This window comes from Neoarius graeffei, chromosome 24, assembly GCF_027579695.1.
Source record: "Neoarius graeffei isolate fNeoGra1 chromosome 24, fNeoGra1.pri, whole genome shotgun sequence".
Taxonomy (NCBI): domain Eukaryota; kingdom Metazoa; phylum Chordata; class Actinopteri; order Siluriformes; family Ariidae; genus Neoarius; species Neoarius graeffei.
In genome coordinates, this window is record NC_083592.1 from 24,906,249 (window position 1) to 24,978,004 (window position 71,756).

The window sequence follows — 71,756 nt, forward strand, 5'->3', positions numbered from 1 at the left end:
ACCGTGGAGTCAAGCCCATGCATTCTAAGGCTAAGATAGCTAAGCACTAGCTAGAATGATTTGGTTATCTGTCCAGAAAAATGACATCATTTAACCTTGCTCTATCTTGCAGTTGCTGTCACTAGGCAGGCTTTCCTTTTCTTTTCCGCTGGCTTTTAGCTGGCAGGAGAGCAGAGTGTACCATGTTTGCCCACACTGACTTATTTTGGTTAAAAGTAGGTCAAACACACTCCTCGGTGGTCACGTGATATTGTTGCTCACTTGCTTTGGCAATTTTTGGAATCATAAAATGCAGGACGCTTTTTATCTTGGCAAAACAGTGAAACATAGGATACACGGTGTGTGCAGCAGTGAAACATCTCGAAACTCCAACAGTTATAGCCATAGAACATTTTGCCCAGAATTCAACTTTGCAGTCAGCACCTTTATGTAAACCTAACTGGAACATTGTCAAATATATAGTTGATATTTCGGTTTTGGTTCTCCATGTCCCGGGTGTAGTTCGTATGAAAAACACGAGTGGCATATTTTCCAGTAAAACACTTGCGTCACTGAGCTCTACGTAAAAATCTGGAGAGCTCATAGCCTATTCCCTGCTGTAGAGACGAGTGACGCCATCTGGCCGCCATCTTACTACTCACATCGCATGTATTTGGCTTATGTGTTAAACTGTCGTATCCAATCAAATTTGCCCCAAGAAAAGTATCTCCTGACTTTTTTCCTTTCATTACCTCCTCTTATTTTCTCAACTTTACCCACACTCCTTACATATCTTTATAGCGCGCTCCTTCGTTGTTATTGTTTTTTTTTCCTTTTCCAGTTCAGTCTCTGATCATTTTTTGAACGGCTCTTTTACTACTATAATTATTTTTACAGAGATTATTTCAGTTTTTCTCTGTACAGGAAATCATATAGGCAGCACGGTGGTGTATTGGTTAGCGCTGTCGCCTCACAGCAAGAAGGTCCGGGTTCGAGCCCCGTGGCCGGCGAGGGCCTTTCTGTGCGGAGTTTGCATGTTCTCCCCGTGTCCGCGTGGGTTTCCTCCGGGTGCTCCGATTTCCCCCACAGTCCAAAGACATGCAGGTTAGGTTAACTGGTGACTCTAAATTGACCGTAGGTGTGAATGTGAGTGTGAATGGTTGTCTGTGTCTATGTGTCAGCCCTGTGATGACCTGGCGACTTGTCCAGGTTGTACCCCGCCTTTCGCCCGTAGTCAGCTGGGATAGGCTCCAGCTTGCCTGCGACCCTGTAGAACAGGATAAAGCGGTTAGAGATAATGAGATGAGATGAGAGATGAGGAAATCATATATTGGACACCATCCCGGATATAAGCTGTTGACCAGGAAATATGACCAACCCTGATTTAAGAGTACTTATCAATATAATAGCACTCAATTTAAACTAAAATCATGTAGTTAAAACAGAAAATCATGCCCATCTTGTCAATTTGTGTAAGTGGGTGTGACATGTAGATGATCGATGTTGTCAATTGTGCTTAGCCTTAAGCCTCACTCACAACCTGCCGTAAGTGTTTTGGACACGCACGGGTCGCACGGTTTGGTAGCTCGCAGCCATGCCGCAGGGTCGCGGTGAACCCGGGGGAAAGTTGGAGGGAGGAGTACAGGCAAAGTACTTGTCAAGTACAGGTTGCGTGCCTGACTTCTTTGAGGCGTCGGAAAAAATTGCGCCGTTAGCCCGTGGAAAGCGTATGTCTGACGCACGTGATCAGTGTATGTTCAGTGAGTGTGGAGTGCGTGTGACTTGCATTTTACCAGTTTCCTGCACTATGAGTACGGGCCACACTTGTGAAGCATGTGTGATGCATGTGATTAGCACGTTACAATCACTCATAACTTGCGTGTGACGCAAGCCAGGAGTGGATATAAAACCAGCATGTCTGCAGCATTCTGCATCTGTCTTTTGACTGAAGAACATTGGATATTTTGTGGGAAAAATTAAAACATTTTCAGTTTAAAGTTTAGAAAATGGGACCCAAGAAGAAGTGAGTAAAAGTGAAGTAACCCAGCCTGAAACAGTAGAGGGGGAGGAGGAGGAAGAATTTGATGATGATGGTAGCAGCACTGGCGAGCCCTGCACGGACAGGGAGAAGTCTGCCTTCAAGCCGGCAGAAGGTACAGCACCCCACCAGAGGTATTTTCACAGGTAAATACACATGCTTTAAACATTCATTTCGGTATCTATATGCTTATGTAATTAATATTATATATACTGATTTTCATGTATGTTTCAGCTAACGACGCCCAGAGGTGAGGACACTGCAATCCCATCATCGCTGTCAGGCCATTGTACCATGCTCAGTAATAAAGACAAGGACATCCCGACACCCCCTCCCACCGCTCAGCAGGAGTAGGAGCAGGACAGTAGCTCGGAGTCAGAGTCAAAGTGTGTTTCAGTGCTCTAACTATTGGGCTATTTAGTTGGGATTTTTTTACAGTGTAATAAATTGCGTTATTCCCTTATACTCATGTTTTATTATTTGACGTTTGTATGGTAAATTAACTCAAATAAAAACAGCAAATGAGGTGGTCTTCTTCCCTTCTACAATGCTATACACTACATGATCAGTTCCTTGGTTCCTCCCCAATATCTATACTCAGGGTCTTGCCCCTCATGTCGCATGCGCTGCGTGTGGGTCGCGTACGCTGCGTGCAGGTCGCGTGCGCTGCGTGCACGCCACACATAGGGATAGAAAGTGAGATGTACTTCTGTCTTGCGGGCTGCACAAATAGCAAATGTGGAATACTTGTGTAGTACTTCTGAGGCACGTCACTCGTACAATGACTGTGCATCACTCATGCGTCTTACTGTCTTCGCAAAAAGCCCCTACTAGCTGTGCTGCTGACTTGGTTCAGGCGTACAAAAGGAGTACGGGTCCCGTATGTAGTGTATGCATTCTTGATTTGTCGCAAGACCCGTAGAATTTGCATGTGCAGGACCAAAGGTAGAAGGCTCCACAGGCAGTCTGTGACCTTCTACAGCGCTGAACACACACAAGTGTTGTGCAAGTCTCAAGTATGGTTTTGCCAAATTTTTTACCGTAGACCGCCCGTAGCATCACGTATGGGCGGGTTGTGAGTGAGGCTTTAGGTAAATGAAAATAACTACTGAGCAAACTAGAACAATAACATCTCTCATTTTATTTGCATCCCTCACTGCCATTTCAGTCTAAGGCTATGGTCCTTCTTTCATATAGGCTACTGAGGCTAATTTACTCAGTTCATTTTTCTTTTTGAATTTGAGCCTTTGAGCTTAAGCTCTCACATTCAATATCAAACACGTCTAGACTTTGGCTTTGATCTAGTCTGGGACATTTCCATCGAAAATCTGACACAGTCACAGTGTTCATCCCAGATATCAATGTCATATTTTCAACAAAAACAGACAAGATGATGAGACACATTTTCTGTTTTTTTTTTCCTTTCGCTCTTGCAGACCATCATAAAATGCTATGGGGGTCCATGCAAATGGCACTGTGCACACACGTGTAAAAATGATCACATACTATCAATAATCACAGGTGAAATGCCTGTCCACAACCTTTGACTTGACAGTTTGTACAGTTCACTGCTGTACATGCAGACATTTTTTTTTCTCACCAACTACATACATAACGGCGGCACAGTGGTGTAGTGGTTAGCACTGTCGCCTCACAGTAAGAAGGTTCTGGGTTCGAGCCCAGCGGCTGATGAGGGCCTTTTTGTGTGGAGTTTGCACGTTCCCCCCGTGTCTGCGTGGGTTTCCTCCGGGTGCTCCGGTTTCCCCCAAAGGCATGCAGGTTAGGCTAATTGGTGGCTCTAAAAATTGACCATAGGTGTGAATGGTTGCCTGTGTCTATGTGTTAGCCCTGCGATGACCTGGCGACTTGTCCAGGGTGTACCCTGCCTCTTGCCCATAGTCAGCTGGGATAGGCTCCAGCTTGCCTGCGACCCTGTAGAACAGGATAAGCAGCTACAGATAATGGATGGATGGATACATACATAACTATTCCAGGTTTGTGTAGCTTCCAGGAGCCTAAATGACCGTTCCGCTCCGCGATGTGAGTGGTAAGATGGCGGCCAGATGGCTTCACTCTGATGAGCCTATGAGCACTCCAGATTTTTACGTAGAGCTCAGTGACTCAAGTCCATATAATATACATCGCCATCAGTGTTGGGAGTAACGCGGTACAAATGTAACGAATTACTGTAATGCATTGCTTTTTGCGGTAACACAGTAATGAAAGGCATTACAGAAAAAAATTTGGTAATATTTTACTCGGTACAAATGTCAGTAACGCGTGTTACAATGCATTTTTAACCTGGAATGAAGTGGTGGGGTTTTTTTTCTTCATACAAATTCACCAAAATCACCACGAGATCAGCAGAGGTGACACGTCTGCGCAAAATGTTTCACTTCCTTTTCCTTTAGGCTAGTCAGACAGAAGAGAGAGATGAGTGAACCTGCAGCTGATCTAACGTCGGATAGCACATTCTCTAGATGGGCATACGCCCATTACTTTAAGTTTGTGAAAAATAAGGATGTGAAGAACATCGTAGTCAAATGCACTTTGTGTGCTAAACCTAAAGAACGGTTCACTTCCCGAAATAGCACCAGTAATTTAACTAAACATTTACAGAGGTGCCATAGTAACATGAAGTTAGCAAGGACGCAAGCGGAGGATGAGAGTGGCGATAAAATCACAAAGCAGCCAAAATTAACGTTCTCCCACTCTGAGATGCTACTTCAGTCTCAAGAGGTTAGGAGACTTGTGGCGGAGTATGTTGTTGAAGATATGCTGGCAGTTTGTTTAAATTTTTGTCCTGTATAACTGAGTTTTTTTTTTTTTCTGGTCGGAAGTCAGACTAAAGTGATTGAGCTGCCTTTCCTTCGAGGGCTAATAGGCCTAAGCACTTCAATATCATTAAAAGCACTTTGATTTTGTTATTTCTAATTCCGTTTTTCGAAATGTGACTGGGTAGCCTCATATAGCTAATAGTCATTGTCTAGCCATGATTTAAAAGGTTTGGGTTTTTTTTTCCCAGGCCAGTTTTATTGTAGGCTACGATTTGCCATAATATGTTCATTTTTGTTAAATTTCTGAAATGATGGAGTCACATCCCTTAGGGCTAATCTTTTTTTTTTTTTTTTTTTTTTATGAAGCATAAACTATGCTTAATGCTGTAGACTTGAAAACAATAAAGGCATAGAAATGCTAATTTTGTATCCTGTCATATCTTTAGACATTACAATACAATAACAGTTCAATTAATGTTAATATGAATAGGCCTAAAGTTACAGTACTTCTATCACAATTTGCCAGACTTTGACCTTTTGTCTGTTCTTGCGATGATTGTTCCTTGTATTGTGCCATGAGCCATCACTGTGGCTATTATATTCTACTGTTTTTAACCATAAGCCTAGCTCAGTCAGATACCACATCACCTTCCACTGGATGTGTGATGAGCTAATTGAGCGTCTTGAGCTACATTTAGATTGCCAAATCCATACTTCCAGTTATTTTGGTGAGAACAGGGGCGTCACTAGGAATTAAGCTTTACTGGGGCACTGCCCCCCCGACACACACACAAAATGCCCCCCCCGCACAATGCACCTTTATGTTCCTGATATACAGAGCCCGTTCTCTGACTCATCCAAAGAGTAGACTCATCTCTCCAGTAGGCTAAATGGACTCATGGCACGCCGCACGCACGCTATGTTTACAGTGAGAATCTCCCAGACCAATCAGAAAATTAGTTAGAAAGAAGAGGCGATAGAAGTTTGAAACACACTCTGTCCTACAACTTACAGTAGATAAATGATCTGCCAAAGAAACTAGTTTGTTACGAAAATCTTTCAACATTTTCTTACTGGGGCACAGCTGATTTTTACTGGGGCACGTGCCCCAGTAAAAAAGGCCTAGTGACGCCCCTGGGTGAGAGTAACTTAAAAGTAATGCAATAGTAGTGTAATGCCTTACATTTTAAATACAGTAATATTGCAATGTAACGAATTACTTTAAAATGACAGTAACAAGTAATAAATAACGCAAAACAGTTTTGAAGTAACTTGCCCAACACTGATTGGCATACTCCCTCTCTACAGACCATTTTAAATGAGTTCGGTTTTATTTGCTACTGTTTTGTGTGTTGTTGTTTCTCTATCTGGCCACACGATGGCAATAGGATAGTATCATGGTCACAGGCGCTTTTCGCACACATGAGTTTTTATGCACTACTGCCTCCTCGTGTCCTGGTAGTGAAGCTGCCCTAAACTGAAAGAAGAGCGGCTGTTTCTAGTTTATTCTCGTCTCCAGCGATGCCTTTTTAGTGAGATAAATGCTCTGACTGGGAAAATGATTTGATGATGATCAAATTTGACCAAATATGATTATCAAAAGTACAAATCCCGGTAAGTCCTTGCCACCACTACTACTGTCAGGTTTTCTTCAGCATGTTTAGATGTTTTTGATGTTGAAGAACAAAGTGACAATAATAAAAGCTTGCTGGAGTGAAGGTGCTAGCAGGCTGGCTGGCTAACCGAGGATGGCTCCGTTCCAAACCGCACACTAACCTATTAACCAAGTCAACTAGTCCTGTCGTGTTTTATCATCATCATGACTATCTAGCATGGTGTTAGTGGTGAAAACCCTTTGTGCTAACTGTCCCGGACAGTGTTTCAGCCCTTAACGTTAACTTGATAAATTAAGTGGCGTTTCATGACCCTGTTATAATTGTAAAGTGATTTGGTTAAATTGAACCTCGATATTAAATGGCCGGGTTGGTACTTGTTGACTTGCTGGTTAGTGAGAGAGCCTGTGGCTACATCATGCTGAATCGTGTTGCTAAATCATCCATCCTCAATGAGCTGACTAATAGTGATGATGCTAGCTTACGTGTGAATTTATTTGCGGAAATAAATGAACTGTATTTAATTGTGTTTGTAATATAAACATAGTATAAGTGTTATTTGTACTTTTCAGCAAGTCTAAATAATTTACCTTGATATTTCTGGTTTATTCATAAATATTATGACATAACAAGGTGTATATATACACACACACACACACACACACATATATATATATATATATATATATATATATATACACACACACACATATATATATATATATATATATATATGTGTGTGTGTGTGTGTATATATATATATATATATATATATATATATATATATATGTGTGTGTGTATGTGTATGTGTGTGTATATATATATATATATATATATATATATATATATATATATATGCGTGTGTGTGTGTATATATATATATATATATATATATATATATATATATATATATATAAAATATTGCGCAAAGACATGAAATTTATCTTCTCTTGTTGAAAAATATTTTCACTCGTTCACTTCGCTCACTCGTGAATATGTTCACCACTCGAAGACAAACTTCATATCTTCATGCCACCGTGTAATATCCTCTCTCTCTCTCTCTCTCTCTCATTATATAATATATATTGCATCTTTGGTGGTGCGAAGATATGAAGTTTGTCTTCGAGTAGTGAAAATATTTTTCAACAAGAGAAGATAAACTTCATGTCTTTGCGCAACCGTGTAATGTTCTTTATGTTATATGGATACATAAAAAAAAAAACAATACGTAAGTTAAACAAAAGGATTTTAATTTTGAACAGGTTCGCTTTTTGACGACGCACATCTAGTCAGCGGGAAAACACTGGGAGTGACATCAGAGTAAAATATCGGGAATTATTATACATACAGGACACTTTTTTGATTGAATAAAAACATGTATTCTATTCCCTTCTAGCAGGTTTCATTCATTTGGTTTGATAACATGCAGTATTGCTAGCATATTGCTTATCCTATGTATATTACGTCACTCTACCCAATGGAGAATGAGCATTGAATATGGTTTATGATATTGCATGGTTGTCAAGACAACATGACATCACACGTCGTAGCCGATGCAAATATTAAATGAGAGAGTTTTGTGCTGCACGTGCGCAGAAGCATTTCTTTGTTCACCAGTGGCGTAAAACTTCACTCTATCAAGTGACCGTGACAATTTGTAAACAAACATTGTCACCAGGTTTACTTCATTAAATAGAGAAAATTTTGAGAGAATTTTGAAAGACACGTTGAACACCTGAAAGGAATGTGTATTATTAATAATAATAATAATAGCTGGCTTTTCTCATGGTATATCAGATATATTCCAATCAGTTAGCATGATATTGAACTCGTCTTTGACTCGTTTAACATCATGCTAGCTGAATGGAATATATCTGATATACCGCTCAATGTCAGCCAATATTGTTTATTTAAATATGTCACTCATCAAAAAATCCCCATGCAGGGATTGGCAAGGATGGCTCACATGACATCAAATAGTTCCATCATTAATTAAGCAATGCATTTCATAATGTCAAAAAAAAAAAGGATATGGTGTGAGTCAGTCATGGTAGATCCTGGATATACCAACTGATGTCTCAATTTTAAGCTATACAGCTGACTTGAGTCCCAGCTGTGGCTCTGCAAGCATTTCTGTGTGTAGATCTACATATAATGCTCATGCCTTGTGAAACAGGAGATAGCACGGTACATTGCACATGTGCAGGTCGAAGGTCGCTCCGATGTAAACAACAAACATGGCTGCCTCCAGTGAGTTTATGCCGAGATTCAATCTTAACATTTAGTTTGGAATTTTTTGATGAGTGATATAAAACAAATATACCATGCATTGAGAGGCCCTGGTAATTATGGATTCTCTTCGGTGACTGGCATAAAGTACTATGCCAGTCACTGAAGAGAATCCATAATTTCAACTGGAGCCTCTCAAAGCATGGTATATTTGATTTATATGTCACTCAGGACCGTGATGTATTTCGTATGAAAAATGTGAGGTTTTTCAACACAGGAAAATAAACTTCATATCGTCAAGCCAAAGTGTGATTTTCTTTTTATTATATAGACACATTCACAAACAAAAAGTATCCAAATTTATCAAAACAATTCATCGATTTGCTCATGAGTGACATATAGAGATTTATGTCACAGTTTTGTTTCTCCATGTCCCGAGTGTTTGTATGGAAAAATAAGAGTGGTGTATTTTCCAATTTCCCAGTAAAACACTCATGTCCATATTTTATATATACAGGGTTAGTCAAAATTATATTAACACTTAAATGGTAGAAATCATTTATTCACAAAACATACATCATTTGTGCAAGATGATTTACAGGACGGTCTCAACCTGTTAGCCATCGTGTTCAACACACAAAAACCAGCGAGCAACAGTACCATTTAAAAAATAATAAAAATAAGAATAATAATCCCATTAATGTTAACATAATTTTGACTAACCGTGTGTGTGTATATACACATACAGTATATATATATATATATATATATATATATATATATGTCAATATATACTATATATAATATACATCACTTCCAGTGAAATGAGCTGTACTGGGGGTTTTGATGTTGGTGTGCTTTTATCTCAACAGGAAATCTGTGCCTCATCCTGACACACCGGCCTGTGATGAGTGCAGATTCCTGACTGACCATGTGCGCTGTTAGGTAACATAACGGCGCACAGAGGAGCCACTGCTGAGCCTCTACCCCTCCCAAAGACAAACAGGATCTGAACTTTGGGGTCATGGACTCCCTTTCCATCACAGAAGAGACAATTCTTGAGTGTTATTAGCGGAAGTGGTTAATAATAGCTGACAAGAAAGCCAAATTGTTCTCTTAGTGGAGCCTTGTTCTTACAGATGAAGCCAGAACAGAGACTCACCATCCTCTGGTAAAGCTGCTTTATTTTTTATTTGTATTATTTCTTTATTCAAATCACAAGATCCAGACAAAAAAAATATTGCTTAAGTCCTTTTATTTATTTTTGTATTTTTATTTATTTATTTTCAGATAAACAATGATTCCCATCACTGAGCTGCGGTACTTTGTGGATACTCAGCCTGCGTACCGCATTTTGAAGCCATGGTGGGACGTATTCACAGACTATCTGTCTGTCGTGATGCTGATGATTGCAGTGTTTGGAGGAACCTTGCAAGTCACCCAGGATAAGATGATCTGCCTGCCTTGCAAATGGGTGGTAAATGAAACTTGTCGAAAGTATTTTGAGGCTGCCTTTGAGCCACAGGGAATCCGATACGACCTTGACAGACACCAGTACAACTATGTCGATGCTGTGTGCTATGAAAACAAGCTTCACTGGTTTGCTAAGTATTTCCCATATTTGGTGCTGCTGCACACACTGATCTTCCTGGCTTGCAGTAACTTTTGGTTTAAGTTTCCCTGGACTAGTTCCAAACTGGAACATTTTGTCTCCATTCTTTTGAAGTGTTTTGATTCTCCATGGACCACACGAGCATTGTCTGAGACAGTGGTGGAGGAAAGTGATCCTAAAGCTCTAGGGAAAATGAATGGCTCAATTGACAAAAAGGCATCATGTGTAAGTGAAGATGTGGAAGCCAGTGTTTCCATGCTGTCTACCACCAAGTCTCGTTTTGAGCAGGGGATTGTCGATCACTCTGAAACTGGTGTCCTGGACAAAAAAGAGGGTGAACAGGCTAAAGCACTGTTTGAAAAGGTTAAGAAATTTAGGCTTCATGTTGAGGAAGGAGATATTGTCTACAGACTTTACATCCGACAAACAATTATCAAAGTTGTTAAATTCATCCTTATCATCTGTTACACTGGCTACTACGTCCACAATATTCAATTCAGTGTTGATTGCAGTGTGGACATTGAAAATCTTACTGGTTATCAGATGTTTAATTGTGCCCATCCACTTGCCACACTTTTCAAAATTTTGGCATGTTTCTACATAAGTCTTGTTGTTGTGTATGGGATGATCTGCATGTATACCCTCAGCTGGATGCTCCGGCGTTCCCTCAAGAAATACTCCTTTGAGTCTATCAGAGAAGAGAGCAGCTACAGTGACATTCCAGATGTGAAGAATGACTTTGCTTTCATGTTACACATGATTGACCAGTATGATCCCCTCTATTCAAAGCGCTTTGCTGTCTTCCTCTCAGAAGTCAGTGAAAACAAACTTCGCCAGCTTAACCTCAACAATGAGTGGACCCTGGACAAGCTTCGACAAAGAATCACTAAGAACTCTCAAGATAAGTTAGAGCTGCATCTGTTTATGCTTAGTGGAATCCCAGATACAGTCTTCGACTTGCTAGAGCTGGAGGTTCTTAAGTTGGAGCTTATCCCTGATGTCACCATCCCCCCTATTATTGCCCAGCTCATAAACCTGACAGAGATGTGGTTGTACCACACTCCGGCTAAAATAGAAGCACCAGCCCTTGCATTTTTGAGAGAAAACCTGAAATCTTTGCACATAAAGTTCACCGACATTAAGGAAATACCTCTTTGGATCTACAGTTTGAAGAACCTGACAGAGCTGCAGCTTACAGGGAATCTCAGTGCTGAGAACAATCGCTACATTGTGATTGACGGGCTGCGAGAACTAAAAGGTCTCAAGGTACTTAGACTGAAGAGCAACCTGACCAAACTGCCACAGGTTGTCACTGATGTTGGAATGCACCTGCAAAAGCTCTCCATCAACAACGAGGGCACCAAACTGATGGTTCTTAATAGCTTGAAGAAGATGGTGAACCTGACTGAGCTAGAGCTCATTCGCTGTGACTTGGAGCGCATCCCCCATTCCATCTTCAGCCTCCATAACCTGCAGGAGATCGATCTGAAGGACAACAACCTGAAGACCATTGAGGAGATCATTAGCTTTCAGCATCTTCATCGACTTGTCTGCCTGAAACTGTGGTACAACAAGATTGCCTACATCCCTATTCAAATAGGCACTTTGACCAACCTTGAGCGTCTCTACCTGAACCGGAACAAGATTGAGAAGATGCCAAGTCAATTGTTTTTCTGTCGTAAGCTAAGGTATCTTGATTTAAGTTACAACAATCTATCAAACATCCCAGCTGACATTGGAAGTCTTCAGAATCTTCAGTATTTTGCTGTAACTGCCAATAGGGTGAGTCAGAATACTTCTGTTTTATTTTATTTGTTTTATCTCCTAGACATCTCATATTTCTGGTTCCCAAAGCTGGCTTTGTAAATCAGAACGAGGTGTCCACAATTGTTTAAATATTTTTGCAGTGAAAATCACAGCCCAACGTTATCTTGTGTTATTAGATGTATTGTTGAGTCTGTACACTTAATATTCTGATTAATCCAAACCTCATTAAATCATAAAAATAACCCTATGAATATTGTCAACTTGGACCTAATCGTTATGAATAATTGGGTTCATAAATAAATCTGTGTTGATGGGAATTTATAAGATAAAGGGGCCCCCTAGCTGCAAAAACCATGAGAAACACTGTCTTAGAGTTACACATTTTTAGATTAAATATACACACATTTTAGATTAAATATACTTTTTGTATTTGAGAGTTTTAAGCAGTACTCTAGGTTCAGCTTGCTCTTCTTGGTAATGCATGACCTCTATAAATAAATGCATTATTCTGCATGAGAAAAGAATGGAAAAGAAGCTGTTTGACATGGTGTTAATATGGTAGTAGGTTGAGTCAGCTATTTGTTAAATAATTAATATTTGAGGGTATTTACATCCAAATTGATTGGTGTAGGACTTTATATATTGGTTGGTCCCTTCTTTTTAAGGGACCAAAACTAACTGGTGACTAACAGACAAAACTAATTGACTGCCTGAAGTCTGAAGCCCATAGATGTCACCAGACACTGGGTTTCTTCCTAAACATGATGCTCTGCCAGGCCTTTACTGCACATACTTTTAGTTCCTGCTTGTTTTTGACATGTTTGCCTTCAGCAAATGAAATGCATGCTCAAATGATTTGGCCACTGCAGAAATTTCACATCTTTACCTTAAAAAAATCTTCGGTTGCTTTCAAAATGTGATTTGGGTTATTGTCCATCTGCAGTGTGAAGTGCCATCCAGTGGGCTTTGAAGCATTTTGCTGAAAGTGAACAGATAATATTGACTACTTTCACATTACCCATAATGCTTTGCGCCTTGGGGGGGTAACTAAAATATAAACAAAATAAAACAACACGGCGTTGCATACTGATGGTAATCTTTCAAAGTTAAATCTCCCTAAAACCTTCAAAGAAGTCTCAAAACTAACTAAACCAAAGCTTAAAGAAATCTGCAAAGCCTTTTCCGTAGACTTTGAGAAATCAATCGGTAAAAAAGCACTTGTAAATATCGTCTCAAACTCTTTGAACATCTCTACTTCGGGTGACAGTCAGTACCCTTCTTCGTCTGTCAACACAGGTGTTCTAACAATTACTTACCTGCAGAAGAGCTGAGATAGCTTGATACTGATCATAGAAGAATTCACAGTGAAATTGTTTTTGCTGGGTGCTGGTTACAATGAGAAAGCTGTAAGAAAATACAAAACGGTTCGCGCATGCACAAAATACACTCAGTCAAGTAAGTACTGTAAACACAACAGGACTGTCTATTTTTAAAGTTTCGGTTGATTTTGATTTCCTTCACACTGATTTTCCTAGAGCTCATATGCTACCAGATTATGACTATCTTTGGGCTGTTAGAGGAAGCTGTTAGGACTACAGGGTCAAATACCACATTTAATCTACCTACATAAACACTAAAAGGGGAAGTACATGTAAGCTTACTTACATGCCATCGTTTGTGCTTTGTTTTGGGAGTTGATCTTTTCAATAAAGTTATCCTTTTCAGTTCTTTGACTTGTTCTTTGGTTTTTGCAATTTTTCTGACTAAACGCAAAGACAGAGGGGTTGTAGGCTTTGTGACTTGGATCATCAGACTTTACTCCACCACTGAAGTGTGCAGAACACAGTCATGTGTTGTCAGTTGCTGTAAAATTTTGATGGCAAGTTCTGTCCACACTTTCCATGGTTTCTTCCATGGTTCAACTGTCAGCGAAAGTCCAATTCATGTCCAAGTGATGTACAGTAAAGGACCTTCTTAAATGCACTGGAAAGGGGCGGGACTACCAAAGGATTGGGGTGTACCTCACTTTGCTTTTCATATCTCCTGCACATACTCAAACAAAGGAAAGTCTCTTCTGCTGGTTGCAAGTTTGACAAATGGTGGAGACATTTTGGCTTTATTTCGAGAGAATGGGAGTGAACGGGAGCACACTGTCCATTTTTATACAGTCAGTGTATTAAATAGATATGCATTCTTTACTGTTATTACACTGAAGTGAGTAATTTATTCCTTGTGCTATTCTGTACATGTATTCTATACGGTGGTGCTTGAAAGTTTGTGAACCCTTTAGAATTTTCTATATTTCTGCATAAATATGACCTAAAACAACATCAGATTTTCACACAAGTCCTAAAAGTAGATAAAGAGAACCAAATTAAACAAATGAGGCAAAAATATTATACTTGGTCATTTATTTATTGAGGAAAATGATCCAATATTACATATCTGTGAGTGGCAAAAGTATGTGAACCTTTGCTTTCAGTATCTGGTGTGACCCCCTTGTGCAGCAATAACTTCAATTAAACATTTCCGGTAACTGTTGATCAGTCCTGCACACCGGCTTGGAGGAATTTTAGCCCATTCCTCCGTACAGAACAGCTTCAACTCTGGGATGTTGGTGGGTTTCCTTACATGAACTGCTCGCTTCAGGTCCTTCCACAACATTTCGATTGGATTAAGGTCAGGACTTTGACTGAGCCATTCCAAAACATTAACTTGTATTCTTCTTTAACTGTTCTTTGGTAGAACGACTTGTGTGCTTAGGGTCATTGTCTTGCTGCATGGACCTACCTTCTCTTGAGATTCAGTTCATGGACAGATGTCCTGACATTTTCCTTTAGAATTCACTGGTATAATTCAGAATTCATTGTTCCATCAATGATGGCAAGCCATCCTGGCCCAGATGCAGAAAAACAGGCCCGAACCATGATACTACCACCACCATGTTTCACAGATGGGATAAGGTTTTTATGCTGGAATGCAGTGTTTTCCTTTCTCCAAACATAACGCTTCTCATTTAAACCAAAAATTTCTATTTTGGTCTCATCTGTCCACAAAACATTTTTCCAGTAGCCTTCTGGCTTGCTCAAGTGATCTTTAGCAAACTGCAGAGCAGCAGTGTTCTTTTTGGAGAGCAGTGGCTTTCTCCTTGCAACCCTGCCATGCACACCATTGTTGTTCAGTGTTCTCCTGATGGTGGCCTCATGAACATTAACATTAGCCAATGTGAGAGAGGCCTTCAGTTGCTTAGAAGTTATTCTGGGGTCCTTTGTGACCTCACCAACTATTACATGCCTTGCTCTTGGAGTGATCTTTGTTGGTCGACCACTCCTGGGGAGGGTAACAATGGTCTTGAATTTCCTCCATTTGTACACAAACTGTCTGACTGTGGATTGGTGGAGTCCAAACTCTTTAGAGATGGTTTTGTAACCTTTTCCAGCCTGATGAGCATCAACAATGCTTTTTCTGAGGTCCTCAGAAATCTCCTTTGTTTATGCCATGATACACTTCCACAAACATGTGTTGTGAAGATCAGACTTTGATAGATCCCTGTTCTTTAAATAAAACAGGGTGCCCACTTACACCTGATTTCAATCCGTGGGATGACAAACACCTGACTCTAATTTCACCTTCAAATTAACTGCTAATCCTAGAGGTTCACATACTTTTGTCACTCACAGATAATGTAATATTGGATCATTTTCCTCAATAAATAAATGACCAGGTATAATATTTTTGTCTCATTTGTTTAACTGGGTTCTCTTTATCTACTTTTAGGACTTGTGTGAAAATCTGATGATGTTTTAGGTCAAATTTATGCAGAAATATAGAAAATTCTAAAGGGTTCACAAACTTTCAAACACCACTGTATACTGTATATTTTACTGTTAATTCATTTTCTCTCCCTTTTGCCTTCTAAGCAGATTGAGAAGCTTCCTCCTGAGCTATTCCAGTGTAAGAAGCTGCGCACACTGAACCTGGGGAATAACTACCTGCAGTCTTTGCCATCTCGTTTCGGTGAGCTGATTAACCTCACACAGTTGGAGCTCAGAGGGAATGGGCTCGAGTGTCTGCCTGTAGAGCTAGGAGAGTGTAAACTGCTGAAGCGTAGTGGCCTGATCGTCGAGGAGGCTATTTTCAATACCCTTCCCACTGAGGTCAAAGAGCAGCTCTGGAGGGCTGAAAAAGAGGCAGTGTGAGAGCAGCACGCTTATGAAACACGTTTTTGTATTTGAATCCAGAGCTTTCTGGAGAAAAAGAGCATCACAGAGCAGGGTTTCAACATTCAGGATAAGATCTTAAGCAGCAATTATTCATCACAGTGGTGGAAAGAGACAAAACGCACTGATGAGTAAAAGTACTGACACTCTAGTAATAATTCACTTGCATAATTGAACTAGAAAAGCACTCGGAGAGCGCAGGCCTCCGCCAAGAATCCTTTACAAAATTCCAGGATCCAGACGGTGATCCAGATCACCGCCAAAATTTAATGGAGTGTTACTTGTGCCCAGTCACACCTCTGGAAAAAATTTCAGAGCAATCCGTTCATAACTTTTTCCGTAATGTTGCTAACAGACAAACAAACAAACCAGCGCCACTGAAAACATAACCTCCTTGGCGGAGGTAATTATTATTGAAGTAAAGTAAAAGTAGTCAATCAAGAAAATTACTTGAATGTTTCCATTTCTATTCAGTTCCTATGTTAAGTAACCACTTATGTTAAGTGAACACACTTCAGTTATTAAAAATATATAAAGAAAGGTAACGTTAGCAGCCAAATGATGAGCTGGCTAGATTGATTACTTATCTAATTCATGATAAAGATGCCCTTACACATCTTCCTGAGTGTTACCTTTAGACCAGGTTTTCAAACTCAAATTCTGCCCAGGCCACATCAGCATTTTGTGAGTCCTTGAAGGGCCTTACTGCATGGCTATTCATTTTTTGGGCTGTCCATCAACTAACACAAATAATCTAGGCTCTGAAATTAGAATAGGATGTGTGTACATGTATAATATATAAATTGGACCAGGGATTCTCATCTGTCTCCACTGTCCTCACTGTTGCTGCTGTAGACTAAAGCATTTGTCACCTGAAGTGGAGACACTTTGACAGAAAACTGCTTTATTTCGATTTGGTCTCAAAATGTATTTATTTAAAAGTTTCACCTACAGTCATTTCATTGGCTTACAGTATTATTGGGTTAAATCTAATTATTATTATTATTATTATTATTAAATGGATTCAAAAGTCATGCAGAAAAGTTGAGTATATTTAATAAAAAAACTCAAGTACTATGATTTAATTATCCTCAAAATGAGTACTGTTACAGTGAACCATGTACTCAAGTTCTGTAATGAGAGCACATTTAGTTTGCTACCTTCTACCCTGATTAATAGCATGAAGGAAATAACGTTGCATTAAGCAGGGTGGTATGAAGTAAAGCTGAAAGCACTGAGCTCTCTGCACTTTTGGTGTCTGGATTCAGAATTACTGAGACAGAAAAAAGATCAAGAAGTGTAGCTCATCTTTATTCTCCATGGTGGTGGTGATACCATTTAAAATGAGTGCACATAATTACAATTTTTGGTGAATTAATGTGTCATGAGCACTTTATGGTCTTGATTGTGAAGAATGATCACAAATTATTATTTTTACAGGACTACTTAAAAACATAACTTGTAAGTCTGTAAAATTTAATAGTGAGACTTATGAGCCAAGTTGGAGGGGGGCTTTTTTGTTTTTTTGAGATTTGCATTCTTATTTGCAACTTATATATAAACATATGATAGACTTGGCTAATGGGAAGTATTATCAGTTCATTATGTTAGTCTAACTGCATGCAAGAATTAAGTGTTTGTGGATACGTGTGTGTGTGTGAGAGAGAGTGAGTGAACACCTTAATATATCCTGACTGTCTTAGCACTGTAATTGGCTACACAGCCATTCTTAACAGATAACTATAAATGTCAAATGTCCTCTTATGTGGAAAGAGTTTGTATCACAGGGTTAAACATGTTTATCCAGTGCTCTTAATTATCATTCATTAAAAAGCAACCGTCAAGCCACAAGTTCATATGCTGTTCATATTTGTAATGTAACATATGCCACTTTTTTCTACAGGTTTTTTTTTTCTTCTGGGGGGTCCTTTTCTTTCTGCTATAGTATGAGAGATTTGGATCAGTATTCTGTGTACTGTAAATGTTGTTTGAGTGTTTGCATGTTTACAACACTCAATTTAACAATGCAAATACGACAAACATGCTGAAAATCATATTCATGAGCGTTTATGTAGACGTTTCTCCCATATATTGCATATGTGGGTGGATATGATTTCTTATATAAAAAACTGTATTATTATTATTTTGTTTTTCAGCATCAAAATGATGCTTTCACCTGTGCATTATTGTACACGTTTGAATGACAATGTGTCAACTAGAGTCTCTGTTCTTCTGTTACTCTGTGTTCATGTTCAGTGTTTCACTTTTAATGTTGCACTTAAGGTGACATGGTGGTGTAGTCGTTAGCACTGTCGCCTCACAGCAAGAGGGTTCTGGGTTCAAGCCCAGCAGTAATTCACAACATATCATTTTAGTTTCGTAATGAAGAAAAATGCACTGCTGATGAGACAATCAGAAACATTTTGTGAAGTGCCATGTGGTCTGCTGACGTGTCATTTTATTTAAACTTCTTATAGCCCACTTTCAGAATGAATGTTGTAGATTATGTAGCACTGACTTTGTGTAGCATGTTAAACTGATTCTTTCATATCCTTTCCAGAACTTTTTTTTTCAATCATGCATTATGTTACCTCAGTGTTGAATTTATATTAGTAGAATATACAGTTTTCCCACAGTTTAACAGTTTAAAGTATTACTCAGGTGAATTCCACTCAGCTTCATACTGACTGGTTCATGAATCTGTTTTTTTTCCCCCCATAAGTGATTAAGTAAAGGATTTTCTTGAAATGCCATTTCTGATACAGAATATTTAACTACTTATAAATAGAAATGAACATCATTTTTTTCCATGTACAAAGGTGTTTTTATTTTTTCTTTATTTTTTTTAACAGAGTATTTTCTTCAGTGTTGTCCTAAACTACTATTACCTACTAGTTTTATATCCTGTAACTATACCACCACCTATAATCTTCTTTCTCTAATGTTAATGGTTATAGTGATGTGCATAAAGGTATACAGATTGCAGGCTCCAAAATGGCTTAATCAAGTCCACTGAAATATTTCCATATGATCTTATAGTTTTATACATTTAAACACAAATAATTTGCATCTACAGAGACTGCTCTTGGCATTTAAATGTGTGCAATTCTACACTTCCAGTCCATTACAGTGTAGCCAATTTCTCCAGTTGACTAAAAGCAATATGATTTCTCGTACAATGAGTATTTTTTTTGTTCTTCCATTTTGACACAGGTTCTTGTTGGTTACCACAACTATGAAAACATGCTTGATTTGCCAAAACAGCACCAACAAGTATTGTAACAATATTAAATATGCTAAATGTATGTTTTATTTATCTGGCATCAGTGTGTGAATCTTTACATCCTGAATTGTTTAATTACTGATTTATTTGTCATTACATGATAAATTTGTCATTCCCACAGATTGACATTTAATAAACTCAAATGTAATGAATTTCATTGTTTCATATCGTTTTTTTTTTTTTTTAATAACTCAAACAATTAACTGCTACTGATAATTCGTGTATAAATGCAGCTGTAGTAAGTATGTCATATCATCCTGGCTGGTGCCATCAGACCACTGCAAATGATTCAGAATGCAACTGCATACCTCATGTTATCCCACATCATGCAGTCCCTCCACTGACTTCCTGTAGTTGCCCACAACAGATTTTAGACACTTCTGCTTGCCTACAAAACCAAAAACAGACCCCTAACTGCCTGAGGGCACTTCACAAACCATCACGTTTGTTTGTCAAGTCATACATCAAGACTCTTCTCTGTCTTGGGCTCCAAGTGATGGAATGAACTCAGCCACTACAAAACACTTTTATAAGTAGCTCTGGTTAAGGATGTCTGAGAAATGCTGTGAATAATGAGAGCACAGTGAAGTACACTCACTGGCCACTTTATTAGGAACACCCAAACACCTGTTTTATGCAGTTATCTAATCAGCCAATCCCTTGACAGCAGCACAATGCATAAAATCATGCAGATACAAATCAAGAGCTTCAGTTAATGTTCAATTCGAATGTCTTTACACGGTAGGATATACCGCAGCCACCGCACCTGGCAGGCATTAAGGCCTGCTCCTTCTGTGTGGTGGCTAGCATAGAAGTCACTCCCCTCAGACGTCTTCAACTAAAAACAGAGCTGCACAACGAAGACCTGTAGACTTCACAGGGTTTTCAAGTGGGCACCCCACCTCACCGGTGTTTCATCAACCAGCCCACGACACCTCAGTGGGGCTTGACAGCAGAACCAGCGTCCTGGAACTGCTCCCTCTGTCATTCAGGAACCTGCCATGCAACTCTGTCCCCCCTCTTCTCTGCCAGCCTGGCTTAGCCACCAGTCACTTCTTTTTAGCCACAGCCACCTGGATGCCTGTTCCGCCTGCTTTGAGATGCTGTTCACCAAGTTCTTACGGGTTACACCCCTAACCCCAAGCTGTCCTAGTGCTCTCCAAAGGAACTGCCCTGGGAACCCCCTGCAACCCACCTCCACTGGTAGGTTCCAGGTTCTCCACCCCCTCTGCTGGCTCTCTACAAGGAGGGGCTGGTACTTCCCCAGCTTGCATTCGTGTGCCTCCTCAATCCTCTCCTCCCAGGGTACCGTTAGCTCTATCAAGGCCACCTGTTTGGTTGCATGGGACCAGAGCACGATATCTGGTCGGAGGCTGGTGACAGCAATCTCTTCAGGAAACCTGAGTTGCCTACCCAGGTCAACTCTCATTTCCCAGTCCTCTGCCGTGCCAAGAATACCTGCACACCTGTCCTCCCTGCCTGCCTTCTCCCCAGGCCTGAGAAAGCTGATGAAGCAGGGCCCTTTGTTGTGGGCCTTGATTCTTTTCCACTTCCTCGCCTTCTCCAGGCCATCGGCCAGTTGCGCCAGCACTTTATCATGGCGCCACCTAAACCTTCCCTCGGTCAGGCTTGCTTTGCAGGATGACAAGATGTGCTCCAGGTTTGCTGGTCTCTTACACTGTGCGCAGAAGGGATCCTCTGTCAGCCTCCACCTTTGCAGGTTAGTTGGTGTTGGCAGCACATCATACACAGAACTTAGAAGGAACTTCAACCGATGCCCCTCCATGTTCCAGATGTCCTTCCAACTGAGGTATCTTCCCCGGACACTGTCCCACTGGGTCCAGCTACCTTGCTGCTTCATCGCCACTGCCCTAACTTGCCTGTTCTCTTCCTCCACAGCCCGGATCTCTTCTTGTACCATTCTCCTACAGTCCTTTGCCTTCGCCTTCTTCCAGCTTACTCGGGTGATGACTCCAAGGCCCAACCTCCCCTGGGTCACAGTACCCAAGATGTCAGCATGTTGCAGTCGCTCCTCCGCTTCCCTCAGTGCTCCGCTAGCTCTCCACTTCCAACCTGTCTTCACAGTGATGTCTGCCTGTCACACCGCCTGATCATCACTGTCACGCAACATCATGACCAACCAGACCTTGGCTGCCTTAAATTCCTCCACGACAGATGTGATTGGTAGTTGTAGTTTACTCCCAGAACTATACAGCCCTAAGGAGCAAAAACTCTTGGGGACTGCCAACCATCTCCTAAGGAAGTTATTGATCTTCCTTTCCAAAGTTTCCACTGTTGTCAAAGGAACCTCATACACAAGCAGTGGCCACAAAAGCCTTGGTAGGATGCCGTGTTGGTAACCCCATACCTTATACTTCCCCGGTAGGCCACGCCTCTCCAGGGCTTGCAGCCACTCTTCTGCTTGGCTGGGCATCTCCTTTACACTTGCCTTGTCATTCAGGTCAGCTCTGTACCACCTCCCTAAACTCTTAACAGGCTTCTCTGTTACCGTGGGGATGGTGTCTTCACCTATCTTGAACCTGAAGCGATCTTGAACACGACCCCGCTTCAGGACCAAACTCCTTGATTTTGACGACTTGAACTCCATCCTGGCTGCAGCAGTGAGCTCCACCAAGTCCTCCAAGATCCACCTGCCCTCCGGGACTGACCTTGCCATGATTGTCAAGTCGTCCATATAGGTCCTAACTGGGACCTGTTGGACCCCACTTGACAGTACAGCTCCCCGTCTCGGCTTCTCCACCAACTTAACCAGGAGATTCATCGCTGCTGCAAAGAGGATCACTGAGATGGTACACCCTGTTGCGATTCCAACCTCCCAGCCTCTGCCAGTTGGTAGTGAAGTCTCCAGAGGAGAAGCGCATCCTGAATTTTCCAAAGTAGTTCCGGAGGAGCAGCTGAACCTTATCAGGGACGTGGTAGGCTTTAAGTGTGTAATCAACCAACTTATGTGGCACTGTGCCATAAGCGTTCATTAGATTGAGCCATAGAACTGCTAGATCTCCTTGGTTCCTCTTAGCGTCTTCAATGATCTTGGAGATGATGCTGTTGTGTTCAATACAACCTGGGACTCCACCTTTTTGTACTGAGGTGTCAATGTACTTGTTGTTTATCAAAAACTGTGTTAACCTCTTTGCCACAACGCCAAAGAACACTTTACCCTCCACATTCAGCAGTGAGATTGTACGAAAATCTTTCAGGCTGGAAGAGTCTTCCTCTTTGGGAATAAAGCATCCTTCGGCAATAAGAAAACTGTCTGGCAACTGGTTCTTCTTCCACACTAACTTAAGTAGCCTCCAAAGACGTCTTCTCAACCTCTCACAGTTCTTGTATACTTTATACGGAATCCCATTTGGCCCCGGTGCAGATCCTCCCCTAGCCTTCCGGATGAAGTCATTAACCTCCTGCCATCTAAGCTCTCCATCATCGAATGAAATGGCTGGCTCTTCTGGACAGCTCAGCCTTCCTTCCAGGTTTAGCTCCTCCTCTTGCCTTGGATCACTGTGCACCTTACGGAGGTGTTCTTCGACCTCCTCCCTCGAGGCATTCAGCACTCCTGACCTTTTCACTCCAAGGAGTTCAGCCAAGTACTTAAAAGGATTTCTGGTGAATTTCACCCTCTCCTTTTCACGCCTCCTTCTATTCCTCCGCTGGCACTCTGCTCTACGCAAGATCTTCATGCGCTCCCTCAAGACGCCTCGCATCTCTGTAAGTGCATACCTCAGTCCATACCAATTCAAATCTCATCTCATCTCATTATCTCTAGCCGCTTTATCCGGTTCTCCAGGGTCGCAGGCAAGCTGGAGCCTATCCCAGCTGACTATGGGCGAAAGGCGGGGTACACCCTGGACAAGTCGCCAGGTCATCACAGGGCTGACACATATGCCGCTTTTCCACTACAAACGCGGCTGAGTCGGGCTGAGCCGTGCCGTGCTGAGTTGGGCTGAGTCGAGCTGAGCAGGGCTATTGGAGTTGCATTTCGACTACCACCGTGCTGAACCGTGCTGGCTGGAAGTGGGTGGACACATTGGGTGGAGTTAGCAAAAGTGGGTGGACGTCACGTGATGTCGTTAAGCGGCGCAAACAGTGACATCAGTGATCTTTTAAGCGATAGTCTCACGACCCGGATAGTAAACAATAAACATGGAGGACATGGAGTCGTTAGTGTTGCTGGTCTTGGTGCTGTGGCTTGTTGTCACCGACAACGCCAACAGATACTGGCAAGAGCGTATAGATGAGGCGAGGCGCATAAGGCTCCAGAAATTCTCGTAATTCATAATTCTTCTTCTTTCGGGTTTACGGTGTTTACAGATCCCAGCGTGCTCGCGGGGCGTGTGTGGGCATGTGAAGACACTCCTCCTCACCAATCAGTGCACAGGGGAGTGTCTGCTCACGCCCCTAGCCTCACTCAGCTCGGTTTGGCTCGCTTCAGCCCCACTCCAAAACCGTGCGAGTTTTGGGTGCTAAGCAGGGCTGAAGCGAGCTGAGTCGTGCTGTTTTGAGATAGTCGAAACGCGAGCCGTGTCGGGCTGAAGAAAGCTGAAGTGAGCTGAAAAAGGGTAGTGGAAAAGGGCCAATAGACACAGACAACCATTCACACTCACATTCACACCTACGGTCAATTTAGAGTCACCAGTTAACCTAACCTGCATGTCTTTGGACTGTGGGGGAAACCGGAGCACCCGGAGGAAACCCACGCGGACCAATTCAAATATCAGAATAGGAAAAATTGTGAACTCTGTAACTTTCACTGTGGCATGGGTGTTGGTGCCAGATGGACTGGTTTGAGTATTTCAGAAACTGGTGATCTGGGGTTTTCGCACACAATTTCTAGAGTTTACACAGAATGGTTGGTGGGGTGGGTTGGGGGGAAACCTGAGTGAACAACAGTCCTGTGGGTGGAAATGCCTTGCTGATAAAAGAGGTCAGAAGAAAATGGCCAGATTGGTTCGTGCTGCCAGGAAGGATATAGCAACTCATAATCACTCTTTACAACTGTGGTAAGCTGAAAGGCATCTTAGCATGCAACATCAGAAGATCACACTGGGTTCCATTCCTGCCAGCCAAGAACAGAAATCTTAGAATCAAGAACAAGTTCCTATTAAAGTGGTTGGTGAGTGTATACAAGGGTACTTCAAAAAGTTATTGGCCTCACCCAGAAACCGTCACAGGTAAAAGATTGTTCTTGCATTATTTTTCAACATAGTGTCCTTTAACTTCAATGCACTTGGTCCACCGATGTTCAAGCTTTGCTAACCCTTCATGGAAGCAGCATGGATGACTTCATCATCACTGTGAAAATGGCGACCACACAAGTGGGATTTCAGATTGGGAAGCAGACACAAGTCAGACGGTGCCAAGTCGGGTGAGTAAGGTGCATGGGACAACAGTTCAAAGCCACATTTGGCTGCTTCTGCCACTGCCACCTGTGCTGTGTGGACAGACGCATTGTCCTGGAGCAACAGCACGCCAGCTCGAAGGTTTCCTCTCCTTTTTTTTCTTTGATTGCTTTTTTCATTTGCGTTTTTATGGACAATGATATAAAGCTTTATAGTATACAGTTATGCCCCCAAATAGGAATCACGCCCCTTGTTTCTGAGTAAGGCCGAGAACTTTTTGAAGCCCCCTCATCAGTCTTCCATTGTGTCTGCTGTCTGCTGGGTATCCACTAGGTGGCAGCAAACAGCCGCGGCCAGGGAAAGAAGGGGAACTATAGTTTATTGTTCGTTTTCTTCCGGAATGTTTTTAATGAGGCACCGGCATATTCAATCAAGAGGAGTGGAAGTTTAACACAAATCAGTTTACAATGGTAAGAATACGTTTCAGTATTGCATATTTCATTATCCAGTATAATCGTATTAAACAGCACATAACATTCTTGTTAGAGTTATAGTTTACTGACAACTCGGTTAGCCGCGAGTTTCTTTATTTATACTGCTGTTGTGTTATCTGTCTACTGCCTGCCTGCTTCACTATCTTGTATGCTATATTTTTATAGTGGATATGAAAGTAAGTACAGTACTTAACCTGAACTAAATACTAATGTTGCATTTTCTCAGTCTGTCACTTTACATACAGACCTCGGGGACATCAAAATCGAGTTGTTCTGTGAGCGGACTCCAAAAAGCTGTGAGGTGGGACAAACTCATTTCACATGGTCCATGACTGTTTTACTCATATCCTTAAAGGTGCAATAGTCGATTTGTTTTATTCTTTACTTTTATAAATAACCTGAAACAGAGGCGATTCTAGAGTCTGTTGCAGAGGTGGAAAGAGTACTAAAATATTATACTCAAGTACTGTTACTCTGATGAAATTTTACTTAAGTACAAGTAAAGTTACCAGACAAAAAATCTACTCAAGTAAAAAGTAGATAATTTAAAATGTACTTTGAGTAAAAGTAAAACGTTACTTTTAACAATGGGTGTTTTCTGCCTCCATTGTGTTGTGCAAAAATGAAAAAGAAGAGGAAACAAGGATATATGTACATCTCAACCCAGATGTTTTATTTAAAGGAAGTGTATCAAATTGAATGCTTAGGATAATGCTGCATTAAAACTGAGACAAACAAAAAAGGTCAATACACACAGTCATGTCGTTTACATCGCCCTGACTACACACAAAGCATTGTACACGAAATATGAAAGTGAAATGTTGCACTGAAATCTCGTAGCTTGCCTGTGTGCACTGTGTGTTATTGAACAATTCAATTCAAACATTATTTGTTTTGCTTAGTATTCCTTTCTGGCCTGTTGGATGTAGAATGGTAGGAGGACTGATCACGTCAGGTTGGCGAGCTAACTTGCTTGCATGATTAGCCAACCGAATAACAGACTAGTTACCGTTATGTTACAGTACCAACAGGTTGCTACTTCAACATTAGCAATGCCATCCACTATTTTTGGAATATAACCAGCCTATTTTCGGTTTTACTATAGAAAGGAAACATTATGATGCCAATGACAATACTTACCTCAACATGCTTGCGCAGATTAGACGTCGAATTTTTGTATGCCACAATGGTTGTCTTCTTGGGCACACATAATCTGCATTGCATAATGAAACTGTCACCCCTTTTCTCTACGAAGCTGAAGTGATCACGTATGTAGGGCTAGGGGTGCACTTCATTACTGGAAGAAATTGCGTTTTCTGCAGGGTCGTCCACCACAGGTTCCTCGGTCTCCTCCATGTCAGCAGGGGCGCTTTATCAACACCCGTGGCCCAGGGGCTAGGCCCCTCATAGGCTACCTGTCAACCCTACCCTTACCGTTGGCCAGGAAAACACTCTTATTTTATTTGCAATACGTGTCAAGCATTTACAGTGTAAGCGCGTAATTAGCCTAGAAGCCTACGATAGGTTACGTTTGGCTCAGCGTAGCTGCGCAAGGCCCACGCTCACATTGCTCAACACATCCGACCACAGTGGGAGAGAAGAACACGCGCGTTATCATTACAGAGCCGGTTCTGATTATTACCACGGACAGGACAGTGATACTGTGTAACTTTCACGCAGGGGCATGGCCAGAGATAACCACACAAGCGCGCGTGCGCGATAATGTAGACCTATGTGTAAACATAAAACACACACACCTACAGACAAGGCCTTTTAAAAAATAAAATACATAAAAATAGCTCGGCGGCATGAAAACAAACATTCACTGCAAGTCAAGGTACTTGGCTCGGCGGCCACATGAAACGTAAACACCATGGACAGCGGCCAAACTCATAACTCTACAGACCGAAATACACGAAACCGAGTCCTACTAGGGTTTATTTTACCGATCTATGTTCAAGCATCATGCAAGTCTTCCTTCTCCTTGAATAACACCGTGCATTCAACTGCCTTTTTGACATGACTGCATCGAAATACCACTTGCAACAATATTTCACGCACTCCATCAAGAAAAAAGTTAAACATGATGAACACAGGCATACTGTTTTGAGCATACGATTTTTTAAAAAGAAACTAGCTACATCAAAGTCCTTCAATAAACCCATCCTTTAGCGGAAATGAGCTTAACCTAGTTCAAAGCATGATGCTAGCAGTAGCTGCATAAGGCAAAATCACGTGGGCCTTTCATCAACAACAAGCCACGGCGGGCAAACATTAATAATCAAGTGTCCTTACCTTAAAACGTTGTCTTGACCACAGAACTTCTCAAGTATTTCACTTAAATCCACACGGGTTAACAACACACCCAACACAGCTAGCGAGAAATGTGGATCTGCGCTAGCTTTGTATTGCTATTCCCCTCAGTATGCTTACTCTATCTGCTGCCCGAACTGTGAATATTATAGGCTACAATCTTTTCATCAATTTCTTCAGTAGATGCCGTTTTAGACATTTTATTATCCCCATAGAAATATGCTATTATACTAACAGGATTATAACCCATACAAAAAAAAAAAACAGTAAAGAACTTATAAGAATTTACCACTGTCTTAGTAGTAAATCCTTATAAATATAAGGATAAATCCTTATAAGGATTTATAAATAAATATATATGCCATGTATGATTTACTCCTGAAAGTGGCCCCTTTTGCATTTTCCTCATACAAATTTTTTATGAAAATCTAGTATGTATGAAGTGAACATTGTGCATGGTTTTTACAGATAATGTGTATGATGAATTACACCGTCTTTGTATGCTTCATGTAATGTTTGTAGTTTTAAATTACAGTTGAACTCAAAATTATTAGCCCCCCCTTAAATTTTGGAACATTTTCCCAAATATCCTCCAAATGTTTAAAGCACTGATAAAAATTGATATACACAAACAATCACCAGTACTATTCAGATGTTTGTGGTGCATTTTGGAATATGAAATTAGTTTTAGGCTGTCTTTATATGAAATATGGTAAAAATGAGTTGGTCAAAAATATTAGCCCCCATGTGTATTCTTGCTTTTAAAACACAGTTAATTAACCAATCAGCTTTTAAACAACACCTGTGCAATCAATTGGCTTCCTAGCAACACCTGTAGTCAATTGGCTCCATTCAACAGTTTAAAAGGACTCCAAGGAACAGGGCATTTGAATGAATGAGGAGGATTACTATTTGTCACAATGCCGAAGACTAAAGAAATAAGTCTTGAACTCCGACAAAAGATTGTGGAGGCTCATGACAAGGGCCAAGGCTACACTGCCATTTCGAAGAGGTTTACAGTCTCCAGAACTGCAGTTCGGTGCATCATTGCCAAGTACAAGGAGACAAATTTGGTCAAGAACAAACCTGGTCGTGGACGCAAGTGTAAGATCTCAAGAACTCTGGAAAGAAAAATTGTCAGAGATGTCCGTAAAGAGCCCCGTACATCTGCAAAGGAAATTGTTGCTGACCTGGCCTCTTCTGGAGTTTGTGTGTCAAGGCACACTGTTGTGAGGGCTCTTCATCGGAATGGGCTTCGGGGCTATCGTCCCAGAAGAACCCCCTTACTAAAACATCGTCACATCAAAGCCCGACTAAAGTTTGCCCGTGAGTACTTGAAGAAGAAAGATGAGTTTTGGAAGTCTGTGATTTGGTCAGATGAGATGAAATTGGAGCTGTTTGGGCATATGGACATTGCCTATGTATGGCGAAGAAAGGGAGAGGCCTTCAACCCTGTGAACACAGTTCCCACAGTTAAACATGGTGGTGGCAGCATCATGCTGTGGGGCTGTTTTGCAGCCTCAGGTACAGGCAGTCTGGTTCGGGTGCATGGCACCATGAAAAAGGAAGATTACCTAAAAATACTGAAGGAAAACATGCAGAAGTCTGCTCTCACTTTGCGCTTAGGTCGTCGTTGGGTCTTCCAGCAAGATAACGACCCAAAGCATACATCTAAAATAGTCCAGCAATACTTCAAGGATACCAAGACCAACGTCATACAGTGGCCTGCACAGAGCCCAGATCTCAATCCAATAGAAAACCTGTGGCAAGTGCTGAAAAAGAACGTCCATGCACGAAAACCATCCAATTTGGGCCAGTTGGAACAGTTTAAAATGGAGGAATGGGCCAAAATTCCTCAGGAGACCTGTGCCAACCTAGTGAAAAACTATTCCAAGAGGTTGTTGTCAGTTGTGGGTCAAAAAGGGTACACAATTGACTACTAATGGTCAGGGGGCTAATAATTTTGAACATCTCACTTTTGCTGTTTTTGGTTGAAACTCAGTGTGATAATAAGATATCATAATGAAACTTGTTGGACAATGTCTTCATAGTGCATTTATTTCAAGAATAAAAACATTTGTTGTCAATGGTCATTTTCATGGAGAAATCAAGAATTATGTTCAATTCCACAAGGGGGGCTAATAATTTTGAGTTCAACTGTATATTTTATAGTTTAAAATGTATATGCCTTTTATATGTAAATCCACACAAACATATGTTTTTGTTTGAATTGTGGATGTATCGTAAAGGTATTCTATGATGGCTCTGTTTTTTATATGTCAACATTACATTGACAGTAATTGGTTGACATTTTAAAAACATAGATAAACCTGAACAATTCATACAAAAAACCTCTTCTTATTTTTACATTTATAGTAATTGATTGACATATAAAAACATCTATAAACCTAAAAAAGTCATACAATAAACCTGTCTTTTTCAGTAGGTTGACATATAAAAAACAGAGAGCCATCATAGAATACCTTTACGATACATCCACAATTCAAACAAAAACATGTTTGTGTGGATTTACATATAAAAGGCATATACATTTTAAACTGTAAAATATAATTTAAAACTACAAACATTACATGAAGCATACAAAGACGGTGTAATTCATCATACACGTTATCTGTAAAAACCATGCACAATGTTCACTTCATACATACTAGATTTTCATAAAAAATTTGTATGAGGAAAATGCAAAAGGGGCCACTTTCAGGAGTAAATCATACATGGCATATATATTTATAAATCCTTATAAGGATTTATCCTTATATTTATAAGGATTTACTACTAAGACAGTGGTAAATTCGTATAAGTTCAAATCACGACACGTATTCAAATCACAACTGATTTATTTTACTGTTGGACAGATCATAGCATATCTAGCCTAGCTACACATAGCCTAGCTGCTGGTAGGCTGATAACTGATAAGTAGCTGATATTCTGAACAGATTCCCCACATCCCCCATGTCTCTTACAGCAGGCTACTGTGCGCTCATTTATTTCTAACCTTATTTCTATCCGTACATTAATGTAGGCCCACGATTCCGACAGTTTATTATTTTATTAATATTACAAGGCCCCTGATTGGCTATGGCCCAGGGGCTTGAGCCCCCCCCTTAAAGCGCCATGTCCGCCATCGTCTGTGTGAGACTCGCGCGCACGACAACTGTCCTTCCCGTGATTCATTTCCAGAATGCATTTCCCCTTCTCCGTTTTAGCCTTTTTTTAATTATTTATTTATTTATTTATTTTTTACTCAGTAACGGTTGTGATGTAAAATGTACCGAAGTACACTACTTAAAAGAAAACATACTTAAGTAAAAGTAAAAGTACACTCTTTAAAAATTACTTGAAAAAGTATAAGTACACAAAAAAAAGCTACTCAAGTACAGTAACGTGAGTAATGTAATTCGTTACTTTCCACCTCTGGTCTGTTGTGGCCCCAAGCAAAAATTTCCAGGGGGCCCTTCTGACCAGTGTTCATCACCAATATGTTATAAATAATCTGACACCAACGAAAAATGTATGAAACCAAAGTTTTTTTAAATTCCAAATGTGAAAATACAATGGTAAAGAACAATAAAAAACAAAATAAATAAGCCCTTGGGCCCCGACTCTCGGGGGCCCCTGGGCCAGGGGGCCCCAAGCAGTTGCCTGCCTTGCCTGTTCACAAGCTGTGCGTCTGACCTGAAATATTATATAGAACATGATTAAAAAGGCATTAAGCCATGGCCTTAGCAATAACAGCAAAAAAAATCGATGAGAAACCCCGTTTGGAAAACTGACTGAGGTCCAGTCCGGAAAACATGTTTGTGTTTGAACGGGTCTCCTGTCAGGCATTTATAGACCGTATAGGTCGTGGGGGGCGGCACGGTCACTGTCGCCTCACAGCAAGAAGTTTCTGGGTTTGAGCCCAGTGGCCAGCGGGGCCTTTCTGTGTGGAATTTGCATGTTCTCCTCATGTCTGCGTGGGTTTCCCCCGGTCCTCCCCCCCCCAGTCCAAAGACATGCAGTTAGGTTAACTGGCTACTCTAAATTGCCCATAGGTGTGTGTGTGTGTGTATGTATATGTGTATATATATATATATATATATATAATATAAATATTACACACACACACAAGGGAACTGGCCATCCTACTACTGGGTTGCCTCAAGCCCAGATCAGATTTGGCAGTGACAACGATATAGAACTTGGGGGCCAACATTGTGAACATAGGTGGGAATGGGCTCAAGGAGTTTAAAAAAAAATGTAGAACCCATCTAACCATCAGACACCTCCATTACATTAATGGCATTTAGCAGACGCTTTTATCCAAAGCGACATACAACATACCCAGAGCAGCCTGGGGAGCAGTTGAGTGGTATGTAGCTTCCTAAGGGCACTTCAGCCATTTCTGCTGGTCCAGGGAATCAAACAGGTGACCTTTTGGTCCCAAAGCTACTTCTCTAACCATTAGGCCATGATTTATTTCACTTCCTCTGATATCGGGGGTACTAATATTTCCTAATGGACCTTTGTGTACTCAACTGTGTACTCATATCCTTAACTGTACTGTGTAACACACTGGATTTCTCATTTTACAGAATTTTCTAGCCTTGTGTGCCAGTGGTTTTTACAGTGGCTGCATCTTTCATCGAAACATAAAAGGGTTTATGGTCCAGACAGGAGACCCTACAGGTAAATATCATGTAATATTAAAATACTTGATTTTAAAGGAAAAGTCTACCCTAGAAAACATTATATTTATATTTAAACATTTATGATGTGCCTAGTGATTCTGGTGCTAATGTGTTGGTTGATGCTTTCTTCATTATTCTTGCAAGAAGTTCGAGGTTGTGTGCCTCACTGACGTCCCATTCCTAGTGCAATTACAATGGTGTTTAAGAGGAAGAAAAAAAAACCCACATCAATCTCAAACATAAGGGACAACAGTCAGATTTTGCTGTTAGCTTTTCAAAAAGAGAGTGTACACGTGAGCAATTATTTTTTTACATGCTCTTGTTTTTTATCTCCATCTTGATGCAGGTACAGGAAAAGGTGGAACAAGCATTTGGGGAAGAAAATTTGAAGATGAATTTAGTGAACATTTAAAAGTATGTAGACAAACCAAACAAACTGTATCTGTCAAAGAAAGAAATTTGTTTTAATCGCCTTGCTTTTGTTTTTGAGTAGCACAATGTCAGGGGGGTGGTGGCCATGGCAAATAATGGACCTAATACCAACGCATCACAGTTCTATTTCACCTACGCCAAACAGCCTCACCTGGACATGAAATACACTGTGTTTGGAAAGTATGTAATTATCTGTTTGTTAAATCCAGTACACAGTAGTGTACAGATCGCTAATTAATTTTGCTTTGCTTCCTTAGGATAATAGATGGTTTGGAAACTCTGGATGAGTTGGAGAAACTCCCTGTTCATGAAAAGACATTTCGGCCTTTGAACGAAGTCCACATTAAGGATGTGACTATTCACGCAAACCCGTTTGCTGGTTAACACTCTGTGTGGGTCATGATGATCCTTATGGACGGTCCTTTTATAATGATGGGGTTCAATATTTGTACAGAACATTTTGAAACTTTTAAAAACTGTGTGATACATTGTGTATTTTCCTTTCTGTTTGTTCTTTGTTTGCAAACAGGAATTCCAATCATGTATCCCTTTGGTTTTTTTGTGTGTGGTTTTTTTTTAAACTTAATTAAAAGAATAAATTTTAAAAATCCCAAGGACACAGATTATGGAGATTTTTGACTGACTTTCTGTAAGCTCAATTTTGTTAGAAATTATATATATATATATATATATATATATATATATATATATATATATATATATAAATATATATATATATAAATATATATTATTTATTTATTTATTATTATTATTATTATTTTTTTTTAACTTGAAAATGAGCTCTGCTTATTTTCTCTGTGCCGATTTTATTTTTTAGCACATCTGCTATCCCCTCCTCCTGGGTCATTTTGTACTGAGGATGAAACGGGTACCAAAAGTAATTCAATATCAATTGACATCAACAACTTTTTTTTTTAAACAACAAAAAAGAAGCAAGTTTAATATGTTACATTACCTCCATGCCTTTTTGCAGTCATACACTTGCTGGGAGGGTCATCCCCAGGTTTAAAACGTGTGGGTTTTTATTATTATTATTATTTACTGTCGTCGTCCCCCCCCCCCCCCCCCCAAAAAAAAAAAAACCACAGATGTATTCAAGGTTATTTCAGATATTATTTTCTATCTCATCTTCACAAAGTCAATATAACCAGTGAACAGTGAATAAAATAAAAGGGATAATATCCTACATTAAATAATTATTTAGACAACTTTTTTGCTCTGAAGGATTTTTTTAAAGTTCATTTTAAATTGGACTTTTGTCATTTTGACCCGGAAGACATGCAATGTGCAATTTTTCTTTAACAGTTTCAGTTAATGTTTGTATATACGTGCACTTGTCGTAGTTTGTATTTTAATGTAATATTTTGTGCATTTTTTAAGCTGGCACAGTATATTTCGTAGGAAGGAAGTGGTCTGGTTTATGTGATCACGCCCACGTATATACGTAACGTTCCTGTGTGAAGTAAGTGTGTGTGCGCGTGAGAAGCTCGTGAACTTGAAAAGCAGGGATGGCAACGTTTGAAGCCTTTAAAGCATAGTTCGAATTACGAGGGGTACTGGGGGGTACTATACCCCCCAATGAAGACCCAGTACCCCCCAAAGAGACAAAAATCTAAGTTTTGGGGGGGTCCGATATTTTTTCTGATATTGTGAAAAGGAATATATAATTCAAACCAACTCCCATTCAGCATTCTTATTGTAGGAACATTTTAATGTAAATCGATTTCAGACAGACACCCCTATTATGGACCGTACCATTTTTAGTCACCGCAGCGCTAGAACGCGCTAGAAGCAACACCTTCTAGTCCACACCGTATTCAGTGGATTCCTCAGATACAGTCCATGGGTTTGCAGCAATTTATACAATCTATGGTTTGCAGCAGAAGACGTGCATTGGTAATGTTAGTTGCTAACCAACTTTTAGCCTGTTGAAAATGTGTTATTTTACAACTTTCATTTATTAAAGTGATTTGTTCTTTCAGCTCATGTCATGTCTTTATATGTTGAATTACTTTCCCACTGAGGCCAGTAGGCTACAGTGGACGGACGTTAACGTTAGTTAGCAAGATAAGCTAAGTCTCTATTTAAATCAAGCTTATTACAGTGTGGTATAGAAACGATTCTCATTTCAAAGGAGAAGAACTCCATATGTTTCCATTCTCATTTTATCATGAATAAATTGTGCCCTTCTGAAATTCATTTGGCACATAGGCCCATCCTGTGTGTGAGATTAGTCACAAGAAGTTCTGATATAGGCCTAGCTAAGCCTATGTAAAATTACAATCAGAACCTCTGGGGGCAACATAAAAAGAGCCAGGTAGTAGGCAAGCCTAGGCAAAATAGCCTAGTACATATGCTAGTATTTGAATTTGTTTTCTATTGTTTTTACTTACATTCCTTTTGTATTATTTTTAAGATGGTCATAGTTTCATCTGAGTACCCTGTTTGATTTTATTCACACAGTAGGCCAAACATGAGGAAAAGAAAAGGGCCAGACATCAGGCATTTTTTTGGTGCTAAAAGAGTAAGTAGTAAATATTAGCACCAAGATCTACAGACAATTACAGTACAAGTGTAGGTGCAGTTAGGTTTTATACACTGTTCATGTGAATAAAGAAAATGGGTTCCCAGCAGACAGGAGAGGCACAGCAGGACTGTTCTGCATGTGTGTATGTACTGTATGTGACTCATTTGTAGTGTTGATACCCAGTTTGTTCTGACAAAGAAGGTTATCAGGTTGTACTGCTGTTTTTCTTCTGTGGTAGTACTGTATGGTTTGTCATGCTTCTTAATGACATTAAAAATTATTGTTCAGAGTTATTGTGTTGAGTTACTGACACGGACTTCCATAGACGGGACGGGACCGGGGGACGATTGATATGATAGTGGACCATGATGGTACCCCCCAATTATGGTGGGGTAATTCGCACTCTGCTTTAAAGTAAGTTTACTTTCTTTGCATTCTTTCACGTGCACGATTTGCCCGAGTTGTAGCAGTGAGCTGTGGTGTCAGTGTGGGTGATGGTGCTGTGTTTGTTCAGGTTTGCTCGGTGAAGGATAAAGTGGCGGTAATCACGGGAGCGAGTTCGGGTATCAGAGCTGGAACTGCGCTTCTCTTCGCCAGACTCGGAGCTCAGCTCGCACTCCGTGGCCGTGACATGGACAACCTCAGCAAACTGGCCAAAGGTAAAAACACTGTTCAGTTGGTATTTCGTCTCATTTAACAGAAATAAATCTATACTTTATAAGGTGACCAGATTTCTGAGAAGAAAACAGGGGACACTTTCAGTTCAGCGGTGAAAATATCATTTAAAACATCTAATGTTTTCATCTTTATAATAAACAGGGTGGACATTTCTGGTTTTCATGTATTTTGATCATGCATTCCATAAAAAGTGGGAATTTCCTCACTGCGTGCACTGTAGGCCTATTCTGCAACTGCTTTAGAGTTAACATTAAAGACAATGTGAAACACTCTGGTATGGGTTTAGATTTATAGACTCTTAAATTGTTGGCTGGTTGAAATAGACGTTTTAGACCAATGAAAGTACATATATTAAATTAATTACCATCTATGCCATTAGTAATGGACCGTGTATTTAAAAATATATGAAACATGACACAATTTAAAACGGTTTACTTGCAATTTCAAGGTATTATTATTATTATTATTATTAAGGATACAAATGACTCCTGATCTCCCATAGTCTAAATTGTAGCCATAGCTGAATTGACGACCTAGCCTAAATGAGTAGCCTTAATCAAAATGTGTAGTCTGCTACACATCACAACAAATTACTGACACTTTGGTAACATTACCATAAGCCTACAGCTTTACATAGCCAGCTACTCTGGGGGAAAACTCACCAATTTGTGTGCAAGTTAGCTTATTCCGTTTAACTGTTACAATTTTACCTCAGCTGGATTTCTGTTACAGCAACGCTACATCTAGCAACAACTTCAGCTAGCTGACTGGCACTGTACTGAGCTTTCTCCTGCTAGCATTGGCCAGTAGGCTACGTTTTGTTCGGTCAAACGCTACATCTCAATACAGTGTGACAAGGAATGTTAGGTCATGTACAACATCACAAAATGTAGCTTATACATTTAACCCTTTGGTGACTGACCCCTTGAAAATGGTTCCTCCAGGAACGATGACGTTTCAGTTGTCAAGACAACGGAAAAACTAAAATACAAGAGCATTTTGTTTTGTGCACAAGAGCATTGTGACGTATCTTTCTGTTTTTGTATTTTAGTTTTTCCGTTGTCTTGACAACTGAAAAGTCATCGTTCCTGGAGGAACCATTTTCAAGGGGTCAGTCACCAAAGGGTTTTAAAGGCTAAATAACATAGATGACTATGGTTGACCTGTCCAGGAGTGGATAAAGCAATCTGTCAAAGCTGAATGAATGACTTTAGGTAAAGATTCTAGCATTCTGGTAAAAAGTTGTTCCTCAGCTCTACCAATCAAAATACTGGAAAGGCTGTTGCCATAGGTGTTCTAGAACATCTCTGCTACCGGCCTGAGCTCGTCTTAAAGTGATCCACAAAATAATACACAATGCGTCTGCTGAAATCTGGTAGATGTTTTGGTCTGGGTCAGGTCTCCCTTTGCTCTCAAAACAGCCTCAGTTCTTCATGGTATGGATTCCACAAGATGTTGGAAACATTCCTTTGAGATTCTGGTCCATGTTGACATGACTGAGAAAGCCACTGAAGAACACTGAACCCATTGTCATATTCGTGAAACCAGTTTCAGATGACTTTTACTTTGTGACATGATGCGTTATCATACTGGAAGTAGCTATTAAAAGATGGATAAATTGTGGCCCTGAAGGGATGCACATCAGCAACAATACTCAAATAGGCTGTGACATCGAAGCAATGATTGATTAGTATTAACAGGCCCAGAGTGTGACAAGAAAACATTCCCCACAACAGCACACCACCTCCACCAGCCTGGACTGTTGATACAGTGTAAGTTGGATCCATGGATTCATACTGTTGGCACTAAATTCTGACCCTACCATCAGTGTGCCTCAGCAGAAATTGAGATTCATCAGACCAGGCTACGTTTTTCCAGTCTTGTGCCCACTGCAGCCTCAGCTTTCTGTTCCTGGCTAACAGAAGTGGAACTCAATGTGGTCTTCTGTAACCCATCCGCCTCAACGTCTAACCATGTTGTGCATTCTGAGATACTTTTCTGCTCATCACAGTTGTACAGAGTGATTTTATCTGAGTTACTGTAACGTTTGTTTGCTCAAACCCATCTGGCCATTCTCCATTGATCTCTCACAACATGGTGTTTCCATCCACACAACTGTCACTCACTGGACTTTTTTCTTTATTGCACCATTCTGAGTAAACTCCAGAGACTGCTGTTGCATGAAAATCCCAGGAAATCAGCAGTTATAGAAATACTCAAACCAGCCTGTCTGGCACCAACAATTATGCCATGAAAAATTAGAAATCACTTTTTTCCCCCATTCTGATGTCCGACTTGAACATTACCTGAAGCTGCTGGCCCATATATCTGCATGATTTTATGCATTGCACTGCTGACTGATTGGCTGATTAGATAATTGCATGAATGAATGGGTGTACTGGTGTTCCTAATAAAGTGCTCTGTGAGTGTAGCTAGTACACATTAGATGTGTCACTTAAATTTCCAGCACTCCCAATGTTGGAAAAATACCTTCACATGCCCCGATCCTGAGAACACTGGGTGTGAACAGCTACGTAGATGGGATGCTAGGCTGGATTTTTCTGTAAAGCCAAGAAGTTGCCCTGATTTCGATGGAGTGAAAATGTGTCTAAAACTGCATGCTACTATGTTGAGCATTCCCTGTGCTACTTAACTGGAGCACTACCCTACTGCAGACATTACTTACAAAATGTCAGCACCAAAATAGTGCACTTTTAGCTTTGCTGAAAAGATTTGGTTTTGAACTTGATGAAATAAAACCTGGGTAGATCTTGACTTTCCACTTGTATGCACACATCAGGCTGGTCATCACTGGAAAGAAACCAGAGAGAGCCTCAGACTGCTGGGCCATCTGTCACTGAGCAAAGGCTGACTTATCAGTTGGATTGCAACTAGTAATCATATCCTGAACAAGTGCATTGAATGTACAACCCCGATTCCAAAAAAGTTGGGACAAAGTACAAATTGTAAATAAAAATGGAATGCAATGATGTGGAAGTTTCAAAATTCCTTATTTTATTCAGAATAGAACATAGATGACATATCAAATGTTTAAAGTGAGAAAATGTATCATTTAAAGAGAAAAATTAGGTGATTTTAAATTTCATGACAACAACACATCTCAAAAAAGTTGGGACAAGGCCATGTTTACCACTGTGAGACATCCCCTTTTCTCTTTACAACAGTCTGTAAACGTCTGGGGACTGAGGAGACAAGTTGCTCAAGTTTAGGGATAGGAATGTTAACCCATTCTTGTCTAATGTAGGATTCTAGTTGCTCAACTGTCTTAGGTCTTTTTTTTTCGTATCTTCCGTTTTATGATGTGCCAAATGTTTTCTATGGGTGAAAGATCTGGACTGCAGGCTGGCCAGTTCAGTACCCGGACCCTTCTTCTACGTAGCCATGATGCTGTAATTGATGCAGTATGTGGTTTGGCATTGTCATGTTGGAAAACGCAAGGTCTTCCCTGAAAGAGACGTCATCTGGATGGGAGCATATGTTGCTCTAGAACCTGGATATACCTTTCAGCATTGATGGTGTCTTTCAGGATGTGTAAGCTGCCCATGCCACACGCACTAATGCAGTCCCATACCATCAGAGATGCAGGCTTCTGAACTGAGCACTGATAACAACTTGGGTCATCCTTCTCCTCTTTAGTGCGAATGACACGGCATCCCTGATTTCCATAAAGAACTTCAAATTTTGATTCGTCTGACCACAGAACAGTTTTCCACTTTGCCACAGTCCATTTTAAATGAGCCTTGGCCCAGAGAAGACGTCTGCGCTTCTGGATCATGTTTAGATACGGCTTCTTCTTTGAACTATAGAGTTTTAGCTGGCAACAGCGGATGGCATGGTGAATTGTGTTCACAGATAATGTTCTCTGGAAATATTCCTGAACCTATTTTGTGATTTCCAATACAGGAGCATGCCTGTATGTGATGCAGTGCCGTCTAAGGGCCCGAAGATCACGGGCACCCAGTATGGTTTTCCGGCCTTGACCCTTACGCACAGAGATTCTTCCAGATTCTCTGAATCTTTTGATGATATTATGCACTGTAGATATGTTCAAACTCTTTGCAATTTTACACTGTCGAACTCCTTTCTGATATTGCTCCACTATTTGTCGGCACAGAATTAGGGGGATTGGTGATCCTCTTCCCATCTTTACTTCTGAGAGCCGCTGCCACTCCAAGATGCTCTTTTTATACCCAGTCATGTTAATGACCTATTGTCAATTGACCTAATGAGTTGCAATTTGGTCCTCCAGCTGTTCCTTTTTTGTACCTTTAACTTTTCCAGCCTCTTATTGCCCCTGTCCCAACTTTTTTGAGATGTGTTGCTGTCATGAAATTTCAAATGAGCCAATATTTGGCATGAAATTTCAAAATGTCTCACTTTCGACATTTGATATGTTGTCTATGTTCTATTGTGAATACAATATCAGTTTTTGAGATTTGTAAATTATTGCATTCCGTTTTTATTTACAATTTGTACTTTGTCCCAACTTTTTTGGAATCGGGGTTGTAGTATGTTCACCTGATGAAATGACCAGCAATGCCAGTGGACGTTGCGCCATGTAATAAACTGGCAGCTTATTTTATTTCATTTTGTGGTCTGAGCGGTATGTGATTGCTATTTTAAGTCAATGAACAGAAGTGAGTATTAAAACAACTTTTACGATACAATGAAAGGAGTGATTTTTAGGAATAAGCTGAAAATCAATTCTCTTAAGTGTCTGATTCTATGGCGCTAGTTATTTGAAGCCAGTTAATTTAGAAAAAATGGTTTAAGTATGGTGATGTACATGTAGCAAAGTCATCCATTAAGTATAAAATATGCAGGCTGTATGTATGCATGATTTTTGTGTGGTGTTTTCAGCCACTCTTGGTGCTAGGAGACTTGACTGATGAGAACACTGAAGAAAACTGTTGCTCACTTTGGGCGCCTGGACATTCTTGTTAACAATGCAGGAATCCTTGCCATGGGCACTATAGAGACCACCGACTTGGCACAGTATGATAAAGTGATGAATGTTAATGTCAGGTAAGAGTTTTGGTTTAGGATTCATTTTGCTGCCTCTGACATTGACCTTCTGCTTGGTTAAAATATTTGTGTTGTCCAAGATCTTTTAAAGCCTGTTTAGGTTTCAGATCAGTTTATCATCTCACACACTTGTGTGCGCCACACTTGATTCAAACTAAGGGCTGCATTGTAAATGTGTCCAGTGTAAATGGCTAGCGATCAGTGAGTTTGTTTTCCTGCAGAAATTTGTTTTATTGAACTGTATAGAATTGTCAAGATGTTGCAATGGATATTTTAGTTTCTATAATTTCTTCTATAGCAAGCAATGTTACACAATAAGTCTTCTCATCCTGCAGTTTCCTGGAGCTGCATGTCCAAGTCTGCCATTGACCAATTTACAAAGTGTGTCGCTCTTGGTAAGCAAGTCTTTTCTATTCCTCCTCCTGAAATGTTTCTGAAGTGTTTGATTATGACATAACCTGTGCAGTTGTGATTTGTACTCAAATTGTATTTCAGAGCTGGCACCAAAGCAAGTACGAGTTAACTCTTGGGTAAGTTTGTTGATTTTGTTATTTGAGTTGTAATGATGTAATTTTATTCACTATTGTAATGTTGATATCCTTAATTTACAGGCCAGGTGTGATCATAAGAGATCCACAAGCATGCAGGTCTGGATGAACAGTATAAACAGGTAAAGGTCTGATGTGGATCTTTACAGTCTCTCTTAATATTTTGCCTTTCTATAGCTTATTTAACATTTCATAGGTGGTGCCCCTGATTAATTAACTCTTATTTCATGTGTTGTCTTTTTTTTTTCCTTCCTGTTGCTGTAGTTCCTTGAGAAGTGGAAAGTCACACGTGCCCTTGGCTGACCAGGTGAAGTGGAGGAAGTGGCAATTGCCTTCCTGGCCTCAGATGCTGCTACCTTTTTATTATAGGCGTGAACCTCCCAGTAGACGGAGGCTGTCATGGCATGTGTCCATGATGGAGCCATGCCACCATAACAAATCTGGGGTGGGTTTCCCAAAAGCATCTTAATGCTAAGAGCAGCTTAACCAAGAGAGCGAGTGTTCATTGTGATGCTTCACTCCTATTATCTAACGATCTTTGTGCTACGATGCTTTTGGGAAACTCACCCCTTATTAGTAGTTGCAAATAAGAATCTTTAAAAATTAACTGCAAATCTCCAGTATTTCTTGTAGTAAACAATCTTCGGTAAATTCATGTATTTTGACACTTGTATTTCTCTGGTCATGCGCACATGCATTAGACTGTAATTCATTATGGCTCAGTGATGTGAGAGTTTTGTTTCTACGAATTTCATAATTCTAAAATCTAGGGTTAGGGTCTAAAATTCTAAAGTCACTTCAAAATAATCAGAATTAAACTGAACAAGGGGTAAATCCACCTCAAATCACCAGATTTCTGAAAATGTTCCTGACTGACCATCTCCAATTTAATACTTTCATAAACTGTTATTCCCAGTAAACACCATACAAAATTTCAGCCTTATCTTTTAGTTTGGGCGGCACGGTGGTGTAGTGGTTAGCGCTGTCGCCTCACAGCAAGAAGGTCCGGGTTCGAGCCCCGTGGCCGACGAGAGCCTTTCTGTGTGGAGTTTGCATGTTCTCCCCGTGTCCGCGTGGGTTTCCTCCGGTTTCCCCCCACAGTCCAAAGACATGCAGGTTAGGTTAACTGGTGACTCTAAATTGACCGTAGGTGTGAATGTGAGTGTGAATGGTTGTCTGTGTCTGTGTCAGCCCTGTGATGACCTGGTGACTTGTCCAGGGTGTACCCCGCCTTTCGCCCGTAGTCAGCTGGGATAGGCTCCAGCTTGCCTGCGACCCTGTAGAACAGGATAAAGTGGCTAGAGATAATGAGATGAGATCTTTTAGTTTGAGATATTGGAGCTTTAAAAATAGGGTGTGTGACTGATTTTTACTGTAAAAATGAGTGGTACAGAAAAAGATGCCAAGTTCAAGAAGTCATTACTTTTGAACTATTCATGCTAGATGCATGAAATTTTCAGGTGGTGTTCTTGGGTACTAGATGTCTAACTTCTATAAAAGATCCATAGTTGTATATTTGTCAGTTTATAGCTTGCTGAAAACTGTAAATAAATTAAATTGTGCTTTGGAGCAGTTTTGGCCCTCTGCATTTTCACATTGAAGCACTTCAGATCTTTCAAATTGTATTTATTTCTCATGTTGTACTATTTTGGTGACTAAATATTTTTCTAAAAAATAAATTTCTGATAATGTGAGTGTGAATGGTTGTCTGTGTCTATGTGTCAGCCCTGTGATGACCTGGCGACTTGTCCAGGGTGTACCCCGCCTTTCGCCCGTAGTCAGCTGGGATAGGCTCCAGCTTGCCTGCGACCCTGTAGAAGGATAAAGCGGCTAGAGATAATGAGATGAGATAAATTTCTGATTTGAGGCATTAAAGAAATTATTTAATGCCTATATTTCAAATGTATATTGCTCATGTATGATGTCTACCATAAACAGAATTATACCACTTAATATATTCACAAAATATTAAGTTGGTATCTTGACCCAAAGGTATCAAATATGCCATGTTTCACCACAAACAGAAATGTAAAATACAGAGCCACTGTATTTAAAATGCAATCACAAAATTGTATTAGAGAACTAATATTTATATTTTATAATTATTCAGCTTATCTTTATTCTGCAAGTTTTACCATACCCCAGTTCTACAATTTAAGCAAACTACAGTGTCAGTAGAAACCAAACTTCAAATACTGTCTCCTTGAAGAGTTGGAACAATGTACTGATTTGCTTTTCAACATCAGATGGAAGTTTATATTGCCTGCCAGTTGATGCAAGTGGAACATCAATAATCTTCAGGATATGTACAAGAGGGGCCCAACAGACATCCTCCCTCCTGGGCCAACTGTAAGTCTTAGAGGGACCATGAGGATGCATGAATATTACTTGCACATACATTACCTATCCACCATTGTTGGTCATACGAACACATTTACCAGGAACTGTATCTGCAAGAGAGACTGTTGATTTCACAGAAGTTTGAGTCATTACTTGTGGATGATTCCTGCTAATGATGCCTAATATTAAAAATCTATATGAATGTCAATTTCCAGGTTTTATGTATTATTTGGAGCATATATCATATGCTTTGAAATGGCATTTCTGTCTGTAGCAAAACATGGTGCATTTGATACCTTAATATAGTTTGGTTCAAGATCCCAACTTCATATTTTGTGAATATATTAAGACATGCTCTTTCCAGTGGTATAATTTTTATGGTAGACCTTATACATGAGCACTATGCATTTGAAATATAGGTGTGAAATGATTTTTTTTTCCATTTTTAATGCCTCATAAATCAGAAAATTATTTCTTTTAGAAAAATACTTAAGTCACTAAAATAGTACTACAATGAGAGAAATACCAAAATTTGAAAGCTCTGATATACTTCAGTGTTTAAATACAGAGGGCCAAAACTGCTCCAAAGTGCAAATGATTTTTTTTTTCCAGTTTTCAGCAAGCTATAAACTGACAAATATGCAACTGTGGATCTTTATTCTTTGATAATATACATCTCATACCCAAAAACAGCTGAAAATTTCATGCATCTAGCATGAGTAGTTCAAAAGTAATGACTTATTGAACTTGGCATCTTTTTCACAGCAAAATCGGTGTCACTACCCAATATCTCAAAGCAATAAAGATAAGGCTGGAATTTTGTATGGTGTTTACTGGGAATAACAACATTGATTTAATACTTTCACAAACTAGACATAGTCAGTTGGGAGGCCTCCAGTGATTTCATATGGACTGACCCTAAGCTGATTTATGTATAATTGACATTCAATGAAGCACAAGTTCACCAGTAACCTCACCTGTAAAGTTAGAAAAATTGTTCTATTTATGTATGAATTTACACTGAAAAGACAGACAAACACATGACAGAGGTTTCATGCGTATTTCACAGAGGTCCCACTAAAAACACATACTATATATCCAGTATAGAAAAGCTGATGCCTTTATCTAAAAAGTGACTTACAACTGAGATGATGAGGATTTAAGGACCCAGCTTGGTGAAATCATGAGTTGAACCTCAGAGGAAAAGCCAACCATTCATTTAAAATTACAAAACAGCAGCTGTTGAATCCAGTACAATGATCAACTACAGAATAACAAGTAATGGAGTTCATATGATGGATATGTGTTAACCATTAGTGTGCATACAGGACCTTCCATATATACAGGATAATTCAGTTTAATAATACATCAGTCTTTTCACAAGTCTTTAGTAGCCATAGTAGAAAACTGTAGTAGATTTAAAACCCTTCAAGCATGCTACCTTCATTGGCATTGTCAAAACTGTTTTTGCCATGGATCTGCTTCAGATGTTTGCGCAGGACAGGTTTGTGAGCAAACACCATTTCACAGTAATTGCAGCGGTGCGGTTTGTCGCCACTATGCAGGTTCAAGTGGTCAAGCAGCGAGCACTTCTGTGTGAATGTCTTGCCACATATTTTGCACTGGAATGGTTTGATTCCGGCATGAACACGCATGTGCCGGTGCAGGTTCCCTTTCTGTGTGAACGTCTTGCCACAGAGGAGGCACATAAACAGCTTATGCATCTTCAAGTGGTTGGCATAGTTCTCCAATTGGCGGAAGACACGGGCACATTTTGGGCACTGGTGGTACCATTGCATGCCTTTGTCAGTATTCTGAGAGCAGCTCCACACATTCTCCTTCCCTGAGCCACTCGGACCAGGACAGGAGAGTGCATAGTCAAGCGTGGCATTAGGGGTCATCTCAGCAGACCGCGTCTCTACGGTTGAGTTGATGAGTGAGTGCTGGGGCTCTGGGGAACACTGTGCAGGGGACCGTGCAGGACCGTTCTGTAAATTTTGAGATATCTGCATTCTATCATCCACTGATTCCACTTTAATGATATTGATGGGACTCTCTTCTCCTTGGCATTTCCTCTGAAACACAGGAGGTGATCTTGGTTCAATGATGACATCATTATTATCTTCAATCACATTCTCCACCTCTTCATCGTCATCAAACACTGTTTCAATATGTGTTGGCTCTTGCTGCTGTGTGTTAATGTTGGAAGTCTGATGAGAATGATGGGAATCTTCAACTTTCTGAGGCTGAATAAACTTATTCAGGGCTTTTGTGCATTGCTCCACAATGTGGCCCATCTGTAAGAAACTGGCGACAGTTAGATAGTGAACCAGTTCCAGCTCCGGAAACTCGAGTGTCCCTGTATAGCAAGAGAGTAGTAGTCTCCGTCCAACTTCTGCATCCTGCGGTATTGATATTTCAACTTCATGTGAGTCCTGAAGGAAAAACTGGTCTCTGAGGAAAGGAGAGCCAGCAGCAAACACAACTTTGTGACCAGGAATCTCAAGGTCATTGATGTGCACAATGACATCGCAGAAACGTCGGTCTTTTCGAAGTGCATCCATCTTCTGGAGCATGGAATCACCGAATGTGGCGAAACTGAATTGCAAAATAACACCATCCTGTGCCATGGCTGCCTGGGCTACCTACAAAAATATCATTTCTGTTAATAAAAAAATAATCAGTTAATTTACACTTCACTTTTGTTAAAGGACTGTTGTATTTCTTCTCCAGGATAAGCAACACATGCATTACTGCTTGATTAAAGCAATGTAATAATTCAACTAAATTAACAGGTTATCCTAAGTGACTGCTCAATGTTAAACTTCACTTTTATAGAGTAACTTCATCTCAGCCCCCATCACCAATTCTACATAACACACAACTGGAGCTACTGTCTCATTTACGTTACTGTTTGCATTGAAATGCTTAATTTTACAGAAAATTAAGCATATGATGCTATATAACTTAATTTCAGACTTATCTGTCGTATCATACAAGTGTTTGTAGGACGGACGATCTATTAACAGAGCAATAAAGTGCAAAACTGCCCATATAGTTACACTGACTTAAAGGATACAAGATCTGCGTTAAGGTAATTATGTCCGTTTTTACAACAAACGACGTTCACATCACATTTCTACTGCGGTATTCCGGTGGTTTAACCCCCGTGTTTAAAGTTGATCAAACATGTCTATGACTGATCATTCTAGAGTTAAAAAAAAGAGAGCGGTTTTTAAAGGAAATTCTGAAGACGTTTTTGGCTGAATTTTTCATTTGACTTATGTAAACTAAAAGTTGAAAATCTGAATAGCTACCTGAATCAAATGGAGGGTTTGCAGGTCTAAATCTGTGCAGCTCAACAACAGAGCAGTTTCAGAGGACATTTTAAATGTAAATTCTAAGATCCTAATTCTAAAGATCCGATCATCATTCTAAGAATAGTCTTCTGGTTCGCAGGTTCGAATTCGGCGCGATGTTGAATTCTCGTCTTTAGTACCGTTTGACGTGAATAATTTGAATTTCTCTTGTCTTTAGTCGTGTCCCATATCAGATGTTAAACACAAGCAATAATCCTTCCTCCAAAGTAGGATGAAAAGTTACGTTAAGATTTTGACGGTATTAATTAACTTAGAAACGAACTCAACATGCATATAAACAACAGACTCGAAACCACTCGTATTTCGTAGCAAAAGTTTCACTTCTCATACTTATGTTTTGGTTTTGCTGAGCTTTTGAAGATCATCTGAATTGAATAAAGCTATCTGAAACAGAATTAAGAAATTCTTGTAATGCTTTCTAAAATCAGGGATGGTGTTTTAGCCTCAAGCGCAAGATCCCTGAAAATGGGGCTAATACACTGGCGGCTAAACCACCGTAAACCTCTACTGTTCGTTAATAACTACACTGATAAACAGCAGGGGGGGGGGGGGGGGGGCAATACAAGTCAATTATATTCAGTTATAACCTAAAACAGTCCAGCTGACAAGAAACAAACTAGCGACAATATCAGCTTGTTGTATACAGGTGTTTACGCCTACATATCAATAATGTGTACTGGAATGGAAAATACTTTATCAGCTAGAAAACAAATCCGCAATATAGTAGCTTCACGTTAGCCAGTTAGCTAACTAGGTGGTTTCTTTTTTTGTTTTCTTTTTTCACAATTATCCCGCCTGCACAGATAAATAAACGCTGGAAGTGTAACAAGACAACGCTGAAAATAGCTACAAAAACCACAACGATATGAAATCGACATACTAACAGAGAAATAAAGTAAAGCGAGCTAACCGTTATGGGCGGATTGATACCTGAGACAACAGCTATGTCCAAAACCGCATACTAACATACTAAATAGTGCGGGTAAAGTAATACATCTCCTATAGGTCGCATACTATTTAGTATCGTAGTGCGCAGTTCAGGAAGTACCCAATGACGCAGTCATGTGATGAAGGAAGTGGGCGGGGCCAGAAGGCGGAAGCGTTTCATTTTTTTTAAAAGTCTTATTTATTTTAAACGAGGTGGAAAAAATCTTTAAATAATTTCAACTTTAAAAAATAAAAATATTATATTAAACTATTATATTAATAAAAAATATAATGTTATTAAATAAAATTAATATTACTTTTGTCTATACAGTGAAAAAAAATTCTTTTTTTTTTTTTTTTAGTTTCCACATATTTTGCACAAGGGGGCAGTATCAGATAATTCAATCATTTGATCCAGGTAGAGTCACTTGCCACAGGCTATATCCAAATATAAAAATAAAGAAATTGCTGCTACCATTACAAATTTATTTTACTTTACATGAATATCTGAATTAGAATTCTTATATTTCACAGTGTTTTTTTTTTCATTACAACACTCATTTATTTTAAGTAAGTACCAGAAACCTCTGCCAGATATACACTAGCTGGGATGCCATTCCATTGCAGGAAACCATGCACACACGTTTACACTTGGGGCGATTTAAAGGCGTCACGCAGTGGCGATAAAAGTCGCATTATTCTGCACCAGAATGCTTTCGAGATTCGAAATAAATTGACCGTCGATTTTTCAAAAGCTTCCCGCGGTTGTAATCGGTCCTTATTTGATCATGCCCATCACTTGAAATTTTCCGCGTTCGCAGCGCCCCCTCTCGGTCAATGGAACAGCTGCGTGACGTCATACCAGTAACCACTCGGTGCAGTTGCAATGACGGACACACCAGAAAATAGGAGCGATGCTGAGGAAATTAGCTTTGATTTTACCGATACAGAAGAAGAAAATGGCCCACAAGTAGAGATTTTGACAGCTGAATGTCCTGGTGGTATCCAGCCTTACAGATTTGAACCTGAGCGCTCATCTTCAGAAGAAAACGAGGACAGTTCTGACGACAGAAACGAAGACGAGAATGAAGACCGGCGACTTGAAGACTTGTTTTGGTTGGTTTCTCTGACTAAATCACTACTTATGTGTATTTTTAAAGACCATTTTCACTTGAATTAGAATGCTGTGTGATTAATCTATGATTATGTGTAATACTGATAGCTGTAGGGGGTGAAAGTATAGCTAGAAAGATTGAATTCTAGCAACTTGACAGCTTGCGAAATGCAGTGGGCCTTCTGATACAGTAGACCCCTTGATATTCCAGTTTTCATCATTTTCCTTTTATTGCGGTTGATTTTAACTTGATATTCAGTATGTTATAGGCTGGGAGTATTGAGCTTTGTATTGTATTGTTTAGTAAACGTACAATCGTCAGTAATAAGTGATAATTATTAGTTAAAGGCAGCTCTGTGGCATAAATCTTTCAATTAATCTTCTGTCATCCATTTGCTAAAATTATGTGCCACATGTTATCAAGACAACACTTCATGTGACAAAGAAAGATATGACAAAATACATAAATGTATGAAAATCATTTTGTACAATTAATGATTGATACATAGAAACACTTAAAACGTGTGGCAGCGGGGGCGTGGTCAAGCGCCGGTCTGTGACAGGAGGGCGGAGCCAGGGAAGGTGAGTGGCAGAATCATTTCACCTGACGGTAATTAACCTGTGTTTTGTGTGTTTTCCCAGTAACCGAGGCGTTTCTCACGTTGTTCGAGCAGGTCGCCGAAGCCTCGGGGTGGCCGATGGAGCAGCGCGCGGCGCGCCTCCTCCCCCTCCTGACGGGAGAGGCGCAGCTGGCCGCGCTATAACTCCCCGCCGGCTGGCCTACGCGGACCTTCGCCGGGCCGTCCTCCAGCGCGCGGAAGCGCTGGCGCTGTTGTTCTGGCGTGTGCCCCACGCGCTGGAGGACGGCCCGGCGAAGGTCCACGTAGGCCAGCCGGCGGGGAGTTATAGCGCGGCCAGCTGCGCCTCTCCCGTCAGGAGGGGGAGGAGGCGCGCCGCGCGCTGCTCCATCGGCTACCCCGAGGCTTCGGCGACCTGCTCGAACAAATGTGAGAAACGCCTCGGGGTCGTCCTGCGGGCCCATCTTGGTCACGGTGAGGGGAGACGGGCCCGCGGCCGGGGCGCTGGTGGACCCCGCCGACGCGAGGAGATGCCGGAACGCCTCGCGATCTTCCTGCTGGGCCAGCACCAGGGCTTTGAAGCGCCGCTCTTGCTCCTTTCGGAGCGTGACGAGCGCCTGGTGCTGGCTTTGCTGAGCCGTGGCGAGGGCGTGGACCAGGTCCGCGAACGGGGAGGATTCCATGGGGCTGCGAGGTTGGTGCTCCACCTTGTCCCGGGTTTTGGCACCACTGTAGAGCTCTCTGAAGTGTGGGTGGAGCACAGAGGACGGCAGGACAACGCTTCAGATGCAAATCGGCTTTTTATTGCCAGACTTTTCAGTATAACCGCCAGTTTTAATCTGATAGCGAACCACACACTGTGTTCTTGTCCCGGGATGAGCTCTTCTCTGCTCTCCCTCTGCCTCCTTAAATAGGGCGCGGTAACTGGGAAAACACACAAAACACAGGTTAATTACCGTCAGGTGTAATGATTCTGCCACTCACCTTCCCTGGCTCCGCCCTCCTGTCACAGACCGGCGCTTGACCACGCCCCCGCTGCCACAATGTGTTTTTAAAAAAATAATTTTTTCTATCAATACCTAGCCATGACCTTGAAATCAGATCCATTGATAACAGTCACAAATAGTGTTCAGTGTTCGTTGTTACAGCCAAACACAATACACCGATTAGGCATTTTGTATCACAGAATATTAATACATCATTTCATAGTGTTTTGAGTGTTCAAAACTATCCACAAACTGAATAAATCCACAAAATCCGCAATGTAAACAACTCTGGTAAACGCACGCTATAGAGAAAACATGGGGACAGGCCAGCATCACCCAAGGGAGGTTACTGGTATGACGTCACACATAAGTTGACCTAGTTAACGGCTGGCTGCCTAAATTTGGCTGTGCGCGTCAACTTTAAATGCTTGTAGCGGGCGCATCGTGACACTGAGATCGCGGGAAACCGAGGGGCTTGAATAACCCACCAAACCCGACATTTTGACACATGATATAGCCTGATTGCTGAAATTACCGCACGACGCCTTTAAAGTCACCAATCCAACATGATTGAATCAGAGGAAATCCATATGGACACTGGGAGAACATGTACAGGAAGTCAGCACAGGCAGTAACCCAAGCTCAGGATCAGTAATCAGCAGAAAATCACTAATATGTACCAAATGTGTCTCACTGAGGGCCAAAAATTGACCATTCCTTTCCAGCAGAAACCTATGGCATATATTGCCACAAATTATGTCTAATATATACCTGTAAAATTTTTCTCACTAATCTTCAATGGCAAAAAAGGGGCCTATGGACACTACATTTTGCCATATTACTTTGTACATTTGATACATGCTTTTCATGTTCTAATTAACTAACAATATTCAGTTCTACAATTTTTAAAAGCAATACTATCCCAATACTTTGTTTTAACTCTAGCAAGATCAGAATTCTCGGCATGTGGTGTTTTGAACTGTAATTAAATCTTCCAAATATCATGAAAAAAGTCCCTTGTGTATTTGTTTCTGTGTCACATACAAAGAAAATGAATGATTTTTCCTGATTACTTCAATAAGTTGTTGATAGCTTTTTATGTAATTGACTCTTTGTATGAGATAACATGGGGCCTACGGACACTACAAGTGAGTTAATTGTCCTGCATTGTGTAATTCAGCAAGACATTCAAAGTACCACATAGACATATTGTGTTGTTACTAAAGACCCTTCATAGTTATTGTACTGAGCTCATTGTATGTCTCAGCATTGTGTGTGTGTGTGTGTGTGGGGGGGGGGGGGGCTACAGACACTATGGCAATACCATTTTGAATCATACCTCAGTAGTATTAGGAAGTTATATTGTGAAGATGTTTGGTTTTTTCCCATCTGGATACTTTGTAGATGAGAAATTCATTATAAACTAGATATTGAATGCAAATTTGACATCATAAGCTTGATAAATTTGACAGAACATATCTCAGTAGTAAATCTGTCACACTGCAGACATTTCATGCGTGGTCCAAGATGCATATTTTGCAATAAAATGGTGTACTTCAGCCTGAGAGATGAAGAAATATGATACACTAGCACAAACAGTGCATCCAATAAGTTGAAATCATATTATATTACAATACAGAAGATGTACAACTTTCCTCATTGAAAAAATGAGACAAAAAATCCATGAAATTGTAGCAATTTTGACCCACATTCATTGCCGTCAAATTTTTATTATTGCAGATATCAATGTGCAGTTTTCAGCATCTGACAGTCCTTGCGGTACTTTATCTGAAAACACTCAAACACTACAGTTATTCTGTTTCTATAATTCTGAAATGTGTGCATAACATTGTCAAACATGAAGTGGCTCACATTAGTGATTTTCTGCTGAATGTTACCCACTGCATCACCACCATGCCACCCAATTAGTGCAATTTTATTTTCTGAACTGTGACCTTCATTTTACCCGGGCATCATTTATAAATAACTGGCTCATTAGGGATAAGCTTTTTTTTTTTCCAGTTCATATCAGTCAAAGCTCCTTTTAACAAAATAACACCATATAATTGAAATTAAATAATAAGTTCTATGTTCTTAACAGATTTTCTGTTCTGGAATTATTTGTTGTTTTAAGATTGTAATTAAAGAAATATTTTACAGTGCCATGTTCTCCCCGTGTCCGCGTGGGTTTCCTCCGGGTGCTCCAGTTTCCCCCACAGTCCAAAGACATGCAGGTTAGGTTAACTGGTGACTCTAAATTGACCGTAGGTGTGAATGTGAGTGTGAATGGTTGTCTGTGTCTATGTCTCAGCCCTGTGATGACCTGGCAACTTGTCCAGGGTGTACCCCGCCTTTCGCCCATAGTCAGCTGGGATAGGCTCCAGCTTGCCTGCGACCCTGTAGAACAGGATAAAGCGGCTAGAGATAATGAGATGAGATGAGATGAGATTTTACAGTGCCTTGCAAAAGTATTCATACTTTTGCAAGGCACTGTAATGTATGTAGTTCATACCCCTTGAACTTTTTCACATTTTTCCTTACAACCACGAACTTAAAAGTTTTTTATTGAGATTTTATGTGATAGACCAACACAGAGTAGCACATAATTGTGAAGTGAAATGAAAATGATAAATGGTCTTCAAAATTTTAAACAAATAAAAATCTGAAAAATGTGACGTGCATTAGTTTGTAGAGCCACCTTTTGCTGCAATTACAGCTGCAAGTCTTTTGTGGTATGTCTCTACCAGCTTTGCACATCTAGACACTGAAATTTTTGCCCATTCTTCTTTGCAAAATAGGTCAAGCTCAGCCAGATTGCATGGAGAGCGTCTGTGAACAGCAATTTTCAAGTCTTGCCACAGATGCTCAATGGGATTTAGGTCTGGACTTTGACTGGGCCATTCTAACACATGAATATTCTTTGATCTAAACCATTCCATTGTAGCTCTGGCTGTATGTTTAGGGTCATTGTCTTGCTGGAAGGTGAATCTCCTTCCCAGTCTCAAGTCTTTTGTAGCCTCCAACAGGTTTTCTTCCAGGATTACCCTGTATTTAGCTCCATCCATCTTCCCATCAACTCTGACCAGCTTCCCTGTCCCTGCTGAAGAAAAGCATCCCCATAGCATGATGCTGCCACCACCATGTTTCACAGTGGGGATGGTGTGTGCAGGGTGATGAGCAGTGTTAGTTTTCCGCCACACATAGCACTTTGCATTTAGGCCAAAAAGTTCAACTTTGGTCTCATCTGACCAAAGCACCTTCTTCCACATGTTTGCTGTGTCCCCTACATGGCTTCTTATGCCTGTCTTTCAACAATGGCTTTCTTCTTGCCACTCTTCCAAAAAGGCCAGATTTGTGGAGTGTACGACTTCTCGTTGTCCTGTGCACAGATTCTCCCACCTGAGCTGTGGATTTCTGCAGCTCTTCCAGAGTGATCATAGGACTCTTGGCTGCTTCTCTGACCAGTGCTCTCCTTGCTCGCTCTGTCAGTTTAGGTGGACGGCCATGTCTTGGTAGGTTTGCAGTTGTGCCATACTTTTTCCATTTTTGAATGATGGATTGAACAGTGCTTCTTGAGATGTTCAGAGCTTGGGATATTTTTTTATAACCTAACCCTGCTTTAAACTTCTCCAGAACTTTATCCCTGACCTGTCTGGTGAGTTCTTTGGTCTTCATGATGCTGTTTGTTCTTCAGTGTTCTCTAACAAACCACTGAGGCCTTCACAGAACAAGTGTATTTATGCTGAGAGTAAATTACACACAGTAGGACTCTGTTAACTAATTAGATGACTTTTGAAGGCAATTGATTGCACTGGATTGTATTTAGAGGTATCAGAGTACAGGGGGCTGAATACTAATGCACACCACATTTTTCAGATTTTTATTTGTTTAAAATTTTGAAGACCATTTATCATTTTCGTTTCACTTCACAATTATGTGCTACTCTGTGTTGGTCTATCACATAAAATCTAAATAAAAAACTTTTAAGTTTGTGGTTGTAAGGTGGAAAAATGTGAAAAAGTTCAAGGGGTATGAATAATTTTGCAAGGCACTGTATTTGTGGTTTACCAGTATATTTAACTGATTATTGCACGGTTTAAATCCTGTTAAACCTCACTGAATCTATCTCTGATATAAAAAACTAGTTTATACCATAAATGTGCATTCTCTTCTCTCAGTTGGAGCCCTCTGCTGCAAATCTAAACACAAATTATGTGCTGAAGAGTCCAGACTCCATGCTTGTGTGCAGAGGAGTCAGGACCACAGATGTTGCCAAATACACTTCCTGGGTGGTAGCACTACTGAAGTGTCTGAGAGGAAGGTGATCATTCACCAATCAGCACATTCAAAACAAACGCATTTAAAATTCTCTAATATTGATTGGCTGATGGGTTGCTCATGGTGCAGTGCTTAACACTGTTATCTCACAGCAAGAAGGTTCGTTCGAACCTCATGGCCAAGTGGGGTCTTTCTGTGTGGAGTTTGCATGTTTTCCTTGTGCTTGTGTGGGTTTCCAATGGGTGGTCCAGTCCAAAGACATGGATTAGGTCAACTGGTTACTCTAAATTGCCTATTAGTCTCATCTCATCTCATTATCTCTAGCCGCTTTATCCTGTTCTACAGGGTCGCAGGCAAGCTGGAGCCTATCCCAGCTGACTACGGGCAAAAGGCGGGGTACACCCTGGACAAGTCGCCAGGTCATCACAGGGCTGACACATAGACACAGATAACCATTCACACTCGCATTCACACCTACGGTCAATTTAGAGCCACCAATTAGCCTAACCTGCATGTCTTTGGACTGTGGGGGAAACCGGAGCACCCAGAGGAAACCCACGCGGACACGGGGAGAACATGCAAACTCCGCACAGAAAGGCCCTCGCCGGCCACGGGGCTCGAACCTGGACCTTCTTGCTGTGAGGCGACAGCGCTAACCACTACACCACCGTGCCACCTTGCCTATTAGTGTGAATGGTTATTCGTCTCTGTTAGCCTTGCAATAGATTGGTGACCTGCCCAGGGTGTACCCTGCCATTTAGCCAAAGTTAGCTGGGATTGGGACCAACTTCCCTCATGAAACTGACAGGTGAGCAGTATGGATAATGTACGGAGGGATGAATGGCCGATAAAATTAAGGCTTAATTTTAAGGTAATGCCTGTGATAAGGTTTCTTTGATTTTCTAAGCGTCAGTGGAAATTATGTTGATCAATCATTGATAATGGAAGAAAAATTGATTAAAATGGAGGATGTGCTGTAAGCAATGGGAGAGCAGCTTGAGTGTGTGACATCTACTCAGCCTCCTGTAGGAACAAATCTGTGCTGGTGTTTATTTAAAAAAACAAACCTCATTAACACACTGAGAACAGAATATGGGTGAATGGAGTCATGGTTCAAGTTTCCCCTCTGTCTGCCACTGCTTTGCATCCCCTTCTAAAGAATCAGCGTGGACCTTTGTAGGTGCAATAGGCTTATCAAATCAGTCTCATGTAAAAAGGGATCAGTCTCATAAATTCATTAATCATTAATTCAAGTGTCTAATAGTTTATAGCTAAATTATTAAAATCAATGGAATAACTTAGTGATGTAGCTATAGTTTAGTGATTATTGTAGCTCTAATGTAATATGTTTACTCTAGATCTATAACATTCATATAACAATCAAATGGGTGAAGGCAATTAGAATACTTGTTTGGCAGAGGTTGGCACTCAGTCAGTGCGTTTACATGCACATAGAGAAAATCGAATTTCTGCCGTAGCTCGTCTGAAATCGAAGCTCTAAATGGCATGTAAACACCTTAGCTAGGCTGAAATTGAATTGAACTGGATTTCTCGCAATCGAGCTACACGACCTAGATTATGCGATTTTTGCCGAGCTACTTAGTGCATGTATACCCTATCGAGCCACGCAGTCCAGCTACTTACTTCAGCACTGCCCCTTCCGGGAAGTGACGAGTGACGAGACCACAAGCGAGACACAACAGCCTCAGTCGAAAAAAAAAAAAACAGCCTCGGTCGGCATGACACTTCACCTTAGCCGCCCACTTTATTAGGAACACTTCTGTTCATACATCTCATCTCATCTCATTATCTCTAGCCGCTTTATCCTTCTACAGGGTCGCAGGCAAGCTGGAGCCTATCCCAGCTGACTACGGGCGAAAGGCGGGGTACACCCTGGACAAGTCGCCAGGTCATCACAGGGCTGACACATAGACACAGACAACCATTCACACCCACATTCACACCTATGGTCAATTTTAGAGTCACCAGTTAACCTAACCTGCATGTCTTTGGACTGTGGGGGAAACCGGAGCACCCGGAGGAAACCCACGCGGACACGGGGAGAACATGCAAACTCCACACAGAAAGGCCCTCGCCGGCCCCGGGGCTCGAACCCAGGACCTTCTTGCTGTGAGGCGACAGCGCTAACCACTACACCACCGTGCCGCCCTCTGTTCATACATACAAACTACAAACACTCTTCTTAGAGTTTAGAGTTTATTTTATTTTTAAAAGGGACAGTGTACAAATTAAACATTATCCTTGTGGTAAGGACAGATGTCTGTACCAGGTTATAGCAGTACATGCTAATTTCCGCCTGTAGTCACTTTGTTTATACTCTTGAATAGCTCTTCTTCATGACGACAACTGGAAGTGTACCAACACAATGGGGCGTGTAGCACCACCTGTGGCTCGGGTGCACAATGCACCTCATAACAATAGCTCGATTTAAACACTATGCATGTAGGATTGGATTTCTCTGGCACCCCTGCTGGGACCCTTTGCTCGATTACTGACAGTAGCTCGATTTGGATGTGCATGTAAACGTAGTGATTGAATGTTGTAGCAATAGACAGGACACAGTTTATTCCAAAGGAACCATTTATTGAAATAGCTGACATGAATTAGCAAACTAATACTGATCAGATATAGCAACAATAGCAGCCAAGGAATAATTCAATATAAATGGTGATACAATGTATACAAATAAGAATCAGTAGTGTATATGATGATAACTAAGGCACTAATGGTGATCAGAAGTAACAGAAGTAATAAGCTATATGCAAGTGTTACAGTGTAGGGGCGAGTGGATGTTAAAATGTGAGAGGGAGATCACATGTTCATGTGTGTCTGTGTGAGAGTGTGTGTATGAGTTGGTGTGTGTGTGTGAGAGTGTGTGTGTATAAGAGTGTGGGTGTGTGTATGGAATGTATGAGCCTTGTGCTTGGCCTTGCCTAGAGGGGGATGGTCAACAAGGAGAGTGCATGAGAGAGAGAGAGAGAGAGAGAGAGAAAGGATCTGTAATTTAAAAACTAGTCTCGGCTAGGCCTTAAACCCAACTTCTACTCAACCCTTAGCTACTCCTGGAATCCCAATGTTGAGGAGTGTAGTACGACGGAGGGAGTTAAAAAGATAGTGAGAGTGTCATGCTCTGCCCCGGACATCCACTCCGGAGATTACAGATCTCTCACGCCAGTGCCGATCCGGATCCGGGACAGGAATTCCTTCTCCCCTGAACTTACTTCCTGGTTTTCACTGCTGCTTATTTAAAGGCCATTCTCAGACTTTGTTTTTGCCAGAATGTCTCGTTTGCTTCTCTAGCTGTTTCTATGGCTCTCTAGCTATTTTCTCTTGTCCATGGTTTTTGCACTAGTGTTTTTCTGGTTCTTGGTTTTTTGCACTAAGGGTTATTTCTGGTTCATGGTTTCTTGCACTAAGGGTCTTTTTCTTCTTTATGGTTTTTTGTGCTAGCGTTTTTGTCTTTGCCTGTCTCATGGTTTTGTCAAGTTGTTTGTTCTCATTTTGCCCTGAGTATTTTTGCTATTTGTTTTTCGTCCTATTTGTTTATCTTTTGCCACACCCTTTCTTCCCTGTATTAAATCTTATTTATTGGATTACTGTGTTCTGTTTTTTGGATCCTAACTTCACTATACCTCCACCAGCCCTAACCATGAGAGAGAGAGAGAACATGCATGCTCTAACTAAATACAGATAGTAAACAAAGTAAATCAAACAACACACGGTCTAAAACTGACTTTCATGTGAATCAAAATGCGTACATTTCAACCATAAATTAATTCAAAGAAACAATACTCTTCACATTAACTAGCCACAACTAAGACTAACAATTGCCCAGATGCCAGCCTTACTTGAGATCACTCTTGCTTGGTGACTGAAAGTGTGCTGTCTGTTATCTGAAGACAGCTTGGAGCGCAGGTCCAGGGAGAAAACAGTTCTGTTCCTTTCACTTTTACAGCTTGTCAGCTGAAGATCTTTGGTGTCCCGTCAGTCGTCCGATGATCTGGAAGGAATCTTGTTTATAGTTTGTCGACGTTGAGAAAGGGAAAAGGGATCCGGTCGCCTTTTCTCTTTAAAATACTGCGTGGGCTGCAGTAACTAACCGGTTCAGTTATTATTACAACTACGTGAAGATCAAATACATTGAACTTTGGCTAAAGGTCTGGTATCAATAGCTTGTTCTTTGTTCTCCTGTAGCACAGATGCAATGATGTCTCTCTTTCACGTGTGGAAACCCATCGCCAGAGAGAAAGAATTTCGATTCCACCGTGGGTTTAAAGCACAGTCGTGACGTCACTGTATTTGGTATCTGGTATCATCTCTGTATCCAATACCATTACAGGGATTCAGAAGAATGGGCAGAGATAGAACATGGCATCGAGTACAGGGATTGGTGTGTTCAATGCTGTACAGTGAGAGGGAGAAGATTCATAAATGATTACTATGGCTACGCCATGGCAATCCATTCCTACAACCTTATTGGGACATTAGAGCAAACTGCATGAGGGCATCACTTTGTTAATTTTAGTGGACTACTCAGAAGCTATAGCTCTTCGCAACATCTTAGCAAGTTGTGCTGTGGAGGCAATCTTCTGAGTTATCTAGCAAGTCATTTGACTGGTTGCAAGGGGAATTCTCAAACATGTTTTCACTTCTCAAGCAATGTTTCCATGTCTCATGGACAGAATATGCTGTCTGCACAGTGCATATACTGCTGCTTACTTAGATAATTATTACTGTAAATGATAATGTTGGCAGCAGCACTTACAACATATGAGAGAGGTTCTGAGATCTTTGAGAGGATTTGCAGCAACCGGAAAAGGAGTGTGCAACTGGATGGATGGAAATATGGTATCTGGGCTTCCACTTGGATCATGGGCAGGTGCAACTATGAGACAGCAAATCAAGATGACCATAGCACTTTCTGTCTGCCTGAGACCCAAATCCAAAATGGGAGTGACAGATCCAGTAGATGGAGCCAGGTGAGTGGACTTTTAGCCAGGTAAAAAAAAAAAAACCTTTTGTGTGCGAACCTGCTGTTGCATTGTCCTGACTTTTCTCTCCCTTTTGTTCTGCAGACTGACATATGACATCTGATACATCATATCAGACGGATGGCTGGGGGCCATTTTATTGTAGGTGGTGGAGATAGTACTGCTCCATGCTGTACATAAGCTAGAAGCCCTCAATAAGAGAGAGTAAGTTCAACACATTTGAGAAGGAGCATTTGGCTATCAAGGCCATCACTTGGCCTCACTCTCTGAGACCAACCAACCAACTGGGGGGCCCCTTTACCCCCTTTTCCGAGCACACCCCACTCCAATGGCTCCACCACATGAAAGAAGCCAATAAGACTACGTTCAGACTGCACCCTGAAACGACCCATATCCAATTTTTTTGCCCATATGCAACCTGTATCCGATTTGTTATTGACAATCTGAACGACACAGATCCGATTTTTTCACATGCGACCCAGGCCGCTTGGATATGTGGTCCTAATTCTGATGCATATCCGATATTTTCACATGCGACTGCAGTCTGACCGGACAGGTCGCATTCATGCAACCTACACGTCATCAACAAGAGACAAACGTCACTATTTTGCGTTGGCTAATCCCGCCTCAAAACAACAATGGCGGACGACAACTCGGCAGGCAGCCATGGAGATGCTGCAGAAACCTCCGAGGGCACCCAATGGAGGGACTGTGAGGTGCTTGAATTACTTAACATTTGGGGGGATAAAGCTATGCAGGTGAAATTGGAGGGGTCATACCGAAATCGCGCTGTTTTTGAAACAATAGCGAAAGCACTGGCCGAGCACGGGTACACGAGGTCCTGGCTTCAGTGCCAGCGAAAGGTGAAGAGCATTCGTGCTAAATATAAAGAAGCTAAGGATGCCAACAAAAGAAGCTGCCGGCGTCATGTGACATGTCCACATTACAACCTGCTCGACTGCATTTTGGGCGACAAACCTCGCGTGGACCCTACAGAACTGCTGCTGGATAGTGCGGAGGAAGCCTGCACCGAGGCGGGCACCGACGACAGCGCAGGTCACGCTGCTAGGGCAGATAGCCCTACCAACTCCCATACAGGTGGGTGCACATGCTGTCCGAGTTAACTGGTTGTTTTGCAATTCGAAATACTACCGCAGTGGTTTGAAATGGTTGAAAATGATGAAACTTTGTTGCTTATTTTAATAACATCCAGTAATTCTATAAAAAAACACTGTACTAGCGTAACATTAACTGTATTGTGTTATTGATTACATGCACAGGGGATGGGCCGGCATCACTGTCCCCAGGTTCCCCTGGTTCCATCGCGGAAGAGACACAAAACAGTAGGGCTACTGATGCACCACGTAACTCTTCTGCATCTACATCCATTGGCTGTAAGCATTGCCGTTTTTTGTCATTATAATTTAAGCTACATCTTTTGGCAACAACCTACAGTGGTGCTTGAAAGTTTGTGAACCCTTTAGAATTTTCTATATTTCTGCATAAATATGACCTAAAACATCATCAGATTTTCACACAAGTCCTAAAAGTAGATAAAGAGAACCCACTTAAACAAATGAGACAAAAATATTATACTTGGTCATTTATTTATTGAAGAAAATGATCCAATATTACATATCTGTGAGTGGCAAAAGTATGTGAACCTCTAGGATTAACAGTTAATTTGAAGGTGAAATTAGAGTCAGGTGTTTTCAATCAATGGGATGACAATCAGGTGTGAGTGGGCAGCCTGTTTTATTTAAAGAGCAGGGATCTATCAAAGTCTGATCTTCACAACACATGTTTGTGGAAGTGTATCATGGCATGAACAAAGGAGATTTCTGAGGACCTCAGAAAAAGCATTGTTGATGCTCATCAGGCTGGAAAAGGTTACAAAACCATCTCTAAAGTGTTTGGACTCCACCAATCCACAGTCAGACAGATTGTGTACAAATGGAAGAAATTCAAGACCATTGTTACCCTCCCCAGGAGTGGTCGACCAACAAAGATCACTCCAAGAGCAAGGTGTGTAATAGTCGGCAAGGTCATAAAGGACCCCAGGGTAACTCTAAGCAACTGAAGGCCTCTCTCAGATTGGCTAATGTTAATGTTCATGAGTCCACCATCAGGAGAACACTGAGCAACAATGGTGTGCATGGCAGGGTTGCAAGGAGAAAGCCACTGCTCTCCAAAAAGAACATTGCTGCTCATCTGCAGTTTGCTAAAGATCACGTGGACAAGCCAGAAGGCTATTGGAAAAATGTTTTGTGGACGGATGAGACCAAAATAGAACTTGTTGGTTTAAATGAGAAGCGTTATGTTTGGAGAAAGGAAAACACTGCATTCCAGCATAAGAACCTTATACCATCTGTGAAACATGGTGGTGGTAGTATCATGGTTTGGGCCTGTTTTGCTGCATCTGGGCCAGGACAGCTTGCCATCATTGATGGAACAATGAATTCTGAATTATACCAGCGAATTCTAAAGGAAAATGTCAGGACATCTGTCCATGAACTGAATCTCAAGGGAAGGTGGGTCATGCAGCAAGATAATGACCCTAAGCACACAAGTCATTCTACCAAAGAATGGTTAAAGAAGAATAAAGTTAATGTTTTGGAATGGCCAAGTCAAAGTCCTGACCTTAATCCAATCGAAATGTTGTGGAAGGACCTGAAGCGAGCAGTTCATGTGAGGAAACCCACCAACATCCCAGAGCTGAAGCTATTCTGTACGGAGGAATGGGCTAAAATTTCTCCAAGCCGGTGTGCAGGACTGATCAACAGTTACTGCAAACGTTTAGTTGCAGTTATTGCTGCACAAGGGGGTCACACCAGATACTGAAAGCAAAGGTTCACATACTTTTGCCACTCAGAGATATGTAATATTGGATCATTTTCTTCAATAAATAAATGACCAAGTATAATATTTTTGTCTCATTTGTTTAACTGGGTTCTCTTTATCTACTTTTAGGATTTGTGTGAAAATCTGATGATGTTTTAGGTCATATTTATGCAGAAATATAGAAAATTCTAAAGGGTTCACAAACTTTCAAGCACCACTGTATTATGGCTGGACTACACTTGTCAGACATTGAGATGAATGTCATAGCCACAGTTGTTATATAAACTATAAAAATAAAACATTTACATTGTACTGTGAGTACTTACCAGTATTGATGATCAACAACACCCTGCAGAATGACTGAGTGCCACCCCTTTCGGTTAAAGTAGTCAGCATGGTGGTCTTCAGGTGCAAGGATAGGGATGTGGGTCCCATCTATTGCGCCTCCACACTGGGGGAAGCCCCATCTGTGTTCAAAGCCCTCCACAACCTCTTGGAGTTCAGCTCCCCGAGGCAGTTTGATGTACTCTGGCATCAGAACCTGTTGAACTGCCTCGCAGAACTCTCTGACGATGGAGCACACCGTAGACTTGGCTATGCCAAATAGGTTTGCGATTGTGCGGTAACACGCACCAGTTGCAAGCCAATACAGCCCTACGGCAACGCGTTTACTCACGGAAATTGGCTGCCGAAGTTGCGTTTCCACCCGCGACAGTGGCACACGCAGTCGCTCACAGAGGTAGGTAAAGGTGTTTCTCGTAAGCCGAAAGTTGTTGACGAAATCATTGTCAGAGAAGCGCAGCACGTCAACATCCCACCACTCCTAGCTGCGACTCCACATCCATACCCTCCTTTCAACAGAGGTTGCTGCCACAACCCCACACAGCACCTGGACCAAAGCCCTTGCCCTCCTGCTTCTCACTCGCCTCCACAATACCAGGTTATTGTGTGAGTTCCGCCGCCAAAACCACATCGCCAGGTCTCGCCTCATCTCCTTGAAGAGTGCGCTTTTTTTTTTTTTTTACATATTACGTAGATGTGCTTATTACGTGTCAATTTGCGCATGCGGGACACTTTTGGGTCGTTTTCCGTTCATATTGGAGATCGCATACAAGTCTCATATAATTGGTAATGTGAACGGCCTAACAAAAAAAATCGGATTTCACAACAAATCGGATATGGGTCGTTTCAGTTTGCAGTCTGAACATAGTGTAAGTGGATCAATATCTGGCACTTCAGCTGTTCAAGTACAAGGTGATCCACAGGCCCGGGACACAGATGATAGTGGCTGATTATGTCTCACACCAAGGTGGAAGGGTAGTCAGCAATGTTCACAGGTAGTGTGAACATCAGCTGATGAATCTGTCAGCCATCCCAAAAGTGCCTTTGTGCCCCATTCCTGCATGAGGGCATTGTTTTGTGCTAGTTTTAGTGGACTATGCAACAGGGTACCCGGAACCCATGGCTCTTCACAACATCTCAGCATGTAATCTTGTGGAGTCACCATTCCAAGTTATCTCCTGTGTCGCAATCCTTAAAGAGATCCTGACTGACCACTCTTTGTGAACTGTACAAATTATTAGGGATTAAATTGATTTGCACCAGTGTTTACCATCAGCTGTCCTGAGGGTGTCATAGCTGGCAAAGCCTCACACACACACACACACACACACACACACACACACACACACACACACAAAGTATGAAATTGAACTTTAAGTGAAAGCTGAGAGTTAGTGATGGCCCCTTTTCAGTTTTTTTTGTTGGTGATGAGTTTTTGAAAGGGTGCTAAAAAGTGCCTCCATTCATTAAAAATGAAGTGATAATGAAGGAGCTGGCCTACTTTGGGAAATTTGCCAGTGCACTGAAAATTATTTCACTCAGCTGTAAGAACTCAACAGTGAAGCATGCTCTTATTTAGCAGACAGGTTTTTATGTTTCTTAACAATCAAGATGAGACACTGAATGTAAACTTCAAGTGTTAAGACAGGGACAGACATTACACCATTTTTGCAACCACTGAAATCCACTGAATACCTTTTGAATGTGGGGACATTGGGTACAGAAAGTTTAGCTGCCTGCATAGAGCTGTGCAGGAGGGGAGCTCAGGGAGTGACGCAGCTGGCTTACAGCAGCAGTAGTGCAGAGACAGTCAGCAGGAGAACACTGGGGGACTGAAGCCTGAAGTGAGCAACAGGGCAATGATTCAGAGATGCAGGATGTCAGTGCTGAACACAAGAGAAACACCAAGACAAACACTGTACTGAATGCTAACAGTAACACCCATGCCGATGCTGATACTGAAATGAACATTGCTGAAACCAAAGATCAGGTTGGCGCGAAATCCAATGCTGCTGCAGGTATTAGCAGCAACACTGTCCTTAACATCTGCACCAAGGATGATCCAGATCCTGTAAAACAGCAGCAGGAGAACCCACAGAGCATAACACAAGAACACACTGAGAAACACTGCCAAGCTGAAGAATAATATAGCAGAGCTAAGAATACAAAGAAAGAAGTGACATTATATAAAGAAAAAAAGAAGATGAAAAACAGCAATGACTGTCAGGAAGCAAGAGAGTAAAGGCCCAATATGTTGTACAGGTGTTATGATTGGAGAACAGTTCACATTTATGGAGGAGGGAAAACTCAGCGCTGATCAGTTCAGAAACACCAAACCAACAGCCTGAAGACCTGTGCACCACAGCACCAAGGAACCACTTTTTAGAACTGAAAAAAGGTAAAAGCAACATATCACTGTCACTATGCTTCCTGGATAATTCCAAATTTGTCAAATCTGCACAACACGCTACAAAAAAGCAAAAGTGCTCTTGCCACACAGAAGAAAATGGACATCATTTTCTTAGTCTAAATGGATGGGTCTCCGAGCTGACCAGTTAGATCAAGCCTGACCAGTTAGATCAAGGTGATGCTGTAATGCAGTTTCCTGTGATGTAGTTTTTTGTAGGGGAAAGTCTAAATGCCCTAGCTGGAGTTAGCAATCCCCCAACTCTGGCATTAGAGCCCTCACAGTGGAGTGAAGGGGTAACGACTTGGCAGCATAATCACAGAGCCAAAGCTACTGCTGAGGCTCACTCACAGGAGCACCATTCCTCTCCACTTCACATGTCTAACAGGTTTGCTCTCCTCAGTGAAGCACCTGCTGAGAAACCTGAAAGAGCTCTGGTTATAGGAGACTATCTTACAGCATGTAAAATTAGCCTGGCCTTGAGGGGCACCAGCAGTTACCGGGAGCCAGGGCACCGGACATAGCAGGTAATTTTAGCGTCCTAGGCAAGCACAGGTTTTCAAAGATAGTTATTCATGTAGGAGCTAACAATATACGCCTTTGTCAGTTTCAGATTACTAAGAGTGTCACGTCCCCCTGTGCCCCTTCAGGTACACATCTGCAAGTGCACGTGCAGTACTGGAGCCTGAATGGGGGGAATTGATTGCACCTGTGCACAGGTGACAGGTGGCGTTAAATACCTCCTTTTCTCTTTTGCAAGGGGGGGGCACTCTGACCTCGACCTCACCGCTGGTACTCTGTTTCATTCTATCTCCACTAACTCTGTCCTCTCACTCTTTTGCTCTTCCTTTACAGCTGACATACTGATACTGATACACCCACTCAAACATCATTCACTCGCATACATCCATACATTATTACTCCCCTAGACACTTGTTGAAATACTGGTTGTTGTTGAAAATCAATAAATTACCTAAAATTTGAATTCTGTTGTCGTCTCCTTTTCATGTTGCTCCCTAAACGAGCGGGGTCGTAACATGAATTGGGGGCTCGTCCGGGATAGTCCTGTTTGGCTTTGACTCTTGGACTGTGAGCGCATCCAGGTGAGAACATTTGTTGTTAATTATCAGTCTCTGGTTTAGGAAGAGTGCTTCAGCCAGGCTTTGCCTGTCCATCGAAGTCCTGTTTATTATTTTCGATCTGTGTTTGTTGTTTTTAGGGGTAAATCCGATCGGGAGTTTTATATTCCTGTTGGGGGCACGCTTCAGACAATTTTTGATTGTACTGAGTTAATGCGTTATCCAGTCGCCCCGAGGTCGGCAAGCCTCCGAAGACTAGGTAGGCAAAGTTAGTATTTTGTCTATGTCAGGTCACCAGAGGACTGTAACTTTTCTACTCTGTACATTTCAGCGATGTTAATCAGTGGTCTCATCTGGATGCAATCGCAGTAGTTTGGGCCGTGCCAGCAGGATGGGTGAGTGAATTTTGTATTGTGTATCAGTAAATGTTAGCGGTTTGTTGTAACGCTTGCTTGTTTTGCGGTTATGTTGGGTTGGAACGCGGGTCTGTTTTAGATCGATTGTGTGCGTTCATTAATTAGTAACCCATTTTCCCGTTTGTGGTGAAGGCAGCGCGTAGGCTTTGTAAGTTACCGAGGAGGTATCTCCGTTTATAATTGGTTGTAACTTGGCCTGTGAGTGAGGTGTACAGATTAAACGCGTCTTCGCGTATCTGTGAATTTGGACAGCAAGCGAGTAATTATTTCTAAACATTACATAATTGTTTGTTTAGCTTGTGCAGATCGTAATTTGAATGCTTTCTGTAGCTGCTGTCGTTTGTAAAAGTGGGGATAGACTTTTGTTTAATCACCAGTGGTAGGTTTGTGCCTCACGTTTTGTTTTGTCACGTTTTTTCCCTTCTCTTTGTATGGTTAGTAGCCTATGCCTGATTCGTAATTAATCACTGATGTTAGCGTGAGACTGACACGTTTGACTGTGCTGGATAGTGTAGTCAGTAGGCTATTGTGATTAATGAAAGTGTATGTTCTCATTGAGTAGGTACTTCTTTACAATGGCATCTGTTGAAGATTTTGTTGCTCAGCCGTCTGTAGAATTGTTGTTAACTTTCACTAAAGAACAACTTCTGGCTGTAGCGCAACAGTATGGTCTAACCATTAGTAGTGGAGATAAAAAGTTAAAGGAGACGTTGGTTACCATTATTAAGTACCAGCTGATTGAACTCTCCATTATTAAAGAGGAGGTGGAGGAGGAGCTTGAAGAGGCTGATGGTGATGATGACGATGATGATAATGGTGGTGGTGGTGATGTTGACGGTAAAGTGGATGTTAAAGGGGATGTTAATGCAGAGCGGAAGGAAGTGGTGGCTGCTAATGCTCCACCTGTGAATACTCATGGGCCACCAAAGCCTAAGAGTAAAAGGGCCATGAGTACTCGTGATAGGGAGCTGGAGGTGGAGCTCCGGAGATTGGAGTTGAATCAACAATTGGAACTCCAGGTAGCACTTCAGCGTATGGCCAACGACCATACTCTGGCCATGAAAAGGCTTGAGCTGGAGGCAAAACCACCTCTTGAACCTCCTCAGACTTCTGCTTCTTCTGCCCTGTCTGCTGAGACAAAGTTTGACGTCTGTAAAAATATCCGTCTTGTGCCACCCTTCACAGAGAAGGACGTGGACAAATACTTTAACCATTTTGAGAGGGTAGCTACCTCGCTGAACTGGCCTAAAAATGTGTGGACGATGCTACTCCAGTGTGTGTTTACTGGCAAGGCCAGAGAGGTGTTTACTGCTTTACCTGTTGCCGAATCCAAGGACTATGACATTGTGAAGAAAACTGTCCTGCATATCTTTGAGTTAGTCCCTGAGGCGTATCGCCAACGCTTCAGAAATGCAAAAAAATCTGATCAGGAGACATATGTCGAACATGCTCGTGAGAAGGAGCATTTGTTTGACAGGTGGTGCAGTGCACATGATGTTAGAACTAAGGAAGACTTGCGTGAACTGATTCTCCTTGAAGATTTCACCAATGGTCTTCCCGAGTCTGTGGCTGTACACCTGAAGGAGCATGATGTTAAGACCTTGGAGAATGCTGCAGTTTTAGCTGATAAATACATCCTAACCCATAAAGGCATGTTTGATGGCCGTGGGCCTAAACCTCATGGTAAGGGTAAGCCATTTACCAAGAGTAAGCCACCTAGTGGAGGTAGTAATAGTCCACCGTCCTCTCAATCTGCGTTTCCTAGCCGTCCACCAGATAAATCTGATCTTGTCTGTTTTTACTGCAAGAAAGTTGGGCATAAAGCGAATGAGTGCTTTTCCCGTAAGAAGAAGGGTAATAACCCCAAGTCTTCTGGTCTAATTACAGCATGTGGTACTGGGCCAGTCCTCTTGCCCAAGTCTAAAAAGAGTAAACGTGCTGTGGTTACCATTACAGGTAGTGAGGAGAGGGGAGATTCCGATTATGCACCTTTCATTACACCTGGTTTCGTTTCTGTGTCTGGCCAGTCCAATGTTAGCCTTCCAATTCGCATACTTAGAGATACTGGGGCTGCACAGTCCTTTATGCTAGCTGGTATCTTGCCGCTTTCTGAGAGTACTGCAATGGGGACTCATGTAGTTATCAAAGGCTTTGAGATGACTCCCATGTTGGTGCCCCTACACCGGGTACACTTAGTGTCTGAACTGGTCACTGGTGATGTTGTGGTTGGAGTCCGTTCATCTCTACCTATCCCAGGAATTTCCTTCATCTTGGGCAATGATCTTGCTGGTGCCAGGGTGTGGGCTGACTCTAATGTAGTGTCTCTCCCTATTGTTGGACCTGTGTCTGAAAATTCCAGAGTGTCGGATGACTGTAAACGTGAATATCCTGGTGTATTTCCTGCATGTGTGGTAACTCGTGCTATGACTGCACGTGGGCTCAACTCAGATGTTGTGCCACTTACAGATACCTTCCTTGCCCAACCTCCAGTTGTAGACGATCTCCCCCCACAGGCATGTGTAGAGGAGCCAAAAACTGGTAATGCTGACTTTGATTCAGTAGGGGATGGGGAAGATTCTGACAGTGAAGTTGTATCTGTGAATGTGAGTCCTCCTGTTGATGAATTGACGGAATCTGATAAGTTTGATGCCTGTTCATTACCAGAACTGTTTAAGGTCTCTCGTGAGGAGTTAATTCAGGAACAGACTCGTGACTCTACTCTTGAACCTCTCTTTGCAATGGCTTCATGTAAAGAAAATTCTGATGATGAAAAGAGCCATTATCTTCTGCAGAATGATTTACTATGTAGGCAGTTTGTGTACCGGCATGGAACCTTTTCAAAAACAGTGATGCAGGTTGTGGTTCCCCATAAATTTCGAATGGCTGTTATGGATTTAGCTCACACTGGGTTGGCAGGACATACTGGGGTAAGAAAAACGTATGATAGGCTTATGCGGCGATTTTTTTGGCCTAGGTTGAAGAGGGATGTTTCCTCTTATGTAAAAGCATGTCATGTGTGTCAGATGACGGGCAAGCCAAACCAACAAATCCCTGTTGCCCCATTGCAGCCCATCCCTGTGATGTCTAACCCCTTTGAGCATATAATTGTTGATTGTGTAGGACCACTACCTCGCTCCAAGGCTGGACATAGTTTTCTTCTTACCATAATGTGTCAGGCTACCCGCTATTCAGCGGCTTACCCACTTAGATCAATCACCACAAAGTCTGTACTGAAAGCGTTGGTCAATTTTATATCCATCTTTGGCATCCCAAAGATTATCCAAAGCGATCAAGGTTCCAACTTTATGTCCAAACAGTTCTCCAGGGCTTTGAAACAACTAAAAGCACGCCACAATATCTCAAGTGCATACCATCCCCAAAGCCAGGGGGCGTTGGAAAGATTCCACCAGACCCTCAAGTCCCTCTTGCGATCCTATTGTGTTGAACTAGGCTTTGATTGGGAAGAGGGACTCCCTTGGTTACTTTTGGCCATTAGAGAGGTGGTGCAAGAGAGCACAGGTTTTAGCCCTAACGAACTTGTGTTTGGACATACTGTTAGAGGGCCAACAGCTGTCTTAGCTGACGACTGGTGTGATGCCGCCGAAGCACCGACCAACGTTTTGGATTACGTTAGTGGTTTCCGTTACAGATTGTATGAAGCAAGGGCTGCTGCGAAGCGTAAACTGGGTAAGGCCCAGTCAAAGATGCAGAGCCTTTTTAACCGTAAGGCTAAACACCGAAGTTTCCAGCCAGGGGAAAAAGTACTTGCAATGTTGCCCCTGGTACACAGTCCTTTTCAAGCGAAATTTTGTGGGCCATACGAAGTGGTGAAATGTTTGCCTGATTACAATTACTTACTTAGTACTCCTGACAGGCGTAAGAAAGTTCAAGTTTGCCACATCAATCTTTTAAAACCTTATGTTGAGTCTGAGCCACCTACACCTGTTGGGCTAATTGCTTCCTTGCCAGCAGAGGGCGCTACTGTGTCTCCTTCTGTTTCCATGGATAATGAGTCTGAATGTTTGAGCTCTGATGTTTGTGAAATAGATGATGGGGTGAAGTGCCCATCTCAGGCAGTTGTAGAGGGACGCCTCAAAAACTCTGAGTATTTAGCAGCATTGCCATTTCAACTCTCTCATTTATCTGATTCCGAACAAGACAGCATTATTGAGTTAATCAAATCATTCCCTTCTCTATTCCCTGATGTTCCTACTCGTACCTCAGTGATTGAACATGACATTGACGTTGGTGGGGCCCCGCCTATAAAACAGCATGCATTTCGTGTTAATCCTGTTAAGAGGGAACTGTTGAGAAAGGAAGTTGACTATCTGCTAACCCATGGTCTTGCCGAGGCTAGTACCAGTGCATGGAGCTCCCCCTGTCTGCTGGTTAACAAACCAGACGGGACCTACCGCTTCTGCACTGACTACA

At 41.3% G+C, this 71,756-nt stretch overlaps 4 protein-coding genes and 1 long non-coding RNA gene across 9 annotated transcripts; 4 read left to right on the plus strand and 1 right to left on the minus strand.

The window, feature by feature from the left end:
* The first annotated feature begins 6,285 nt into the window (after positions 1–6,285).
* Positions 6,286–19,617, plus strand: lrrc8ab (leucine rich repeat containing 8 VRAC subunit Ab). 2 transcript variants are annotated; one of them, XM_060906927.1, is made up of 5 exons: positions 6,286–6,408; positions 9,509–9,807; positions 9,927–12,030; positions 15,939–16,032; positions 19,449–19,616. In XM_060906927.1, exons 3-5 carry the CDS (start codon positions 9,934–9,936, stop codon positions 19,472–19,474), a joined length of 2,217 nt encoding a protein of 738 aa, XP_060762910.1. In that variant the 5' UTR covers positions 6,286–6,408; positions 9,509–9,807; positions 9,927–9,933; the 3' UTR covers positions 19,475–19,616. The 2 variants fall into 2 exon arrangements, with proteins under 2 accessions (XP_060762910.1, XP_060762909.1); XM_060906926.1 differs by having other exon boundaries at positions 15,939–19,617.
* Positions 19,618–25,272: 5,655 nt separating this feature from the next.
* On the plus strand, positions 25,273–33,394 carry ppil3 (peptidylprolyl isomerase (cyclophilin)-like 3). The gene is made up of 6 exons (XM_060906928.1): positions 25,273–25,345; positions 25,596–25,670; positions 32,278–32,371; positions 32,720–32,787; positions 32,867–32,985; positions 33,063–33,394. The coding sequence occupies exons 1-6, from the start codon at positions 25,343–25,345 to the stop codon at positions 33,187–33,189; spliced, it is 486 nt and encodes a 161-aa protein (XP_060762911.1). The 5' UTR covers positions 25,273–25,342; the 3' UTR covers positions 33,190–33,394.
* Positions 33,395–34,210: 816 nt separating this feature from the next.
* On the plus strand, positions 34,211–35,956 carry LOC132872240 (uncharacterized). The gene is made up of 3 exons (XR_009651411.1): positions 34,211–34,722; positions 35,642–35,767; positions 35,868–35,956. It is a non-coding gene; the product is annotated as an uncharacterized LOC132872240 (long non-coding RNA).
* Positions 35,957–35,984: 28 nt separating this feature from the next.
* Positions 35,985–43,406, plus strand: zgc:101858 (uncharacterized protein LOC449555 homolog). The gene is made up of 5 exons (XM_060907124.1): positions 35,985–36,012; positions 41,413–41,472; positions 41,573–41,607; positions 41,689–41,747; positions 41,890–43,406. The coding sequence occupies exons 1-5, from the start codon at positions 35,985–35,987 to the stop codon at positions 42,092–42,094; spliced, it is 387 nt and encodes a 128-aa protein (XP_060763107.1). The 3' UTR covers positions 42,095–43,406.
* Positions 43,407–44,780: 1,374 nt separating this feature from the next.
* On the minus strand, positions 44,781–48,352 carry zbtb26 (zinc finger and BTB domain containing 26). 4 transcript variants are annotated; one of them, XM_060906930.1, is made up of 2 exons: positions 48,256–48,352; positions 44,781–46,610 (listed from the first exon to the last, which is right to left on the minus strand). In XM_060906930.1, the coding sequence occupies exon 2, from the start codon at positions 46,593–46,595 to the stop codon at positions 45,384–45,386; it is 1,212 nt and encodes a 403-aa protein (XP_060762913.1). In that variant the 5' UTR covers positions 46,596–46,610; positions 48,256–48,352; the 3' UTR covers positions 44,781–45,383. The 4 variants fall into 4 exon arrangements, with proteins under 4 accessions (XP_060762913.1, XP_060762914.1, XP_060762915.1 ...); XM_060906931.1 differs by having other exon boundaries at positions 44,781–46,627; positions 48,256–48,307; XM_060906932.1 differs by having other exon boundaries at positions 48,276–48,299.
* Positions 48,353–71,756: the final 23,404 nt, after the last annotated feature.

Excerpts from the sequence above, each read along its gene's own strand:
- lrrc8ab (XM_060906926.1), top strand. The coding sequence starts at position 9,934 with ATGATTCCCATCACTGAGCTGCGGTACTTTGTGGATACTCAGCCTGCG. Across the intron at positions 12,031-15,938 it reads TTGCTGTAACTGCCAATAGG|ATTGAGAAGCTTCCTCCTGA; the intron begins GTGAGTCAGAAT and ends CCTTCTAAGCAG.
- zbtb26 (XM_060906929.1), bottom strand. The coding sequence starts at position 47,351 with ATGTCCTCTGAAACTGCTCTGTTGTTGAGCTGCACAGATTTAGACCTG. Across the intron at positions 46,611-47,282 it reads AAACCCTCCATTTGATTCAG|GTAGCCCAGGCAGCCATGGC; the intron begins GTAGCTATTCAG and ends ATATTTTTGTAG.
- ppil3 (XM_060906928.1), top strand. Across the intron at positions 25,671-32,277 it reads GGACTCCAAAAAGCTGTGAG|AATTTTCTAGCCTTGTGTGC; the intron begins GTGGGACAAACT and ends CTCATTTTACAG. Across the intron at positions 32,788-32,866 it reads AATTTAGTGAACATTTAAAA|CACAATGTCAGGGGGGTGGT; the intron begins GTATGTAGACAA and ends GTTTTTGAGTAG.
- zgc:101858 (XM_060907124.1), top strand. The coding sequence starts at position 35,985 with ATGGACAACCTCAGCAAACTGGCCAAAG. Across the intron at positions 36,013-41,412 it reads CCTCAGCAAACTGGCCAAAG|TTTCCTGGAGCTGCATGTCC; the intron begins GTAAAAACACTG and ends CTCATCCTGCAG. Across the intron at positions 41,473-41,572 it reads TACAAAGTGTGTCGCTCTTG|AGCTGGCACCAAAGCAAGTA; the intron begins GTAAGCAAGTCT and ends ATTGTATTTCAG.